A 69,736-nucleotide genomic window follows, 5' to 3' on the forward strand; every position below is an offset into this window, starting at 1 on the left:
GTCACAAAGGATTACAATCGCAGCACTGAACGCAACTGAGAGGAACAAAACAAAACAAAACAACCTCATAAGGGAGCCGAGCAATTCATGCTCCAAAGGTGTAACCTCAAGTCGAATGTCGGGTAGAACCACACATCGAACAAGCTTGCCATCTATGCACCAAGGAAGAACCCAAATGCGCACCAGATATGAAGACACCTCCTTCACGGTTAGACACCAAGCAACTAGGTAGCCCAAACTAAGGCAAGAGAGGTTGGCAACGTGCCAGGATTAACCTTGACCTGAATCACTCTTCACCGTGCCTTGGGAGACCGAGTAGTGCTAAGCACCTGCAGTTGCTCATGGACGCTCGCAATAAGCCAAAGCTTCTCAAGGTGCCACTCAGTTCAGCGCACATCGACGCGCTCCACGGGGAAGGATGCCCTGAAGGGGAGTGCCGCATAGAAATAGAGACAAGCAACAACCAAGTGAAGAGGATGAAAGCGAAGCCGAAGCAAGCAAGGCCAGATGGAGGTTGTCGAAACCATGCGAAGGTGAAGCACCTCCCTGCGCACCAGGCGCAGCACTCTCGTTGCACGGTAACCAAATCCAGCATCATGCGGAGGTGGAGCACCTCCCCGCACACCAAGTGCGGCTCTCTCACTGCACGACCACTGGCACCCCAAGGCCGAGGCACCCACAGGCCAGCTCTCCTTCGATGACCATACTGGCCACGCCCAAAGGTTCGTGGAGTTGTTGCCACCGTACCTCCTCAACGCGTTAATGGGTTTGGCGTGCCTTTCTGGGATGTGCTGTGAGTGAAGTTGTTTGCTAGCGGAATTGTGATGGGATCTTTGGTTCCAGTGACTTTAGTCCCTGTCACATCGAATGTTTAGAGTATAAATATAAGTTAATTATAAACCAATTGCATAAATGAAGGCTAATTCGCGAGACGAATCTATTAAACCTAATTAGTCTATGATTTGATCATGTGATGCTACAGTAAATATATACTAATCATGGATTAATTAGGCTTAATAGATTCATCTCGTAAATTAGCCTTCATTTATGCAATTGGTTTTGTAATTAACCTATATTTAATACTTCTACTTAGTATCTAAATATTCGATGTGATAGGGACTAAACTTTAGTCCTGGAAACAAACATCCCATTAGTCATAGTTACCTCTTAGTTGTTAGGGATTTAGTTGTTGTTTCTTCTGTTGTCAACCCTGATAGTTATTTACTAGGTGTGCCTTCTTCTTTATTAATATAATCAGCAACTCTTGGTTCGTTCCGAAAAATAACTCAATGTTGTCAACTTTTTTGGACAGTTATTACTAGCTGTGCCTTCTGGTTTATTAATATAATCAGCAGCTCTCCGGTTAGATTCATTTTAAAAAATACTAAAAAATAACTAAGGTCAAAATCGTTCATATGTCATTGTCTACGAATTTGTTAATGATATCTACTGGCTGGTAGCGGAGAGGTAAGAATGCTATTTGAGCAATGAGCCAATGACCACGCAAGAGGTTCCGTTTAACATTGCGGTAGCTTTCCAAAAAAAAACATCTTATTAATTCCTACTTTTGGGACGCAGTGTTAACTGGAGTATTTGCCATTAGTACAGGAAGCGCTGACTAATGTGCTAATTGCTTAATTCAGCCAATAAGCTTCAGCTCACGAAAATGTACCGTTGACTCCGTGGCCCAATGGATAAGGCGCTGGTCTACGGAACCAGAGATTCTGGGTTCGATCCCCAGCGGAGTCGGTTTTTTTAAATTTCCATCAGAATCTAAATACGTCCATAATCATAGGAAGTTACAAGAGAATCTTTTTTTAAATTTCCATCAGAATCTAAATACGTCCATAATCATAGGAAGTTACAAGAGAATCTTTTTTTAGCCCTAAGCGTTGATTTAAGAAACCATCACGAGAAAAATTTATTCTTAGCTCTATATTGTTTTGCAGCTTCATAGAGATGGATCAGTTTTTTTTAACGAATCAGGCACCGGGTCGGATGGCGACATCGACACAAGCCAACTCATCAAATCTTCGATAGGTCGGATTGAGCCATCGACACAAGCCGCACTTCACTCAACTCAGCCTCGGCACGCCACTACATCACCACCACCGCGGCACGTGCACAAAGATCACCAACACCGGCATCTCTCTTTTTTTTCTTTTTCCTTTTTTGATTAAAATAAAAGAACACCATGGAAGCGGCGCAATAGGTAGGTATGTGTGGTGAGCTTCCAAAGCGACGCCTCTAAGAGGGGTATGATGCTATAGGCGCCACCGTCGCCTGACCATATAGTCTGGATGTACATTCAGGAAGCACACATGCAAGAGGGAAAAGGGCAATTCGATTGACGCTTTCAAGGAAGTAAACAGCACCCGAAGACGTTGTCATCATTCTCTAAGATGGGAAAAGCTTTCGCCGAGGCCTCAATCCTATGCAATCCCGTGCACACCCCCAACTGCGACCACTCATGCCGTGCCGCAGAAGCCGTTGATCCGTCATCGAACACCGGTGGGCGGTGGCGACCGCGGGCATCCCCGCGGCCACCAGCAACCACGCAATGCGGGCGTCCCCACATCGGGCGTCCAAGGGGGCCACCAGCCACTGTAGCAGCACCATTGCCAGCCACAGGAGCACCGCTAGAGCTTGCAGAAATGCCCTGCGGTGAGTCACCGCAAGGTTGCCACGCCAGGGATGCTTCACAGGCCGCAGGTCGCCGTTGCCACACAGCTGCAGCAGCGCATGGATGCCGCGCTGGGGCAGTGCCGCCCAAGGCCACGCCCCAACAGCACCGGCAGCCCTAGGCCGCACGCTACCTTCACCACGTGGCGTCGTTGTTGTCGACCCAAGGCCGCATGCCGACGTCGTTGAAGGGCCCAAGAGGAGGCCCGATGACCGCTGGCGCCGTCAGCCTCAGCAGTTGCTGGATCCAGGCCGGGCTGCCCCGTTGGCACGCGGGAACGCCGTGCGCCGTTTCCCGCGATGAGGACACGCAGCCATCGTAGATTTGCATCCTAGTGTGGCGGATCCAACCGCCTGGTCCACAAACCTGGTCGGAGCATCACCGGCATGCCACCACCATGGAAGGGGGAAGGAGGAAGGAGGAGGAAGGGGTGAGAGAAGGGAGGGGAAACGCAAAGGGAAGAAACATGCTCCACCGTCCTTGCATCCGGTCGGGCTTCCGGCGGCCTGCTCGAGCGGCGGCAGAGCCGAGCTGGGGGCGCTGGCGGCGGGGGCTGGGTTTCCGCCCGTGCCGCCTCCGATAGAGACGACGCGGGCTGTTGAGTCAGTTCTATTACCACTTCCTTTTCAAAAACAAGTTCTATTACCACTTAAAATCATGAAAGAATTGCTTGTCCAACTAGATTCCTAAATCCTAAGAGCATTTCATGAGACAACTGAAATTCAAATCCTAGATGTACGCATTTTTATTTGTTACGAAGAAGATAATGGAACAAAATACTTATATGTTAAACAATCAAATGTGGGTACAGGGTAAACAATCAAAGAAATTTCAATTCCTTCAACAGGATAGTAAACAGTTATATATATCATATATGTGCTTCGTGATTATGTGAATGTCTGAATCTTACTTTGGTAACAGCACTCTTGAAATAGTAAAGGAGATACTTAGGCGGCGTGTTTGGATCCTTGGGCTAAAGTTTAGCACTTGTCACATCGAATATTCGGATGCTAATTAGAAGAACTAAATATGAGCTAATTATAAAACTAATTGCAGAAGCCCTAGGCTAATTCGCGAGATGAATCAATTAAGCCTAATTAATCCATCATTAGCAAATGGTTAATGTAGCATCATATTGTCAAATCATGGATTAATTAGACTTAATAGATTCATCTCGCGAATTAGCCTCCATATGTGCAATTAGTTTTGTAATTAGCCTATATTTAATACTCCTAATTAGTATTCAAACATCCAATGTGACAGGGCTAAAGTTTAGCTTCTAGGAAACAAACACCCCCTTACTGGCAGGATTAGTGTCTAAGGTTGTTGGATAACCACAAACTCTAACAAAGTGTTCCAGTGTATGTTTGTCAAAATACGGCTGACAAAAAGAAATTATAATGCCCTGCTCAGCAACTTGTACAAATCTTTTTCCAGTAGTCAGCAAGCATATCAAACTTCTATTGTCAGAGGTCCAAAATAATTCTATTTCCAGAAGATGTCTGCAAATCAACACAGAGCTCAGGAAACAATTATAAAGAGCCAAACAACTGGCCCTTTGACAGTCTTTTCACCTCGCTTAAGAATACTGGCATCCAGCGGTGAGTAGAAACATATGGTTGAATAGGACACAACTATGAAATCAACTGATGCCTGCTGGCAGGCAGGCTGGCTGTAAGAAGATGAACAACAGAGCAACCGTTCGCTGCATGTTTACTGTAAATTGTGAATAACGTCATAATGTACACTATCATCTTTGCTATGATCACAAGTTCATCTTTTACAACAAAGCAGCAAAGTTTGGAGCCAGCTTCAGACAACGGACACAAGAGGGTGCTGTATGGAACTCAAGCAGAAATAATGGGGTTTCTGACGCACTCCTTGGATTGGACTTGTCCTGCAGTGAGCTCCAGTTGATCTTCTTCACAAAGGCCACCGTCGTGAGGCGTCTGGAAGATGGGGATGCTACCGAGCGGAAAGACGAGGACCAATCATTGGCGTGCTGGCTTCCGAGCATTTGGCGAGTGGAGGAAGATGAGCTTGACTGCCCGTCATCAGATGGTCGCATCATAGTACTGCTTCTATGGACTGGCACAGACTGAACCATTCTGCGTCTGCTCAAAGGAATGAGGAGGTTCATCTCTGCTGCCGTAATTGAACCTCATTTGCTGCATGCTGTTGGCGTGAGTGATGCACACCATCACCGAGTTTCTGTTTAGGATCACCAGGATCATCGCCACCTAAACTGGCCATCTTATCTTGTAACAGCAATTAGCTGATGAGGGGCTCTGCTTCTGATGAAGGGCGGCAGCTGCTCATACGGAGCCTCAATCTACAAGTAACCTGCAATCCACGGTGAATGATTATTACCGAGGGCAAAAGTGCATTAGAGTAGAGAGAAGCAATAATTTACTTGTGAATATAACAGTGCTGACAATCTGAATTTATCGAGTTTCCTGGAAAGACTCATAGCGGTGCATTTGTGATGTTACAAATAAAACGATCATCACTTTGTGACTCTCTGTTTTGTGATGTTGTTACGCAGGAGTAACAAAATTATTCAATTAATTACTAGTTGAAAAATGGTAACAATCCAGCATTGATGAAAAAATTGCAAATTTGAACAAGAAAGATGAGGAGAAGGCCAATTTTGCAGAGAAGGAAACAGTTTATTGAATTTGATCCATGAACATACGCAGCAGTATAATAATCAAATTTAGCACATGGACTCCCCTTCAGTTTGGTTACTGGAAAGTGAGAAATCAATCCAGTATCAGAGACAGAACAGTAAATGGATCAAAGCAGTAACATAAGATAAGATCACAGCTAAAAAGAATATAAACTGTGATCCATTGCTTTGATTGATATGTCACATGTAGCGATTACATGAAGTCGATAACTACGAACCTACAGATACCACAAAAGTTTGAGGCTTCCAACTAGAATCTGACTCTAAGTCTAAAAATTAAAGAATCAGAACTTTGAATCTCTGCAAGTCTTGAGCTGAGTGACAAGTCCAATCTGCAAGTCTTGAGCTGAGTGACAAGTCCAATCTGCAACTTTGAATCTCTGCAAGTCTTGAACTTTGAATCTCTGCAAGTCGTGGCACCTGTCCAGACATAAGCATGCCATTGCCTGACTAGAGCCTAGAGGACGGCGAGGTAGAAGAACTCCAGGGTCGGATCAACTAGCAGCTCCTCTGCCACCACAGCAGCTTCCGCTTCGACTCCCAGCGCACCGGACGCGGCGGCCTCTTCGCCCACGATCAAGCCACAACGGGGGCGGAAGCAGGACGCGGAGCCTCCCCGATGGCGCAGGGCGAGACCGCGCTCCACGACCGCGGACGACCACCCCCGCTCCTCATCGGACTCCTCCCGCCGGTAAAGGCCCCCGTTGCGGCCCCTCTTCTTCGACCCGTCGCGGCCCCTCTTCTTCGCCTCATCGCCGTCCCTCTTCTTGGATGCGTCGCTGTCCATCTTCTTCGATGCGTCGCGGTCGCGCCGGCGCGCGAGCTCCTCCTCAACGGGGTCGTCCGCCACCACGGTGGTTATGGCGCCGTCGATGGTGAAGGTGAAGGCGAAGGCACCCGCGCGCAGGAGCTGGGTCCCGTCAGCGGCCATCATCGGCGGCGGCGGCAGGATTGAGATCTGATGGGATCGCGATTGCGGTGGACGCGGCGGCGGCGGGATTGAGATCAGAAGGGAATGGGATCGCGAGTGCTCATGACTCGTGAGAGATCAGGGATGGGAGTCGCGGCGGAGGGAAGGGGAAATTTTGGAAAGATGGCGCGCGGCGGAGGGGAAATTTGCAGGCGGATCGGACGGTGCATTTGAGGACAGGTCGGATGCGTGGGCGACTCGGGATTGGTTGGCGTAGGCGCCACGCGGATCCGGACGCTTGCGTGCGGTGGACGCGGTGGAGCGGGGTGACAGCTCAGCAGAAGCAAGGCAGGCGACCCGCTCGACTCGGATGCGCATGCGCTGCGGTTACGTTAAGCCGGTGAGGAGGTGTATTCCGGTATATCCGTGTTTCGGGACAGTCTAGGCAAGCGTATTAATTAATGGTTCCGATTTCCACATTTTATTTATTTACTAGCAGAAATACCCCGTACGTCGCTACGGGTCCCTACTTACTCTCACATTATTATTCGCTTGTTTCTATTATGTTGGTGCATTGTCCCTAGTAGTCCTCTCTTTGCAAGTATAGTAGTAGAAGACATTTGTAGGTGGTTTAATACCATTTGTTTATTACGTGGGACCCACGCATGGAAATAAAAAATTCACCATTTAACCTCCGCTATCCATTCATTCGATTTCCCACATACTCATAGTCATCTAGCCGGTCGCTTCCTCTTCGTCCATCGGTGCCACCCGCATTTTGCCCCATCCTCGCCGTCACCCAGGCGCTGCACATCTTGCCATCCTCGCCGCCGCCCAGGCAAGCGCTCGTCCTCCCCGTGCCTAGCCTCATTCCCGCTTCTAGCGCTAGGCCATAACGCCTCTAGCCACCATGAGCAGGAGTGCGTTCTCCTCTTCTTCTCGTTTCCATCCACCTCCCTTCAATAATCCACTCCAAATCGTTCCAATCTAGTGCAAAATCGACCCCCCAATTGCTAGATGTGGAGGCCTTAGTTTCGGATCTGGAGGGGATGGATGTCATTGAGGGGGGTGTGAGGTCCCGGCCTCCGCCTCTGTTTGCGTTGCCTGTCGACTGCCGCTGCCCTCCCTTCCCCCGGTGACAACCTCCATTGCAGGTTGACATGACAGTGATTGGATCGACCGAATTCGTCCCAACCAGACGGTGGCCGATGTGCTGGGGTCACCGACAAAGACGACGATGCGGGAAGAAGTGGTGCTTCCCGTCGGCAGTGGAGTGGACGCCTCACGGAAGGGTAGCTACGGAGGGTCGACGACGGCGGATCCGTTGGGCAACGGTGCGGTGACGACGGAGGTGGGGTGGGGCAAGGTGCATGAAAACGAGAGCTTTCCTCTTCACCATGCCGTCACCCCGACTGCGCTGCTCGAGGGCTGGCGCTCAGGGGCCCACGCCCGGCATGGGCGCGGCGGTCGGAGCGGCATGGGCCCACGCGGCAGCGCACAGGGCTCGCGACGATCGACGCCGCGCACAGGAGCCCTGGGCTGGCGTGGCCAGACGCAGCGCACGGGCCCCGCGGTGGCCGACGTGGTTGGCGGAGCGTACGGGAGCGTGGGGGCTGACGTGGCTGGGCACAGCCTCTATTCTCGATGGCCGAGCCTAAAATAATTTACTCCTAGGACCGTAGGTTGATTAAAAAAAGTTTGAGGAATTTTTTTGCAAAATAACCACGACGGTTGGAAGAAACAACCGCACTTAATATTAGGTATAGATTATCAAATCACCTTTTATTTATTTTGAGAAAATATAGGATGGATTATCAAAATGCAGAACAATTTCTAAGAAATTAACAAAAAACTCCGAATTCTGATAGGTTTTTATTTGAGGTGCGTGAGGCCTTGCCTATTGTTAACAATTTTTAGCTTTTTTAGGTTCATAGATATTTCTATGCATCTAAATATAGTGCTAGATGCACAGAAACATTTATGAATCTAGAAAAGTTAAAACGACCTACAATTTGGAATAAAGGGAGTAAAACTTAATTAATATATACTCCATTCGTTTCAAATTATAGGTTGTTTTGACTTTTCTAGGTTCATAGATTAATTATGCACCTACACATACACTATATTCAGATGTATAATAATATTTATGAAAAAAAAAGTTAAAACAACCTACAATCGGGAACGGAGGGAGTAGTCATTAAGATATATAGTTGACTCCAAGACCAAATGGATAAGGCGCTGGCCTGCGGTACCATAAATTCTGGGTTCAATCCCCAGTGAAGTAGCAGAATCTGAATATGTCAATAATTATAGGAAGTTACAGGACAACCTTTTTTCCCTGAACGATGATTTAAGAAACCTCATCCACCAGGAAAAATATATATTCTTTACACTATATTGTTTTGCAGCTTCATGGAAATGGATCCTTTAAAGTACTCAGTTCTATTACCACTCAAATCATGAAAGAATTACCTATCCAACTAAATTTCTCTAAGAGCAGCTCACGAGACAACTGAAATTCAAGGGGAGTAATAAACACTCCCAAATGGGGTAGAACTCCAGAAAGGATGAAAAATCCTAGAAGTACACATTTTTATTTGTTATGAACAAAGTGTTGACGGCTGTTAGCACGCCATTTTGAACCTCAAGCGCACACATCAGTTGTAGCTTTTCCCTTGGAGTATTCCCCAAGATTTATCAATCCGTGGAAACAAGGTCACAGGATCTAGACTAACTAAGCATCGAAAAACATAATTCTGGTTGCAAGATGGTTGTGAATATGGATGAATGGACATGAGTAAATAGAAAGTATGAGCATATATGAACAAGAGGTAACTCATCTAGAGTAAAGCCTAGACTATGCATATGTTGTAGTTCTAGCTAGATGGCAACCAACACATGGTTCTCATTCAAAACATCTTTAAACCACCACCTCCGGTATGACTCCTAAAAACCCCCACCTTACACTGCATGAGACCCCGTCACGATCCTACCTATCAGTGCAGGAAGTCTAAGGGCATGAACATAAAGCACACGTCTAGCTGTTATGATAGATCAAACGTGCAAATCTAGTTACCATGACTACAAGAACACCCTATGCAATCTACAACGTTTATAGATTGGAATAAGCAAACTCATAAAGTAGAACTCATGAAAGAAGGCATATTGATTGCTATTGAATCGGAACTCATCTATTACTTTACCATGAATGATTGTTCATCACACGATCTCCACCAAGGCTATACCCGCGACTTGTGAATCCTAGCTCCAAAACTTCGGCACGGATCTTCCTCGCTAGGTGATCACATGTGTGAGGCGGTGGAGATTTACATGCATATGAGCATTAATTAGGAAGCTTTGGCGCCTGATGCGGAAGTTATGTCTGCCACTCTGGCAGTGACAAAGTGTGATATGTGAAGAGTGAAGACCATGGCCACTGGGTCGATGTGTGCGGCGGTGGGTCTAAAGGATCAATGTCGATGGTGGCCCAGCGAAGACATTATTCATGGCTGAAAGCAGCATGAGCTATTCTAACTAGTGTTAGTTGATGCTTAGTGTTGTGATCAATGGTTGTTTGTGTACTCTCTCCATTCTAAATTATGTTCACTTTAGTTCTACTAATATCAAACTTCTATAACTTTGACAAAGTTTAATAGCAAAAAGCATCAACATCTAATATCAAATTAATTTAATTAAACTTACCATGCAATGTATATATCTTGACATTGCGCCAATTTGGTATTGTAGATGTTAATGCATTTTTTCTATCAAAGTTAGATAAAATTGATATAGAACAAAGCCAAAACGAACTATAATTTAGAGCAGAGGGAGTAGATGATTGATCAATGTTGGGACCACTCCTATAAATCTACATGTCGGATGGTGCAGCATGTACTCACCTCCTCAACGCTGGATACACGATGTGTAAAAACATAACAGTGGTTTGGGAACATTGCCATATTCTGGGACCATTTCTTATACAGCATAATGCGTACACCTCATATACACGAGAGATAATATGGTGTATGTACCCTTCTCTTCTTTGTGCCCTCGCTTATCAATATTATGACGTTCACATCACCAAGTGCTAGGCTCACGGCATGTAGCAAACTGTCCTACATAGAAATTTCTAAGACTCCATATAGTTAACAACAAAATTTCTAAGACTCCATATAGTTAACAACATGATTAATCTGGTGTTTACTTTTCAACATCGCCAATTTGCTGTATATTGCGTTGTGTGCAATCTTCAAACCCCAGAGGAGGCATGTTACCATAGTTTAGTGTGTATATATACGATGAACTTGTTGTATAGTTTTGAATGTAGAGCCTTTCTAAGTTATCTGAAATCCATTAATCCGGTAACCATCTATTCAATACACCAAACTATACTACATATGGAGCAAAAAGGAGACTTGTCCCAATTTAGAAATCGTTAAGTCGTCCTTGCTCCGCACAAATTCTTTTCCTTTGGCCTTTACCGAGCTACCTAGTTCTAGAATTTCACAATGTGCATCCTATCATGTTTAGGCATCCAACTCTTAGGCCCCCTTAATAGTATGACTCTAAGTGTCATTCACCTCATTTGTGACACTTAGAACTAGAAGGTCCTTAATTTCTTCATGTTCGAGTCCTCTGATCGCTCATTCAGTTCAAACTGGGTGTCCATGTGGAAACAAGGAGAACCTATTTAATTACTTTTGAACTTTGATGCATACAATCTATATCCACATGATGTACATATATGTGGTGTATGAGTATTTAAAGCGAGATAGTGAAGATATGCAGCAATACACCATGACTGATGGTGCAAGATAGAGGTTAGATATTGGAAAAACGGAATATAAGGAATATAAGACAAATATATGGAAAAAGGTGCGGATGTTAAATGTTGCCAAAGAATGATTTGGATTAGGGATAAGGGATAAGATATAAAAAATTAATCACATATACACATATGAAATATATATTACCCAACTTTTGTTCCCAAACGTAATGGAACTATGAGTTGTATCATCATTTCATTGTGCTGCTAAGGTTTTATACGTGGAATAATTCACCTTCGATATCTTTCATATAACCATTCTTGCACTAAACAAGCCACCCATATGTAAGTATGAAATGATTAGTAGCGATCATATATAGTACAAGGCGCATGACTGCAAGTGGACCACATATATGCTGTGATTAGAGTTCCACAATGCATTTGGTTTACTTTTCTGTGATTAGAGTTCCACAAAGCATTTTTGGTTTACTTTTCAAATGGACCAACGTCATGCATATTATAGCAGTGACTACACTGTTACATTAATTAACAAAATAGTGATCTGTAAAACTTTTAAAAATGAATGGATCCAAGACAAATACATAACCAGTAAACTATTTTCAGACAACGGAGAATACACATGGTCATGCCGTGCACCTGCCGACTGCCAGCGTGCTGCTGGCTGTTAATTAGGGTCATACTATTTATTACACAATATGCTGGCAATCATATGAATCTAACTTTTGAACATTGTTAATACAAATAATTTTGAATTTTACAATATTTTCTTGAAAACTATAATGCAGAATATTTGCCTAAAATTGCTTCACCTAGATGCATGACAGCCACTGTTTTACAATGCTATTCAACCATAAACAGCAGACCTAAAGAGCATAAAACATAAGAAAGTTCATTAACTATTTTATCAACTTTCGTTTATTATTTGTTCTAGAACGGGCTTGGACCAATTGGTGCCTTTATTTGTTTTTGTTAGTTGTTTCCTAGGTAGTAAGACATGCAAAAGGCAAATCAGATATCGTACTACATGCCTCCATCTTCTACCTTCTCTTTTTGGAGCAAATGGCGCAATTATTGAGAAAAATGTTCTAAAAATTCGTTGCTGAAGGAATGTGAAAAAATTTTGATAAAAATTTTGTGTAAAAGTTGAAACAAAACTTACCTGTATTTCTTCCTGCAAATTCAGAAAAAGTTTTGACTTGCTTCATCTACAATATCAATAATCACATCTTACACTTTTATTGTATATTAGTTTTCTTGGTGGTGTGTAGTACCATCGGCACACACTTGGACCAAGAGCAAAAAAAAAATACAATGCCCCTTTTCTCACTTCTGCCTTAGTCTCTCCGTAGCTAGCACATGCAAAATACTAATACGACAGGGGCCACGTGCTTCCATCTTCTCTCTTCTTTCCTTTTTGCAAGAAATGGAGCAAGTATTGAGAAAACTGTTTAGATATTATTTTCCATCAAAATTGGAAAGATTTCAATTTGGACAATAGCCTTGATTTTGTTGGCATTTTTTAGAAGACGTTTTAACTTCTTTCGATTATTGTTTAGTCATGGCTTTGGACCACTTGACACTTAGTTTTAATGAATTGAATTGGTGATGTGTAGTGCCAATAAGCATGCACTCCGACAACAAGCAACAAAATAAAACACCCTTCCTCAAGCCATTCGCTTAGTGATTCTGAACTAGGATGGGCGAAAGACAAATAATTAGACAATTCCACTCACTTTCATCTGCTCCCTTCTTCCATCTTTTCAGAAATAGCGCAAAATCGAGGAAAAAACTTTTGATTTTTTTCCAAAAAAATAAAGTTTTGATTAAAAATATATAGAGAGAGAAAACATTGTGACAAAACTTGCAAGGATATTTTTGGCAAAATTTTATTAAAAAAGTTTGATTTCTTTCGTTTGTTGTTTATCTCAAATGGAGCTAGAAATGAGTGGATAGCAGCCACACACTACTAGAAACCAAAATTTCCCTAGGTGCCAAGCAAATTTTTTTAGGTACCATAAAGACTCAAAAGGAAATGCAAAATTTCTTGTCGGTTTGGTCAACTCGTAGGAAAATTGCAATTTCCTTGTGTGTTTATGCGGAACTTATAGGGAAATTGAATAACAAGATAATTGACTATGATTTCAAGTGGAACTCACAACGTAGCATTAAAAAATTACCTTAATATCCTAAAGTATTTCATAGGCCTCAAGATTACACGATTTATATTGAGTAATAATTTGAATTTTTATATATATGTGGTATTATTTAGACTTTAAATATGTTTCTACCTATTTATCAAAATTACATGAACTACATGTGTTGTAAAAATGATCTTTAAATTACAAACAAACATAAATGCAAGTAGATTCACACATTTCAATACCACATACAAATTCTGAATGAAAAAAATCGAATATTTGTATACTTTATGCTCTAGTTTCCTTAGTCACATAGTTTATTAAATTTAATAATACCCAAATTTTCTCTAAAATTCTGAAATTTGGTCAGGTACAAAAAGTTATCCTTATATCAACCCCAAAAAGTTTCACCAACAAATCCAAATTGAGATAATGATTTGCTTCATTTGGTGTTCATTTCACAGCACATGTTTATAATTAACTATCTTCTCTCTACCAAAATTAAAGGTGATCAATAGCTAACTTTTTTTAAAAAGCCTTTAATATAACCTAGAGTTTAATTAACTTAATTATATTTTTTATGTAACAATATATTTTTTGAGAATTTAAATGTGTTTATACCTATTTAATAGAATTATTTTATATTTGAACTACGCATGTCATAAAATTGATGTTTAAATTATAAGACATAAAAATTTGATCGGGGATCAAAATATGTCCTTAAACATCCCCGAAAAAATTTCACCAAGAAATTCGAATTGAGGTAATTGTTTGCTTCATCCCTATCGGTTCGTGGCACACATGAAAATTCTTGTTTTGTTTCCTGTAGTGTGTACATGTGTGTTGAACATTTTATAGTCTGTGTGTTTGGCAAATAAAGCGTACACATACAAAGAACGTGACACCTACTTTAATTCGATTAACGTACAAGACAAAAGTTATGGTTAGCATTTTTGCACATATAGGTAGGCAAAAGGTTAAGAAAAAGCATGAGAGAACGACGATTGAACAAGGAATACAAGTGAAGCATGAAAGCAACAGAAAATAAGGTTCCAATAAACTCGTTAAAAAGATTTGGAACCTAGCTAATCCTAAAGTAGCAACACAGTGGTGCTGACTCTTGGACACTCATTTGCCGGCAGGAATAGTGGGGGCTAAACTGCAAATGACCTAAAACCCTTTTCCAGCCAGCCCACATGCTTGTTATCATTTATCAACGGCTAGAAGCCAAAATAGGAAGGTAACGATGACATTCAATGCGGGTGATAATAAGGTGAGAACAGCACCTGCATCCCTATTTCGTTTTCAATTCTCCAGCCGCCATCACGAGGGGCGAGTCGCGTCAGAGAGAATCATCCGACGCGCGCGTGGCCGGCCGGGTGAGCAGCCGCCGATCCAGGGGGCCGTCGCGCTGGTCGACGTCATTAGGGAAAAGCTTCTCTCGACGGCGGCGTCGCTATCCACCGAGCGCGCAGGTATATCTTGCTGGCTTTGTTCCCCAGCCGCCTCTATAGTCGTCGTCTTCCTCCAATCGGCTAGGGCTGGTAGTAGAGAGATCGAGCGAGCTAGAGAGAGAGTATGTGCTGTGCCCCTGCGTCGAGGTGTAGGTTCGTCTTTGCGGCGAGAGGCAGAGATATAGAAAAGAGAGAGACAAAGAGAAAGGGGGAGAATCTAGGTTTTCGATTCGCATCGCGGTTACCTACGACGAGACGACGTCCTGGGCGGTCGTCGTATACTCTCTGCAAGAAACGGAAGAAGTCTCTCTCGCCGGTGTGTGTGTGTGTCACACGTGTATCAGTGCGTGAGTGTGCGTTAGTTGTGTGTTGTACTGTCCTTGCATGGTTCCATAGCTTTCGCCATCCAGTTCATGGTGAATCATGATTTCTTGCCCCCATGGCGGCAGGGAATTCTTCGATGGCCGGCACGGACAGCACGGGGCTGGGGCCGTGGCGCGAGCTCTTCCGGGGCCGCGACATCTACGACGTGATCGGCAAAGCCGTCCTCGTCGCCGCGACCGACTCGCCGCAGGAGTTCCGGCGCCGGCGCGACGGCATCGTGGAGCAGATCTACACGGCGCCGGCGGCCATCGTCCCGACCCTGCAGGGGAGGTCCGCGGGCGAGGTCAGCGGCGGCACCGCGCTGCAGGTGTCAGATAAGGGAAGCAAAGTGGCGAGCTGCACGGTCGTAGCGCCTCCGGAGGAGCCTGAGGACAAGAATCACGAAGAGGGCATGGCTGATCAGAACGGTAATGGCCACGGTGACAATGCCAATGCCTCCAGCGAGCTTGAGATGGACTGGCTGCAGACGCTCGCTGATGAGGTGGACGAAGAAACCCAGGAGATCGACGAGGTTCTACGCATCAAGGAAATCCTCCTGAATCACCATGAGCAGGTAATTAACAAACCCAAAGAACCATCCAGTTAACCCTTGTTTCAATCATGTCTGGTTTCGTTGCATTTTTAAAAAGCATACGTGTTTTTCTGTAATGTTGCAGTCTGCCAGCATCTTGTTCGATTCACTGAGAAGGCTGCAGTTGATGCAGCTCACTGCGGATAAAATCAAGGTAGGTATAGCTAGGAAGATGAAGCTGCCTTGGAATTGTTTTATTGTTACAGTGTATTATTTGGTTCGTTGCTTTTTGTGGATTGATGATTTGTTTTGGCTCTTGCAGAGTACTGAGATTGGGGATGCTGTTGCTGCACTGAGCAAGCACAAGTTACATAAAATCAGGACGCTTGTGCGTGAAATCATCAAGTAAGATCATTACCTCAACCATTACTCCATAGCAACGAATATCATAGACATGTAGCTTAAAATGTCGTTGCTATTAATTAGCATGGTCTTTGAAAGAATGTGCCAGCATACTAGCTAATTAACAACTACTCCCTCGGTTTGTGTATTCAGCACATTTTGGTTGGCCATGGGATTGGAGTGTATGGAGCACATAGTGAGCCCTTGATAAATTCACTTAAGAAACTATGCTGTTTCTCATCTAGATCCTATATATTCCATGAGCCGGTATTGTGTATTGAACTTCCTGATGCCTTCCTTCTTGTGCTGCAGGGGCTGGAAAGCTGTGCTCGATGAATGGATTGCTGCTACAAAGGCTACAGAGGATGGTGATCCAAGTGAGTGTTATTCTTGCATGTCTTAGTACTTGATCATTTTCTTCATCAAGGCTCAGCTTAGCAGTGGCGGATCCAAGATCAAAGATTAGGGGGGCTCATCTTCCCCTTCTTCTTCCTCCCTCCTCTCTTTCCCTTCTTCTTCTTCCTCCTTTTCTTCTTCCTGCTCTTCACCTATGGCTAAAATTTGTAGGGGGGCTTTGGGGGGCTCCCCACGTTGGATCCGCCCCTGCAGCTTAGCTAAATGAAATAACTGAATCTGTAGATAAATCTCTGGATATATCAAATCCATTGGCCGCTGAAGATGAAGGGCTTGCTATTCCACCCATGGACGTTGGAGCATTATTTCTTGTCAGCCACGCTACTGCAATGCAAAATGTCTCTGAGGTACTAACATATACATCCAACTGTTGCGAAAACAGCTTTTCTTTTTTTCAAAAAATTGTTGCTTTTCCAAAGTGTTGCAAACACAGCTTTATTTTCTTAAAAAAAATTAGTGTTGCAAACACATTTCTTCTTTTCTCCATTAATGGACTTGCGCTTAAACAACAATCTAACCTTTTAAGATTTGATGTGCTTATTTCTTTGATCGTCATGGCACAAAGTTCCTCCAAGGCATGGATGACGATGGGATAGGTGAGTCTGCTTTCTACTGAGATAATACCTTTTACAAAGTATTTATTGGCTTTCACCCAAAATGGACCTTTATTTTGACACTGATAAATGATATTGCAGTGACCAACGTGGGCATGGACAAAGGTGGCAACTATGGGAGCAACAGCAAACATTATGGTGCGAAGCCATCAAACACTGTGCCACGGAGCAAAGATCCGATTATAGTACAAACCTTACCAGTGACACAAGGGTCACCACTTGACAAAAGGAATCCACAGAAGCTACCAGCAAGACAAGGGACACCATCGAAGAACACAAACCCACCACAGAAGCTGCTCGATGCTGCTGGAAATTCGTTAATGAGGCAACAAGGTCAGCAATCAGATTTACCAGCAAGACAAGAACCGGCGTTGCAGAAAACAAACATACAAAAAACACAGGACCAACAAGGATCACAAGTTCCTCAAGTCCCTCGCATACGTATCAAAATTAAGCACTCTAGCGATGGATATGCACCAAGGAGGATCTCTGAAATAAAAACTCTTGAGAAGAAACCCTGTGAGAATCTAGGCACAGTTACTGTTGCAAGAAATCCTCCAATTATTGTTGCTGCGATAGATCTGCCATCAGGCCAAGTCACAGTGAGTTTACTTCTTGCTATATTGATATATGTGTGTGTGTGTGTGTGTGTGTGTGTGTGTGTGTGTGTGTGTGTGTGTGTGTGTGTGTGTGTGTGTGTGTGTGTGTGTGTGTATGTATATACAGGCTGCTATAATGAGATGTTCAATTATATAGTTGAAGCTTTACTGACGGTTTACTCTATGCTTACTTGGCTCAAGAAAATGGGGGTGCCGACAGAATCATCTGTAGGATCCAAGGTGGGGACAGAGAAGAAGAAGGCCCAATTAACTTATATGAATCTAGATGAGACGAAGCGCAAGCTTCGTGGAGCTTACCAGGAAGCAGAAAATGGTGAGTCCCTTCTCACTTATAACCGTTCTTGTTATTGCCTGTGACATTGATATTAGCAAATATACTTTTTTTTCTTCTAGCAAAAAAGAAACGTGCAATCCAAGTTATGGAGCTGTGTGACATACCAAAGTCAAATGACATCGAAGGGACACAATCGACCACGTCAACGAACCCCATCAGCAGGACGATTCCTTTGACGACGTCAATGAATCACATTAGCCGGACCCCTTCAGTAAAGCAAAAAGGTCACATCAGCAGGAGTTGGGAACATGATGGATGCAAATGATCAGTGTTTACTATCAGTATTTGTTTTGCCAAATCTAGACTAACAAACAGGTTAACGATATGGCATTGCAAACTGCATATTCCTCGCTCAAGTGGCAAGGGATTACATAAATTCTGCCATAAACTTGTTATGCAATCATTTTGAGATGTATCAATTGGGGAGCTAGTAGCTGACCTGTAGTTCAATCTGTATTATTTGCTAGAACACTAGCTACAGAAGATCAAGCATAACATGTGGATGTACAACATCTTTTTGATGATATAAATGCAGAAAATATATCAATTAATCTGATACAGCTTCATCTTTGTGACATCTTTATATCCCATTAAATGATAGATATGTTGTTGCCATGTAATTGCAGTACATCAAATTTCCGTGAACAAAATAGAACGTGTAATAGTTAGCTAGGTTGTTTTTTGCTACTCAAAGGATCTACATGCATGTATTGTGATATATAACTGGGAATATCGGATCGGAGATGTCTAGCGACCAGCGATACGATCGTGGGCATCCATGTGGTGATGTGGATCTAGAGTCAGTTAGTAACATATATTCTATCATCTCATGTCCACAACTCCACATTCCACTCTCCAGTATCCTCCTTGTCCACAATAGTACGGATATCGATCCGTCGGATATATATATGTCCATGCAGTACATATCTATATCGATCTCACATCTATGGTGCGGCGACTCGACAATTAACTATGTTATTTCATACTCTATATATGCATATCACTCTAAGAACTACAGGAACTAACACATGCTGATGATCTCATCCTTATATGGCTACATTTGTCTGCGGCCTCTCAGAAAATAGCGTCCCCTTCCCCCAAAAAGATATGTGTATGAACTATGCCAACCAGAACTGTTATCCCAAGTAGCTAGTCAACTTGATTATATGAACAAGAGTAGTACAATGGCAAACAAAATTTCTACAATTAAAGAAGCTCCAAAAGGTTAGCACAGGTACATTTTCCTAATTTTAATTTATCAATGATTTTTGCCCAAAAGGGTCAGCTGATCATATATATGTTCATGCTAAATTTCAATATTGTTAAATTTTTGAAACCATAAAGTGACTAAGAAAATTTGGGGCCTTATTCTCCAGATGATAGTTCAATGTAGCAAATACAATCACGGACTGACCGTTAGTCGGTAATATAGATATATGTATCAACTAATGGTTGCTCTGCAGAACAAGAATCACCAACAGACCGCATGCCAGAAGCTTTACTGACAGTTCATTGGCACTTACTCTGTTGCCAATTTCGTATTGTTGTGTAGTGGTAGCATCAACGATAACTTTGTCTACTTAATTTGGCTTGCCGATTTGTGCCAACAAATTTTATTGTTCAACCTTTTTTCTTTTAAATTGGAGTGGCAACTTTATTAAATAGATCAGTTGCCCAATCAATCATAATTCGCACGCACCTGCACATGCACACGCGCCACTTTTAAGTTTTGGACCGTGCATGCATAAAATTTAAATTTGGGGTACCATTTGAATTTATCTAGTTAGACCTTTTTTACCAAGATAATTAGGCACTTTTCTTTTATATATAATGAACTATATTTTTTTTTGTCAACTAGGACTTCTAAAGATAAAGTGAGTTACGTTGAAACATATATTTAATTTTTAACATACTGATGAGTTTACAGTCTATGTTAAAAATAGCTACAAGTCCATGATACTATTCGATTTACATTATCAAATATCCCATTTGGAAGTTCAATTTAAACTGTCTTTGAATCATTTTCGAGAAAATGAGAAATGAAGATATGGAGACAGAAATCATAAGAAATGATATGGAAATGTATAGCATATTTTGCTCGAATTTACATGGAACTTCAGTCTTTAATCATCAAGGGGCATATATATGGCCCTATGCTAGTCACACAGTACACTTAGCGCATGCTTAATCATATCATTATACATTTATATGAAATATGGTTGTGTTGAATGAATTGTAAGTTGCACCTGTAGTTTGAGAGAAATTTTGTGGGACATATAATTAATAGTCATGCTTAATTGAATGCTCAAACCTAACGAATAAAATTATGATTCTACGGTCGGTTTTCCTGGTCGTTTATATTGGTTCCTATTGTTTTTATTTCAGTAGTTTTGAATAGTTTCATTTCCCTTGTCGTTTCTGAGGAAGAAAATGCGGTTAGTATTGGCAATTTTCGATCATGTCTGGTCGTTTTCACACCCTAATGTGGAGTACATGGGTGCAAAAGGTGAGTGGTGAAGGCCACAACCTATCGATATATTGTCAAGATTATAGTGGCTCACACAAACAGATATTATACAGGACAGGAACACATGCATGGTGACCAATCTTTCTGTGCTGTATTTCATTAATATTTTGCATTCGAGGGAGCTGCAAACTTTGAATTATCATGACTAGCAAGTGGATAGAAGATAAGTCGTCAGAGTAAAATTGTAGTCAAAATTTAAGTCTTTTCTCTTTGATTCAAACGAACATTGCAGTAGCATTGTATTGACCATATTCCTTTGATGTCTGTTATCCACATAGAGATGTTATTGGAGCAAGGAACTATAGCTCCAGAGACCAGAGGTACTTCTTGATCATTATACCAATAAAACTTCAAAGCTGGATCTTTCCTGAGGAGAATATAATGTAGCTTTTATGTTGCTCACGATATCCTATGCATTGCATGTTGCAGTACGAGAAGGCCGTTGCGTCTAACGATCCGTGCAGGAAGTACGGTATACACCGTGGGCGTGATTGGTTTGCAGTTGAGCCAAACCTGGCTCGTATCCGGGAGCCAAGCTCCCGCTAGCCAAGCTAAACAGATGCAACCAAGGTTTGATTGGTTACTTATATTCATCCTGCCAAGCCATGTACAAAAGTTGTTTGGTTGCCCGCATAAGAACGTGCCGCATGAGATAAACTTTAAAATTAAGTACTACAGTGATGTTTATTTTGTTTAAATTTATTTTAATAGCTCTTATTTTACCTATTAGACCTTAATCATCTTTGAAAAACACTAATATCACTTAATATAAATTAATCACCTACTTAACATCATCATTAGTGGGAGATCACCTGCACCCACCGAGCTAGGCCCGTAGGAAACGGACTTCATCTGCGTTTCCCGAGAGTTAGGATCGGTGGTACATTTTGCATGCGTCAGGTCAGGTTGAGATGAGTCGCAACCAAAATAGCACAGACTGTATCCCAGCAGCCTCTTGGCTCAGCCTTGGCACATGCAACCAATCAGCCCCCACGTTTCTTGAGGAACTTGGGGGACACTGTGCAAGACTGTATGGGCCGCATCTTGCAGAGATGCCCTTTAGCTTTTGGCTGCCTCGTCGCTGAAGGTTGTAAGCTATTAGCCGTGAGGATGCTTTTCTGCTGTAATGCACCAGATAAAGCAAATGCTACAAATGTGCCATAAAAGCAATCTAGACTTCTGGAAGTTGCCAAACATTTTTAAACTTAGCACACCTGTAGATAATGATACTTTCTACATTCGCACAAAAATTGAGATTTCTGAATTCTATTTAGTTTTGCAGATACAAAATAATTGCAAATGAACTACACCTAAAAAAATTTCATCTTTGGGAATATAAAATCACCTATCTTTTTTAAAAAAAATAAGAATGTTTGACTACTTCTAGATTGCTTTCTGTGTATTGTGCACCATTTACATTCTGCAACATGAGGTGCTCATGGTAAGATTCCCCATGGACACAACCACATCGGTTTGTAAAGGATGGGATGGAGGGTCGAATCTGTGAACCGGGCCGGTGCACGCAGGCAGGACATACTAGGCCGAAGTGAACAAGACCCTAAGACTGAAAACGGCGGAGACCCAACATGAGCAAACTTCTTCATGGCCATGCCGCTCCCCCGCGACGACACACACACACTAATAAAATGCCCGCCGGCCACCAGTCCACCACCTCGATGCTATCGATCAGGCCGGCACGCCCCAGCCAAATCAGCCCCAGCAATGGCGAGCTCCTCGCTGCTCCCCTCCGCCTTCCTCGGGCTGCTCCTGCTGCAGTCCTCGTCCACCTGCAGCGCCCGCGCGGCGGAGGAGACGGCGGTGCTGACGCTGAACGCAGGCAACTTCTCGGAGGTGGTCGCTCCGCACCAGTTCATCGTCGTCAATTTCTACGCACCCTGGTAAATTTGTTGTACCATACTTAGGGCCTGTTTGGCAACCATGTGTTAAAGTTTAACACATGTCACATCGGATGTTTGGATGTTAATTAGGAGTATTAAACATAGGCTAATTACAAAACTAATTGCACAGATGGAGTGTAATTCACGAGACGAATCTATTAAGCCTAATTAATCGATGATTTGACAATGTGGTGCTACAGTAACTAATTGCTAATGATGGATTAATTAGGCTTAATAGATTCGTCTCGCAAATTAGCACAGGGTTCTACAATTAGTTTTATAATTAGCTCATATTTAGTTCTCCTAATTAGCATCCGAACATCCGATGTGACACTGTTAAAGTTTAACACCTCGTATCCAAACACCCCCTTACACAAATCCCGAATGAGTTTTCAATCTCGAAAAAAAAATCATACGGAATGGCCTTCTATTGAGTATTGGCCACATGTATTTGATCTTTATAATCGACAGGTGTTACTGGAGCAAGAAACTAGCCCCAGAGGTAACTTTTAGCCATAAAATTCTCTGACATTCCGAATCCTTCCTGAGGAGAATGTATAACTCATGTATTGCTCATGATCCTGTCCGTATGTCATGCTGCAGTACGAGAAGGCCGCGTCCATCCTGCGCAATCATGACCCGTCGATCGTTCTCGCTAAGATTGACGCCAGCGGCAAGAACAATAAGGATCGCAGAGAGAAGTGGCGCGTTCTTGGGTACCCAACTATCAAGTTCTTCAGGAACGAAGGGAGGACTGTGCAAGAATATGTAGGTGCGAGGGATGCAGAGAGCATAGTGCAATATCTGAAGAAACAATTGGGTTCAGACTCTACTAAAATTAGGTCGGCAGAGGATGCTGCGAGTTCGAGCACCGATGACAATGACAAGGGCAAGGTTGTAAGTTCTGTTAGATTAAATGGGCCGGTGGCCTATTAATTCAATTGAGATATTAAATCTCAAGGTCTATTCACATGGTGATAGTTACATTTGTAATAAAACCACCTTGGAAGTTGAGAGGATTCCTAACCAACTTTATCCAACTTATAAGGTGGAGCCATGCTACGCCTATTGACAAGTTGAGGAAGGGATAACAGGATGCCACACACGTGCACTCGCTCACCTCGCCGAGCCCCGTCGGATGCGATCCAAAAGGTTTCTGGTGCCTATAAGAGAGAGGCGCTCCTTCTCAGTCTTCCGTGCACAATACACCAGCCAACAAACTCTCTCCACTGTTGCGTTGGAAGAGCGGGTCTCCGAAGTTGTGCCCTTACACGAGACCTCTGATCGACTACATCGAATAGGCTCGACTACCAATGTCAGGTAACGGCGTATTTGGTTCCTCCAGAACTGGCCCCGCCTCAAAGTACTTCCTCATGAACTTTCTGGTTTCAGTCCTTGTGTTCCATAGTTTCCATTGCATGTTTTATTTTCGTTGCTATAGACACAAAGTTTCATGCTACTGTATGACTATCATTTATGTCATATTTTATTTAATATTTAAAATTAAAATAAATCGTAAAATGCCTCTGATTCCAACCAGTTGATGTTGTCCACTCCACCGCATCCCAAGTGCACTACCCTCCTTAGACGGTTTCTACTCTTCCATTTTGGCGTATTTACTACTCCCTTCAAAATTTTAGTTGACTCTGTCTACTCTAAGGCATAGTTCTCAAATGATGCAATCTCCTCTGTTTGCCATTTATCATCACTTTATTTGTGGAGGATCAAGGGTCATTAGTAATTACTCCCATTTTAAATTTTACTAACCTTAACATTTCACCTGTTTGTGTTCATGTAGGATGGTACATTGGAATCATATCATGAGTCAGATCCAATTCCAGCACTTAACAATCAATCTATTAAAAAAGTCACTCCAAACAACCTGAGGGATGTTATTTTCAATTCTGCCAAGAAAGGTTTGCTCCTTGTTATATTACAACTGGTTGTTCGAAGGAATTTTTGGCTTATGCAGCCTAGACTACTACTACAAAGCAAGCCTCTTCAATTCTACGGACTTGTTCGTGAAAACATGGTATTCTGTTGCGGTTATGCTTGAGTTTTTTTTTAGAAAAAGTTATGCTTAAGTTGAGGGAATGGATGAAACGGGTATGCCAGATCCTGATAGCAACGATTATGGAGATCTTCACCAAGCATGGGTGAATATCTACTGATAGGCCTTGTGCTTGATTCTTTATTTCCACAATGTTCGTTTTCACTTGTTTGAGCTATCTGTTGGCACTTCTTCAACAGTCTATCCTGCATGCGTCATGAAAAGGTCGGAATAAAAAAAACATCCTTTATCTTAAAAAGTTCTGCTTTATTAGTTCCACACACAATTGTCTTCTGTCTATTGTTAGAAGCTAGCTCCGATCTTGGCCAAATATGTGACCATAGCATAGATCATAGATGGTAGGGTACTTTATGACGGTTGTTCACATGCAGTGAACGTATGCCCTCTAGTTCATTTTCTATAGCCAGCCTGCCAGGCGGCAGTTTATATGAAAGAAGCTTGATAAGCGCTAACAATCATACGGGTCAATAGTATTTCTTTGAGAGAATTCCCTATTTAACACTCGTATAATGAGTGGTTCCTTTCTTGGCCTCAAATTTTTTTTCTTCCTTATTTGACACTAACTTGAACTTCCTCATTTGACACTCCCGTTCGTTCCATCAGTTAACTTGTCTTATTTGACACTTCCGTTTGTTTCGTCAGTTAACTTGGGTGAACATTTACATGTGGATACTTCCACCCTATTTTACTAAACAAAATGATATCCAAATCACTTCTAAAATTCATGAAACCTTTTGTAGTTATATAAAAGATAGAGATGAACTCATTTTATAAAAAACATATATATCATTTTAAAATCTTAAAACTAAAATTCAACAAAATACGCTACTTTTAAATATTATGTGAATTTTTAGAGTACAAAAATAGTTTCCAATAATTACATAAAAATACCCAATATCACTACAACATGATGAAGTAATTTATAAATTATTATCCATAATAATTTACACAAATATATATTAAGTTTTTTAGCAAAAATTATTTTTTAGACAATTTAAAAATTTTATTTGCGACTTGTGAAATAGATGGTAGGGTACTTTATGACGGTTGTTCACATGCAGTGAACGTATGCCCTCAATTTCATTTTCTATAGCAAACTTGCCAGGCAGCAGTTTATATGAAAGAAGCTTGGTAAGCGCTAACAATCATATGGGTCAATAGTATTTCTTTGAGAGAATTTCCTATTTGACACTCGTATAATGAGTGGTTTGTTTCTTAGCCCTCAAAATTTTTTCCTTCCTTATTTGACATTGACATCAACTTTGGTTCCTCGTTTGACACTCCCGTTCAATCCGTCAGTTAACTCGAGTGAACAGTAACATGTCGATACTTCCACCCTATTTTACTAAAGGAAACGACATTCAAATCATCTCTAAAATTCATGAAACCTTTTTAGTTATATAAAAGATAGAGATGAACTCATTTTATTCAAAAAAACAAATATATCATTTAAAATCTTAAAACTAAAATTCATCAAAATACGCTACTTTTAAAGATTATGTAAATTTTAGAGCATAAAAATACTTTCCAAAAATTACGTAAAAATACGCAATATCACTACAACATGATGAAGTAATTTATAAATTATTATCCATAATAATTTACATAGGTAAATATTAATTTATTTAACAAAAACTATTTTTTAAACAACTTTAAAATTTTATTTGCAACTTGTCAAATATAATAATTTTATAAATTGGATAAATGTGCGACTAGAATATTGGGCATTTTTATGTATTTTTTGGAAAGTATTTTTATGCTCTAAAAATCACATAATATTTAAAAAGAACATATTTTTGTGAATTTTAGTTTTAAGATTTTAAATGATATATATGTGTTTTTGTGTAAAATAAGTTCATCTCTATCTTTTATATCATTACAAAAAAGTTCATGAATTTTAGAGGTGAATTGGATGTCGTTTTGTTTAGTAAAATTGGGTGGAAGTATCCATAGGTTACTGTTCACCCGAGTTAAGTGACAGAACGAACAGTAGTGTCAAATGAGGAACCAAAGTTCAAATCAGTGTGAAAATTTTTTGAAAGCTAAGAAAGGAACCACTTATTATATGAGTGTCAAATAGGGAATTCTCTCTATTTCTTTATCTGCAGGATTTTGACAGATGCACTAGAAAAGTTTGTTAGAGCTTGTGTTTGCCCAACGACCTAGGACTATTATCCTAGCAATAAATATCTCCTCGAATACTTCAAGAGTGCCACTATCGAAGTAAGATTCAGATATTTGCATAATCGCATAGGAGTATCATATTTATTATTTATATAGTCGCTTCTATCCTACTAAAGGAATGAAATTCCTCTGATTTCTTTACCATGTACCCATATTTGATTGTTTAACATAAAGTGTTTTGTTCCGTAATCGGAACATACAAATATGTTTATTTTTTTAGAACATACAAATATGTGTACTTCTAGGATCTTTCATCCTTTCTTAAGTTCAACTCCATTTTGGTGTGTTATTGCTCCCCTCAAATTTTAGTTGTCTCACGAACTGCTTATCAGAATCTTGTCCGACGGGCAATCCTTTTCCTGATTTTCAATAGTACTAGAACTAAGGAGTTTAAGGGATCAGTTTTTTATGATGTTGCAAAGGAACATTGTGAGAAGAATACAAGTCCTTTTTTCCCGGTGGATCAGGTTTATTAGGATAAAAAAACTTGAACTATTTTACCACATAACTTTTGTATGATTATTGACCTACCTAATCGCTTTCTGGTGCAATTGCCCAAATTGTAGGGGAAAATAAATTAAGATAAAAAAGAAACCAAAATGACTCCGGTGGGGATCGAACCTAGAATCTCTGCTTTCGTAGGCCAGCGCCTTGTCCATTTGGCCATAGAGTCAACTATACATTTAATGACTATCGATTAATTAAGTTTTAATTGTTAACGATAGCCAAGGCCTCACGCACCTCAAATAAAAGAATCTGCAGCTTTTCATTAATTTCTTAGAAGTTGTTCGGCATTTTGATAATCCATCTTAGATTTCCTGCCGTTCTCAAAATAAACAAAAAGATGATTCAGTAAATAAAACTTAGAAATCGGAACCATTAATTACTCCGCTTGCCCATGCTCTCTCAGAAGGCAGATATACCCGAATATGCCTCCTGACCGGCTTGACGTAACCGCAGCGCATGCGCATCCAAGTTCCCGACTCAAATGCCCGAGCCTGAGCGGGTCTCGCCTGCCTCTACTGAGCTGTTGCCCTGCTCCACCCGTGTCCGCTACACGCAAGTGCCCGGATCCGTGTGGCGCCTATGCTAACCGATTCTGAGCCATCCACACATCCCACCCGTCATCCAATCCACCGTTCGATTCACCTACATATCCTCCCGACGCCGCGCGCAACATCTCTAAAATTTCTCCTTCCCTCCGCCGCGATTCCCATCTCTCAGTGTCGAGCACTTCCGTCCACTGGCCATTGCAATCACGATCCCATCCGACCCAATCCCACCATCGATGAGGATGGCCGCTGATAGGAACCCGCTCCTACGCGCGAGCACCTTCGCCTTTACCTTCACCATCAATGGCGCCATCACCACCGTGGTGGCGGACGGCGCTATAGAAGAGGAGCTCGCGCGCCGGTGTGACCGCGACGCATCGAAGAAGAGGGACAGCGACACCGATGCGGCGAAGAAGAGCAGAAGCGATGAGGCGGAGAACATCTCCAACATGTCAAAGAACTTGCTTGCATGAATGCATCCTGACGCAGGTGAATTTAGCATCTTTGACTTCATTTGGGAAGAAATCATCATTTGCTCTTACTCCCCCAAGAAGAATTGTCACTATGCTCCATACATCTTTGCTATGATCAAGGAAGTAACCAAGTTGAAAATTCTAATGGATAAGGGCCATCCCGTTTACAAGCCAAAGAAGGGTCATATTGAGAGGCTTTGCAAGATTGGGTCTTATGGTATTCGTCCTCCACCACAAGGAACTTCACATGGACCTTCATCTTCTCAAGGACCTTCTATTGTTGCTTCACTGTCTCTTGGGCCATCATCCTCACATAGGCCCTCTAGCTCTAGAGGTCCTCCACCACCTCGGGCTCCTAAGAAGAAAGGGATTCTAAGCTTTATATCACAAGGTCTCTTTGCTTGCTTCAATGTGGGTCGCCACAATACGAATGAAATCTATGCCCACAAGAAGCATATGGATGAGCAGCTCCTCAAGATTGAAAAGAGGCAAAGGGAGCTCATGGCCAAGAATGACATCCCACACTCTCCTCTCCATGCTCCTATGGATTTTCCTCCTCCACCGGTTTTCTACAACCCTTGGGAGAAGATTGGGCAGCCCTCTATGTTCTTTGGAGCTCCCTAAGGTGATGATGAGGAAGACTCTGGTGGGCAAGAAGAGTCCGATGAGGAAGAAGAGGACTCCTGAGGTTAATACTCCAGAGGATGAGGACAAAGATGATGAGGATGAGGACGACGATGGTGATGAGTGATGGCCATGGAAGGGCCTTCCCTTTTTGGAGCATGATGCCAAAGGGGGGGAGAGCTCACCATGGGACCGTATGATGGTGTTGTTATCTTTTTATGAGTTTTTTTAGTTTATGTCTTGTGGACATGTAAGAACTTTATGTGTGATGTGATGATGGGTGTGCCAAGTGAATTTTTAAGTTTGTAAGACTTATTTGTGATTTGCTATGTTAGTGTGGTTTTAAATTTCTATTCATATGTGCTGATCATGGCTTGGTGTATTATTTAATTTCCACTTTGTTGAAGTGTTACATCTTGTCATATGCATCACGTTGATATACATGTCACACCTTTGCACCCCACGAATGCAAGAATATAGGGGGAGCTCACTTAACATGTGCAAATGGCATTTGAGGCCATTTTGTCTCTATCGTTGAAAGATGCACATGTTAAGAGGGAGCCCACATATGTTTGGATTCAAAATGTTTATATATTTCTCATGTGAGCCTTAATTATGTTGTCATCAATCATCAAAAAGGGGGAGATTGAAAGTGCATTTGGCTCCCTAAGTGGGTTTTGGTGTTGATGACATGCATGATTAAGGGACTAATAAATTTATCGAGTTATTGATAGGTTTTAACTCTAAAGAAGTGTAAAGGTGTAAGAAAAGAACCCCAAATTAAATTGAAGAACGGTGTTGAGCTTAAAAGAAGACCTTTTTATAATTTCTATCTTTGAAATTAAGTATAGGAACATCGTACTATAAAGGGGGATGCGGATGGATAGCTTGAAGATGTTAAAGTGCTTAATTGAGATGCTAATCACCCATGAGAGACACCACTCACGCACTTGCACGTCTATTTTCTCAATGTTTCTGTGAGTGTCGAAAGTTCCGACAAGGGGTCGGAAGTTCCGACACCGGAAAACTTCCGACTGGGTATGCTCAGTGGATTTAATTCAACAGTGTCGGAAGTTCCGATAGTGTGTCGGAAGTTCCGATAATATGCACCGAAAGTTTCTTATAACTTCCAAGGAGAGGTTCCTAAACATTATAGTTTAACTATGTCGGAAGTTCTGACCCTGTATCGGAAGTTCCGACAAGCACATAACAGCACTGTAACGGCTAGTTTTTAGGCTCGGGTATAAATACCCTCAGCCCCCTCCTTCATTGCTGCTAACCTACCCCGAGAAAAACACTCTCTAGAGCATTCAATACTCCTCCCCACTCCCTCTTTGAGCTAAATCTTTGAGAGTTTGAGCTAGGGCTTGGATGAGAGAAGGAAAAGAGGTGTGAGGCTTGGGACTTTAAGTGTGAGGTTCAACAAGTTCATTGCAAGAGCACTTGAAGAATCTTCGGTCTTCGATTCGCGTTTGTTACTCTTGAAGCTTACTTCTAGATGGTTAGGCGTCATTCGTTTGAGTGCCCTCTTTGTGTGGTGCGCCCGAGAATGTTTGTATCACCCCATTCTTCGTGGATTCATAGTAAGTAACTCAATCATCCTTTGTGGTTGATTGAGAGAGGTAAAGAGTTAGTGAGGACCCGGCTCTTTGTGCTCCTCAACGGAGATGTAGCTTCCTTTGTGGAAGTGAACTTTGGTAAACAAATCCTTTGTCTCGTGTGCTTGTTGTGTTCCTCAAGTTCCTTTTAACCTAGAAGCTTGATTTGAGCCGATCTATAAATTTGTGAAGTTCTTTGCATATCTATCACTTGCAGTAGTCTTTACTCATCATTTATAATCCTTTGATTCAAACAAAATTCACAGATTCAAGTTTCATTTTGAATTTCATTCAACTCATTTCCTATGTCGTAAGTTCCGCCCCTATACCAGAAGTTCCGATCCATTGAAAGTTCCGACACAGTGTCGGAAGTTCCAACATATCTAATACCGCTGCGAAGTTTTTCATGAAAATTTTAAAGCACCCCCCTCTAGGCATCGCAAGATCCTTTCAACATTTTGATCCATTTGGATGTTGAAGTACTTTACTGATTGTCCCTGTTAATATGTATAACTAATATATTGCCATATATACTGTCTGGTAATAGCTAAGATACAAGACTTGATTTGTTGATTTAATACCATGGGCAAATACATGTTGAATATTCAAGCTGACACATGCTGTCAAATTTTCATTTCTATTAGCATGTATATAGTATTATTGTCTTCATCGAACTCGCAATACCATAGACACGCTGTTACGGGTCTGCTGGAGATTTGTTCAGGTCTCTACGATTGTATGTCAGATGGTTTTCAGTCTCAACAAATGTGAGTTATTATGCGTGTTATGTTTTTTGTTTTCTTCTTGGGTGCTCATAGTATTTAAATATTTTTATTTTCATGTGTACTACTAGATGTTGATCTCTGAAGACAGTTTTGTGGGTATATTTATGATAGCACCATTTAATCATATTCTAAGTACATGACCTTTTCATACTACATACGCAATATAGGCCTATCAATAGAAAATTGAATATTCTTCGTAGCATTTGATTCATCATTAGGCACATGTATGTATTTTTGTTCCACTCTGACCATGTAAATCTTATAATGACGCAACAGTACTGCAAGGTGCTGTAGAAACGAGAACATGGATTTACAATATGTCGATTGCTCTCCTTTTCAGTATATAGTTGGCAATGATAGTATACATCAAAGTAGCTTAGGTAATAATCAGAGGTGAATTTGATTTCTTTTTGCTGTAAGAATCAAATTTATTCAATTGTTTGTGGGTTCTAATTTTGAGGATTTGAAATTTCATAATAGAGGATTACATGGAGATTATTCTAGATCCTGTTACCTTCACTGTCTATTTTTTTTTCTATTAGCATCGAACATGCTGAACTGCTGTATGCAATAGCACGTTTGCTAGTGGCAACTCTATTTTGTTCCTTATAGACTAGATAGTGTTCCACTTGTTTGGTTGCGCAAAGTCGTGTGATATTGACAAAGTGAATCAGATACATACTAAGTTGAGCTACATCGTAAATTTATTGGTAGTAAGCATTAAGTCCATGCATTCTGATTTTTTAATCCTGTACTGCAAAAAGGGATGAATAATGCAACGGGAGAACTATTTTTTTTTAGTTCAATGTAGCTTTTTTAACCTCTAGTTCATGAATGGTATCTGGTATCAGATACATTCAAGACGAAGGTATAATTGGATGAGACTTAAGACAAGCAACGAACCAGATAAAGACGAAGATCAACAGGCTCAGAAAGAGCCTTAGCCGATCGGCCTAGGGTCCTCTATCCCCCATTCATGCTCATTCTTAGCGAGCACTCCTCCAAGAAGACTTAGGGACTAAGTTTCACAAGATATGGCAAGTTCACTTCGGGATAAAAAATGGAAGCAAGCAGGACTTTGGAAAGATATCAAGATCCATACTTATCCCGAGGCTATCGACGTGCCAAGCACGCATGCAAGTAAAAATAAATTTCCTAAACACCAAAGAAGACTTGGCAACGAAGCTGAACGCGAGGGGGTAGAAGGAAGGGTCAGGCTGATCAGTCTGTACCCCTAGGCCGATCGGCCCAACCCTTTCCTTCGCTCGTTTGCCTTTCAATTTAAGGCCGATCAGCCCAACCCTTTTCTTCGCCCGTTTGCCTTTCAATTTAAACCACGGGTCCTTCAGACTATAAATACCCCGATATTTCATCGAGCACGGGGATTGGAGATCAGATTTGAAGCAGAAGGAGCCGAAGGACTCGAGGGACAACCATCTACAGAAAGTTGAGGACCGTACAGTTATCTGGAGGCTAACTTAGGTTAGGCTCTGGCCGGCACCATCCAGTGGTGGAGCTTCACTTGAAATTTAGAGAGGGCCACCTCCATTCTTAAACTCTAATTATCCTTAGATTGGTGAAGTCATACAAAACGGGTTAAATAAAACAGCTTCACCCAATAAATCCACATGAAGCACCAAAACAGCTTACTACACTATAGAGGAGGAGGGGAAAAAACCTTTTACGGGTTTCTCCTCCCTCTCCAAGCATTAAACTGTTCTTAAAATTGCCACATTACCACTAATACCTATTTTACCAAAGAAATAATAGCTTCGTCTTAACAAAATAGTTGCTTCACCGTTGAAGCCAAATCCAAATTTAGAGGACCCGGAGCCCCACAAAACAGTCCCTAAATTCTAGATCAAGGAAATGTGATGGATCTAAGAATAACTTTGTTTATTTGGTGAAAAATCTAAGGTCATGTTCGGAAAATGGAGCGTCGATGAATTCGAGGGATTAGTTCAAATTTCACACTTAATCATGAGAATTCTCGGATCCTAATCCCTCATCCAAACGGGCTACTAATAGTTGGTCAACATCTCACAAGTTTAACAGCAGGGATTGAAAACCACACCGACGTGCAGCATGGATGTTCAGTTTGAGCTTGCCTGATGCTGGTGGAACAGCCTGTAGTCCCGTGCAGAAGTTGTCATCAATGATGTAAACTGAGCACCCACCTGGAAAGACTGCACAACCAGGCATTCGCATGGGCTCTCATGGCGACCGGGACGCCAAGAATATCTCCTGATCTGGATCCTCTGTGCGCAGCAAGAGCTGGAGCTCACTGCACTGCTGGAACACTGCTGATAACAGGGACGGGCACCAGCATGGGGACGTCCAACTACTCCATGTCTCCATCCCTGGAGCTCATTGATCCAATAAAACCTTGTAACTACACGGAGTGCTATTAATCAACTCGAACAATGGCACATGTAAAAAGAATCAAAGTGAAACTGTGTGTTAGAAGAAGATCATGAGTTCACGGGGAGGGATGTGCGGGGAAGAAAGTGAAAAGGGGAGGGGGAGGGGAAGGGGAGGGGGAGAGGAGGGCGGACCTCGCCGACGAGGTGGAGGGTGGTGGCGGAGAGGAGAGCGGAGGGACACGTGGGGGAGAGAGTGATGTGTGCATTTTTTTTTCTTTTACCGCGTGCGAAGGATAAGGTCATGCGGGCCTGGGGAGCAGGGACGGAGGGGCTCTTGCCGATTGGGAGAGTCCTCTCCCCTGCTTGTGTTCCTTTATTGAATAACTAACATTCTTTTATCACATCAACGAGCATCGGTCTGCCTATCAGCATCGACCTGCCTGTCATTGAGTGTAGCATGAAGAGAAGCAGCTGGTGCTAAACAAACGCAGAAAATCACAGGTCAAAATTCAGGTTCGATTCAAGGTAAGCCGTCTTTGTCGTCCCTTCTCCTTTTCTTCTTCTTCTGTACAAGCATTGGGGCAGCTGTGCAGTGGAATCAGCAGAGACGACCGAACAAGCACTTGCAACAACCTCCAATGATTTGGTGCACGTAAAATAAGAACAACCGAACAAGCTCCTAGCTAGTTTGTTTATTAAAGTAGTCAGGCAAAGTGGAGTTTACAACTGCCGTAGCATTCAGCAGGTACTGACGAAGTACACCAACGGACAGGTCACAGATGTGCCGCGCATGGCTTCATGATATCCAAAAACCTGAACTCGTGTTCCTATGAAAAAAGCCTGAACTTGTTATTACCGCAGCTTGAAACTAGTCCTCCTGCTTCTGACAGCAACTTATATATACACAAATGACATGACCCATCTTGATTCGTGATGCATATATGAATATTGCCTTTAATTTGGGGATGCAGAATACATTCGAATTCCGCGCGCATTTTAGATTTCATCACAGCATTGAGACGGATTGTACCACAAATACCAGCAGATTCCTGTGAGGATGTGCTGAATGCATCGTACCTGTTGTTCCTACATGCAGCTGTACTGGAAGGGAGGGAGCGATAAGGGTCGCCGCGCAGGCGCAGCAGATCCAATGACGGGACGCGGCAACCGAAACGGAACCACGTCGCCTCGCCTGCCCATCATCTCGCGCAGGTGAAACCCCCTGCTCGCCTGCCGACACACATCACCGTGCCTGCACAGCGAGGTAAAATATTCTGCCCCTCAACTCCGGCGGCGCGACGAAGTGTTCTTCGTCTCTCATTTATCCATCTCCGGTGAACATAAACATTACAGTGGCAATCCTGCAATACGGGAGAACTCCATGGCGTCTTGTACAACAAAGGATATGATACCCAGCCGCTTTCTCTAAAGCTCCATCACTCTTTTAAGCCCGTCAGCCCCCAACTCGCAGAGGACATCCATCATCACTCATCGGAGGAGCAGAATCTGTTCGTCTCTTCCCCGAGAGGGCAACCTACCACACTAGCTAAGTAGCTACCGAAATGATGCTCTCCGGCGGCCGCCACCGCGGCCTGGTCCTGCCGTGTCTCGCCGTGGTGGCCGCGCTGGCCGCCGCCCCGCGCGGCGCCGACGCGTACAAGAACTACACCGTCGGCGACGACAAGGGCTGGTACGACGGCCTCACCCTCCCCGGGGTCGACTACCAGGCGTGGGCCGACGGCATCAAGAACTTCAGCCTCGGCGATTTCCTCAGTGAGTAAAAACCCTGCACCTGCTCTGTTGCTGGTGATCTTTAAGTAGTTAATCGTAGCTAACTGCCTACTGATTTGGGCAGCGAGGCGACCCATGCATGATCCTTTTAGCTAGGCCTAGTTCAGTTCTGCTTTGCCAAGGCCTGGGGATTTGTTCATTTTCGGTGCTTGTCGTGGTGGTCGATGCATCGAGAGCAGTCGCCTTCCTCCATTTCCTGATGCACATGGCCTCCATTTCCTGATCATTTTCAGCTTATCAATCACCATCACAAACAGAACCAAAAAAAAAAACTGGTGTGGATCGGATTAGTTGTCTAATCAAGGTGGTAAACTGCTAATCGCCATTTCAGCCTCCATGCATGTGATTGCAGTTGCTATAGTGTACTTTATTTGCTGTCGTTTCACGTTACAAGAACATGGCCAAAGCGCATTATGGTATACCGCCATGATATGATCTTGTTGGAACCTGAAGACTACTGCGTACTCTGTAATTATCAGTTACCACATCACTGCAATTATCAGTTACACATCTGCTTATCCAACTGCATAATCAATCTCGTCTCATGACAAATCAACGAACAATCATGCGAAAAAAAAATCTGATTGATGACGCGACTAACCCTGTCGAATTTTCCTTCTCCCTTTAATCAATGTTTCTTCTCTGCGTGCTGCGTGCAGTCTTCAACACGGACAAGAACCACTCGGTGGTGCAGACGCGGAACGCGACGCTGTTCAAGAGCTGCGACTACAACGACTCGGGCCCCGACGACACCGTCGAGTGGTCCGCCGCCGCGCCGGAGTTCAGCAAGGACGCCGTCACCGTCGCCGTGCCGCTCCTCAGGGAGGGCCGCACCTACTTCTTCTCGGGCAACTACGACGGCGAGCAGTGCGAGAACGGCCAGGGCTTCGCCATCGACGTGGCGCACGGCCAGGGCCTGCCGCCGGACCTCAGGCCGCCCGCCGCCGACGCGCCCGCGCCCTCGGCGAAGCCCGCCGACGGCGCCGCCGTGCTCGACTTCAGCCACCCCAAGAACGTCACCACGCCCAGCGCGTCCGACGGCGACCTGAGCGGCGACGATACCACCTCGGGCTCAAGCCGGACTCTGGCCAGGATCTGTCTGGCCGTGATGCCGCTGGTCACCGCGCTCTTTGCGGTGTAAGCAGGCGAGTGCATCTCGCACATGCCTGGACTATGAGATTTGTTGTTGTAATTTATCTGTAATATGGCTAGTCAAGTAGTAGCAGGGTGTTCACAGGTTTATTAGTTAGTGAAATGCTTTTGATTGTATAGTGTGCCATTTCTTCGATTTGTATGGGGTGATGACAACAATAATAATAGCAATTCCATTCTTTGGATCGAGCCTTGTCTTCTCATGGAGTTCTGCTGGCCTGCTGCTTCAGCCTTCAGCTAGCTCAGGGTCAAAGGCCTTTAATAAGTAAGATTGCAATCATAAGATGTTAAACATAAAAAATTCACAAAAGTAGATTTATTACTATAGTTACTGAATCAGGCCCTCAATCACGTCATTAGAGACGTAAAATTGCGAGACAAAATCGTTGATTTGACAAAGACGCTGATATCTAGAAATGGTGTTGAGAAAATGCTTACGGTTCACAGCTACACGCAGGGGGCGGAGCCAGCTCTGTTCCATGCTTTCACCGGACAGCAATGAAATACTGCAAGTTCCGTTGCAAATTAGGGTTCATGAATGAAGACTATGCATCATTCAATGGGGATGGCAGCAATGAATTTTGAGCCTGGATCCGCCCTTGGCTACACAAACTATTCATATTATTTGGTCAAATATTCTATAGCATGTTAACTTAGATTGGCAAACCTATATCTGGATTCAAGGTGAACAGGATATGGATGAAGGAATTGTGTGTGTTTCACTTTCACGCAACTATATATAGTTATTATGTTAAATCTTTTGAAAACGTTACTATAAATATTCAATCGCGTTATTTTTAGTTACATCAAACAATTGTTTTTACAAGGATTTTAAATAATTCCTCGGTCAAATAAGTGATATCCTCTAGGTGAGTTTAAAAAATTAGTACTTGTTTTTTAGATAAAAGAATAGCTCAATATACTGGGTCTACATAACAATGTTATACTGTATATTCAGCCTTTATTACAAAACGGACCACGAAAGGGTAGCATAGCGAAAAAGATTATAGTGTTTTGATAATGAAATAGATTAACACTTAGCCTGCTGTGTCATTGTATATTGGCACTACACAAGTTATCTGAAGCTGAACAAATTGATCAAATACTACTAGTATTGATCACCTTTTGGTTTACTTAGTATTCAAGTATGTTTGAATTTGTATTAATTTCTTTTAAACTCACAAATACAGTTGCGTCACGAGTGTGATCACAATTCATCACAGCTTCAGTTGTACAAGCAGAGGAAACACCATAGCACAGCACGAGCGGGCTAAATAAGCTACAAATGAGCCCACTTTCCTCTGGCGCTGCAGGCCGGAGTTGGGCTAGAAAGCCAACAGCGGGCCGGCGTTTCCATTTTTTTCAATTGGGTGCGACAAGCTTTTAGTGGGCTGGACCAACTTAACTCCGAAATTTCTTTTGGATGTGTCATCATCGAAAATGGGTTGGTTTTTTTAAGAGGAAAGAATCATATTTACCTCCATGGATAGGCCAAGTCCGTGTTTTCTCCGCGATTCAAAAACCGTTCATTCCGACTCCTCGTACTCCCAATGCCGGACGCATGACCTCCCTGACTAAGATCCACCCGGATTTTGTCCAACCTGGCACCAGGCCACTCATCCTACGTGGCAACCTGTTCGAAGGCCCCACATGTCAGGCTCCCTCCCATCTCTTGGCTACACTCACAGATTGCTTGCCATCGAGGTGGCAGCCACGGCAAGTGCAGAAACAAGATGGCGAGCGCGGCAAGTGCGGCGCGGGCCAGACACCTCTTCGCTCCCGGACCTGCTGTTGCTGTGCACCGTCGTGGGGGCATCGGCAGTGCGCTGGACCGGTGCGGCGTGGATGAGGGGCATCAGACTCTGCCTTCTCTACCTCGTCGTGGTCATCTTCCTAGGCTCGCACCAGCCACTAGGGTGGCCACAGGCACAAGCATCGATTAGCCTCTCGATCTCTCGTTCATGTCACCGGCGTGCCGTCTGGTGACTTTTGCTAGCTTCCGGTGGATGGCGTCATGGTAGATGCTGGGGATCAGGATTCAGCAACCCATGAACGGCCCCGGAGTTTTCTCCCGGCAGTTTTTTCATGGATAATTTTGCTGAAGAAATTTCAGAGACTAGATGCCCAAAGTCAAGAAATTGACACCAAATTCAGAGCTAGAATCCATACAAAACAAAATTTGCTTATGCACAAGCGTAGCTAGGCTGCAAAATCTTTCGCGAACAAATTTCTACCGCACATTGCTCCAATTTGTGCTCTGACGTGGATGTGGACGGGGGACCTGTATGCTGCGAAGTTGGCACTGGAGATTGTGTAGCAGGTGGGCACTAGAAGCCTACATGCTCACCGTGTGCAAGCTTCGCACGAGCAGCCGGACCTTGCATCCGTTCGACTCTACCTAACAGTGGTAATGGATCATGACTCTCGTGTTTTTTCACAATCCAACTCAGTTCTACCTAATTTTTAAGCTCAAAATCATATATTATTATGCTCGACCCTTATGTAGCCCGATGCTAGGCTAAATTAGAGGGCCATTTATCACCCCCTAACTCTACCTCCGCGTGGAGTGCTACGACCGTGATGATCGCCGTAGTGCCGATGTCTGCGAGCCCAGCTAGCCCTGAAGAGGTGAGGATGGCCCTGCGCTAGCCGCTGGCATGGCCTCCGTGCCCCCGCGACCAGGGAAGAGGCAAAGAGGTGGGGAGGATGCCAATTGCCGGCCACCCTCTATCCCATCGATTTTGGGGAAGAAGGAGGAAACAATTTGATGCCGGCCTCACTGCAGTTGTTGCTCTACTTGATGTCCCGATCCACGTGCCACAAGCCAAGCTCGCCGTGGAGGGGGCACCACATCGACCATGGCAGAGATCGGCACGACGAATGCGCTCAATTTTGAGCTGCTGGAGGGAAGAAGAGGATTATGGTGGGCCTGTGCCACGTCGGATAAGTGGCGTGGAGTTGATGTGGAGCCAGCTCGGACAAAACCGGTGTGAATTGGGGTATGGGTGGCCCTGTATCCGGTTTCGGGAGTTTGAGGAGTCAAAATAGATGGTTTTGTAGTCGCGGGAGAAAATGCGAACATTACAGTCGGGCCCTCACTGCCGAACATTATTATATACTTGGGCCAGCAGTCCAGACCTAAAAGCCGCGAGCCCATTGCTCGGCCCAACACCACCCGCTTCGCCAAACACGAACAGCAAAGCGCACCAAACCTTAAAACCGACGGAAAGAGAAGACCCACATCATCGTTCACTCTCCCCCTCTCCCTCCGCCTCCGCTCCCGCTCCCACCCATCCCAGATCCCGATCCGCCGCCGCCTCCTCCCCCCCGGGCCAGATCCAGCCACCACCTTCCCACAGCGGATCCGCCGGCCGCCTCGGCCGCGGCCGCCGCCATGGAGAAGCCATGCTCTCTCCTGGTCCACTTCGACAAGGGCTCGGCCGCGATGGCCAACGAGATCAAGGCGGATCTGGAGGGCGGCGACGGCCCCGCCAAGGCCGACGCCATGCGCCGCGCCATCTCCCTCCTGCTCAACGGCGAGACGCTCCCGCAGCTCTTCATCACCATCGTCCGCTACGTGCTCCCCTCCGAGGACCACACCGTCCAGAAGCTCCTCCTCCTCTACCTCGAGATCATCGACCGCCGCGACCCCGCCGGCCGCGCCCTGCCGGAGATGATCCTCATCTGCCAGAACCTCCGCAACAACCTCCAGAGCCCCAACGAGTACATCCGCGGCGTCACGCTGCGGTTCCTCTGCAGGCTCTCCGAGCCCGAGGTGCTCGAGCCGCTCGTGCCGTCCGTGCTCTCCAACCTCGAGCACAGGCACCACTTCATCCGGAGGCACGCCGTCTCCGCGGTCTCCGCGATCTACCGGCTCCCGCACGGGGACCAGCTCATCCCCGACGCGCCGGAGCTCGTCGAGCGGTTGCTCGCGTCTGAGCAGGACGCGTCCGCCCGGAGGAACGCATTCCTCATGCTCTGTGCGTGCGCGCAGGAGCGTGCCGTCGCCTACCTGCTCTCCAACGCCGACCGCGTTACCGAGTGGCCCGATCTGCTGCAGATGGCCGTCCTGGATCTCATCCGCAAGGTCTGCCGATCCCAGAACCGCGCCAACAAGGGCAGGTATATCACCATCATTACCTCGCTGCTCTCCGCGCCAAGCACAGCGGTTGTTTATGAATGTGCTGGCGCGCTGGTGTCGCTCTCGTCAGCACCCACGGCCGTGCGAGCTGCCGCCAACACATACTGTCAGCTGCTCTCGTCGCAGAGTGACAACAATGTGAAGCTCATTCTACTGGATCGCCTCTATGAGCTTCGTACCTCGCACAGGGATGTCATGGTTGGGGTGGTGATGGATGTGCTTCGTGCGCTCGCCAGCCCCAATCTCGATGTCAAGAGGAAGGTGCTTGATTTGGTGCTTGATCTGCTCACCCCGCGTAATGTCGAGGAGGTTGTGCTTTCCCTCAAGAAGGAGGTGGTCAAGACACAGGCAGGAGACCTCGAGAAGGGTGGCGAGTACCGCCAGATGCTGGTTCAGACCATTCATGCCTGTGCTGTTGAGTACCCAGAAGTGGCTGGATCCGTTGTGCACCTCCTTATGGATTTCCTTGGTGACACCAATGTTGCTGCAGCAGTTGATGTTGTGTTGTTTGTGCGTGAGATCATTGAGACAAATCCGAAGCTCCGTGTTTCCATGATCCAGAGGCTGATTGATACATTCTATCAGATCCGGGCATCACGTGTCTGCTCATGCGCTCTCTGGATCCTTGGAGAGTACTCCCTCTCTCTATCAGAGGTTGAAAGCGCCATTGCCACCATTAAGCAATGCCTTGGGGATCTGCCATTTTACACTGTCTCTGATGAGGGGGACACCACTGATTCTGCCAAGCCAGCTCAGGCGGTTGTGAACTCTGTCACTGTATCTTCCAGGCGGCCTGTTGTTCTTGCAGATGGCACTTATGCCACACAGAGTGCTGCCACTGAGACCATTTCAACTCCATCAGTTGCTCCTGGGTCATTATCTTCAACCCTGAACCTCAGATCACTCATTCTGTCAGGCGATTTCTTCCTGGCTGCTGTTGTTGCATGTACCCTGACCAAGCTTGTACTGAGGCTTGAGGAGGTGCAGCCATCGAAGGTTGAAGCAAACAAGGCTTGCACTGGAGCTTTGTTGATCATGACATCCATTCTGCAGCTGGGCCAGTCCTCTTACCTTCCCCACCCGATTGATAATGATTCATATGATAGGATTGTGCTATGTGTGAGGTTGCTTTGCAATACTGGTGATGATGTCAGGAAGATTTGGTTGCAGTCATGCAGACAGAGCTTTGCCAAAATGCTCGCTGAGAAGCAGTTCAGGGAGACAGAGGAGATGAAGGCAAAGGCACAGATCTCTCATGCCCAGCCAGATGATCTTATTGATTTCTACCACCTGAAGAGCAGGAGGGTAAGGACACAGCTTGCCTCCTGTTGCATTTTCACTTGTAAAAATAACTACTGTTTTGTTTTTCAAACAGCATTTGTTTAAATAATCTTTTCAATAATGCATTAAAAAGTAAATGCTTTTTCTAAACCTTTTCCTAAATAATCTTTGCCGAAATGCTCGCTGAGAAGCAGTTCAGGGAGACAGAGGAGATGAAGGCAAAGGCACATATCTCTCATGCCCAGCCAGATGCTTATTGTCAAATATATAAATTGCTACCTATGTTGCATCCAAAGCTGATGAATTCTTTTTTGTTCGCTTCACAAGCAATTTATTTTTTGATTCAACATCCAACTTTTGCAGTTTGTGATCCTCTGTTGTCTTGCACAAGTTGTTAGGTTAACATTTCCTGGTCCTTAGAATACCTCAACTTAAACAATAACCTGTCTGACCTTTCTCCCTGCCTTGAAGCTGCTTTCTCATGCATGACAAGCAATAATCTCATGCAATAATCTGATTTGTAAACAATCTTGTGCAAGCCTCTCTCATGCTCTTGTGATTTTGTACTGTAATATTGTGCGTGGTTATATCTGATGTATGTATGAACTTTCTGCTGTAATTGCATTTAATTTATTGTCTTGTTAGAGCCTGACAATGTATTGCACAGTTATATAAAATAGTGCATTTTATTTGAGCTTTTGCTCCACACTTGGAGCCCATCTTGATCTTTCAAGAGCTAATAAGCTAGTAAAGAGAATCACTTCCTGCTTTTTTTAGAGGTAAAGCCAAATAATTATTTGAACAATTTTGCAAGCATGTCACACAGATGTGCATGATAGATAAAATGCATTTTAAGGTAGTCATATGAGCTGATTACAAATGTTTGATGTGTGACCAAGGTCTGCTCCTAGTATTCAATAGGCCAGTGCATGCATTAAGTTTGGTTTTGTGTATTGGATGGTAACCTTGCAACTGTTGATGTTGCCTTTACATTTGCTCCTTCAGTTATTAAAGCATGATGTTTTGTTTTCCTAGGGCATGAGCCAGCTTGAGTTGGAAGATGAGGTCCACGATGATTTGAAGGCTGCAACTGGTGGGTTTACTAAGGATGCAGATGATGCAAACAAGCTCAACCGCATTCTTCAATTGACTGGGTTCAGTGATCCTGTTTATGCTGAAGCATTCGTAACGGTTCACCATTATGACATCGTACTTGATGTTACTGTCATTAACCGCACAAAGGAGACACTTCAGAACTTGTGCTTGGAATTGGCTACAATGGGAGACCTTAAACTTGTTGACCGCCCTCAGAACTACACCTTGGCTCCTGAGTCTAGCAAACAGATCCGTGCCAATATCAAGGTTTCATCAACAGAAACTGGAGTCATATTTGGCAACATAGTTTATGAGACTTCTAATGTGATGGAACGATCAGTGGTTGTCCTAAATGATATTCACATTGACATCATGGATTACATCTCACCTGCTACATGTGCTGATGTTACTTTCCGGAACATGTGGGCAGAATTTGAATGGGAAAATAAGGTAACATGCTTCTCTGTACATTGCATTTGCAAAAGATTTGCTATTCATGAATGCAGTGTTTTTAAGGCGTCGCCTAGGTGACAAGGCGGTGGTGGCTCATCTCGCCTAAGGTGTCACCTTAGCCCGCCTAGGTGTCGCCTAGGCGATAAGGCGGTGGTGGCTCGCCTTGCCTCGCTATAACGCTTTAAAAACCATGCTTGAAACCGAATTCCAAATTTTCTAAACTAGTGTTTTAATCCCATCTGGCAATAGATCTATGCAGAAGTCATTAGATTCAACTTGTTCTATGTATATTGCAACAGACATTGGAGTACTTGTCTAAATTATTGTATTATCCCCATGTGGCAATAGATCTATGCAGTGTAATATTGCAATACTAGTCTATTGCTACCTAGAGTACCTTGCAGAGTTCATTGTGGCAATATCATAGTACATTCTTTCAGCTTCGGAATTCTCTACCCATTTTTGATGGCAATAGAAACATCATGAGTTTCTTTTATACAGTGGGTGCAAAGAAAATGTTTTTGTTTGAATCTTATCTTCTATTTTTATCAAAATGTTCATAGGAAACTGTATCTGTCTTAGACAGGTGTTGAGCAGGCACCTATTGTGGGTGCTTCATCTTTTTTTTTTTGCATCTGTTTTTAATTTGATTTATTTTGTTGTTTTTTTGTTGTAATGGGCCCGCCATCGTTTATCTGAGATCCATTAAAATTTGTATGACATGCTCCTTTCTGTTGTGTCCAGGAACACATTCTTTCTGATCGGTTCCACTTATTTTCTAAGTCTATTGTTTCTTGTCTATCAGGTGGCAGTGAACACTGTTATTCAGGATGAGAAGGAGTTCTTGAATCACATTATTAAGTCAACAAACATGAAGTGTCTGACACCACCGTAAGTATTTGAGAAAACTGATCTCTCATGTTTACCTGCAGACAAGAATCATTTCTGCTTCAATATGTCTGTAATTATATGTGCACATGCATATGACTTATAACTTATAAACACATAACAATAGAATATGATGGTGTTACTAGTTTACTTCATGCATGACGGATACTGCTTAAGAAACTTTTTGTAGCTTTGTTTCTTCAATCACTGTGCCAAAAAGCTGGCTAATCTATGGCCCTGTTTGTTTCCGCTTATAAGCGGCTTATCGGTGGAAATAAGCGAGAATCCCGCCAAACCCTTTGCTTATTTCCACCGATCCTCGCTTATGTGGTAAGCCGCTTCAGAGATTTGAACTACGAAAAGTGAGAAGTGAGAAGTGAGAAAATCTTCGCTTAGATTATAATCCAAGCGTGGCTAGGAGAAGCGTATCCAAACAGGGCCTATAGAGTTAGTGCCATAAAAATCTTTCGACCTTGGAGAAGTATATCTTAGCTAAAGTAGGAGACAAGTTTGTCATCTTTTTTCACTGTTTTTGTACTCAACTGTTCAACTATCCTTGCCAGCAAGGGATAGGCTTCTGTTATCCAAATTAGAAAGATTGGTATTACAATTACATTAGATATGAATTAATTTGGTTAAGTGAACAATGTAGAAGTCATGTATTTTTAACATTGAGCGACTGCACTTGACATGGTGAATTGGTGAATCACTACAGCATTTTTTTTCTTCATTCACTGAATTCGCTAGCCCATTACTGCTGGAGTTACCCACCTTTGTAATTGATAACTTGACAGGTCTGCACTTGACGGAGAATGTGGTTTCCTCGCTGCTAATCTTTATGCAAAGAGTGTGTTTGGCGAGGATGCTTTGGTGAACATCAGCATTGAGAAGCAACTAGATGGCAAGCTCAGTGGTTACATCAGAATAAGGAGCAAGACCCAAGGAATTGCGCTCAGCTTAGGGGACAAGATCACCCTCAAGCAGAAGGGAGGCAGTTAACTGGCCAGCGTGTCACGGTTGTATCATCCTTATTTTTTAGGAAATCCACCTGCCCCGGAGACACCGGCGCTGTGGCATTGAACTGGGTAAAGATGTTTTGTACAAAAGGATCAAAGAAAGAGATAAGAGGACAGTTACGAGGAATTCATATGGTGTTAGATCGCTGGCCAAGAAGTTCTCGGTCTAAGACTAGACCCTTGAAGATCCATGTTGCTGTAGTAACGATGCTGTTCCAACTTCCTTTCCTGATAAAATGACATTGTAGAAATAGCTGTGAAGTTTCTGTTGATTTCTCGACAGGTAGATCGTGATCTTGTATTATTATGAATCCCTCTTGTTTTGATATTATACTTTGCGATGTTTTTTTTTTTGTGAGGTCTTGAAACGAAGCTCTCTGGTGGTACTGTTACCTTATTTTTATAGAGATGAGTTTGAGCTCATGTTCTTTTATATATGGATTTGCCTCCATCAGGAATTGTGCTGTTTTGAGGTTGCTTTGTGTTGTTTAAGGACATTAATTCTTGGATTTTTTGTGATCTTGCCCCCTATTTTGAACCCTCATTTTTCTAATTTGTGATTTTGCTCTCAATCATTGTGATTTTGCCCTTGGTCTTTGGTCTTTGCGTATTTGACCGTTGACGAGGGCAAAATCGCATTGACTTTGAATAGTCGAAGGTAAAATCACAAAGTTATAAGGGTAAAATTATAATTACAACTTCAAATCAGGGGAAAGAACTTTTTTAGAAACTCTTGGAGTTGCTCTAATTGTACATTCCTGACAACCAGTGACAGTAAGTAATTTGGTATCCTTCGTTAAGCTGATGAGAACATACTTGTGTTTTGTACAGTATACCTCGGCCATCAATGAAAGATGAAATTTTTAACTAGATTTTACCAATAATAATCTACCTAAAAACAAACATCATCTTAAAATTTCTTTCAAATATGAATCTAGTGATGCAATCTTTTGAACGCCAAATAAACATGATACTTATCTATTTTGACTACATGTTGGTCAAAACTTGTAACTTTGACCTTGTCACATCAAAATACGCCTTGTGGCTTGTGAAATGCCTAGAATTCATTCCCCTTAGGCCGTAGTGAGCATCATATGATTGCTCGGTGACGTCTCTCTTACTGTCGCTGTGTGCGTTCATCCAAAGGGAAGCAGGCGACACGCTGCGCGGCCGCCAAAAACAAGAGCGGAAAAGGCCGCAGGCCCGCAGCAAGGATTATTCAAACGGGTAAGAAATGCGGCTGCCGCAACGCCCGAATAGAAAAGCTCACCCCTTCCCAGAATTCGAGCCCCATTTCTTGGCCTGCAGACAAACGCTTCAATCCCCTGCCACCCTTCTCGCTTCAGTGCCCGGCAAACGTGCGCGCTCCACTGCCAACACTCACGACACATATACTTTTATATATAGTGTATATGTGTAACAAAAATCATCTTCATCATCCGGATAATTGGATAAAGCTACACAGAACTTGGCCATCGTGTTCCGGCGGCACTTCATCGAGATTCTTACACGTACGCGCTTGCCCAAGCAGCAAGTTGAGCAGGAGTAGCTCACAAGAAGTGTAGCTAGCAATCATTGGGTGCATGAATCGCAGTTGCAATAGAAAAGCAAAGGGGAAGTTGTGGTCAAAATCTCAGTTTCTTTGGGCCGGAAACGAGGCCACGCCCCATCATTTCCTGCTCCTGGCCCTATATAAACACGCTCACAAACGAGGAGGGCATCAACCAGCAGCCACCCATCCAATCATTCCATATTTCCAATCCTTCTCACCGAGCTGAGCTTGGGCGACATGGAAGACCTCGCCTCCTCGCTCATGCCGCACTCGCACAGCGCGCCGCTCTACCTGCTCTACGACCTCTCCGCCAGCTTCCCCAAGCAGCACGGGCTGGCGATGACGACGGTCCACGACGATGATGGCGACGACGGGTTCGAGTTCGCCACGGCGGCGGGCAGGGGCGGCGGCGCGGCGGCGCTGCGGGCGTGCGCCAGCGACGTGTCGGCGGCGGCGTTCGCGGACGAGCTGTTCCGCGCCGGCGCGCTGCTCCCGCTCAGCCTGCCCCCGCGCCTGCAGCGCCCGTCCTACTCAGCGGGGGCCTCCGCCGCGGCGTCGCCCACCTCGTCAGCCGCCGCGGCACTGGCCACCAGGGGCGGCGGCGGCAGGAAGCACCGGGGCTTCGACCCGTTCGCCGCGGCGCTCGAGAAGGTGCGCCGTGACGGCCCCGCCGCCAAGCCCAGGCGCGCGAGGTCGCTCTCGCCGCTCCGCGCCAGTGGCGCCGCCGCCGCGGACGACGCGCAAAAGAAGATCGGCGGCAAGTCGCGCGCGCCGCGCCCGGCGCCGCCCGCCGCGGCCGCGCGGCAGAAGAAGGCGGGCGCGGCCAGGCGGGCGAGGAGGGGCGTCAGGCACCTGCTGTGCAGGGTGGTGATGGCCGGCGCCGCCGTGGCGCCCAAGGCCCTGTGGACGCGTAGGAAGGACGGCGTGCCTTACCGCCCGGGCCTTCTGTTCTGCCTCGGATATGGCGTGTGAGACCCTGATGCGCGCCATGCTTCTGTTCTAAGTAAGCTTCTGCTATGCTCTGTTGTCTGATGGTATGGAGGCTGGCAAATCTCTCCGCCCACCTTAGGACTATGAAAAATCCTGCAGAGCTCCTGGAGATCCTAGAAAGATATAATTGGATGGTTTGAATTCGATTTCGATGTGATGTTCTCCATTTCGTAGTTACAGAGTAGCTACAGTTGGCAACAACTTTGGGCCAGCGCAACGAGTCAATCAGCATGTTGTAAAATTATAGTATGAAGCAATTTGGATCATGTGATAAATCTATTTCTTTTAACGGAGCCGCTAGCGCCCGGACGTCCGATCCGAGCGCTAGCATCGGACGCTGCTATGTCCGTTAAATAATAGGCGCAATGTTCGTTGGAATGGGATCCACCAAAATATTAACTCATGTCGCACGCAACAGCATCATCGAAACTCCCCACCTCTTTTTTCGTCTCGTCTGCGCGCGTGTGAGTCGAATCGTGCCCCTGTCTAGTTGCAAAATCAGCTGGTACATGTCACATGTCCTTCAAGATTCTCACTACTGAAGTCATCTCTTGCTGTTGCAGAAAATTAGAAGACTAACACTGCAACATCCAGATTGACCTACCGCAACATGAAACCAAAGTAATCCCAACATGAAAATCACTTGCTGCAACATCAAAAAAAAAACAACATCCAAACTCACCGACTGCAACATTACAAAAAGGCAATCCCAACATCTGAATTCTCTTAGCGCAACACTGAAAAAATTGATACAACATCAAAACTCACTTGCTGCAACACGAGAATCATCAATTACAACATCCAAATATCTCAAAAATTGTAACATCCAAACATCTCATGTTGCAATATGGAGAAACAATAATCACAACATCATGATTTAGTTACTGCAACATCACTAATGCCACCTTACCTTGCTATGGGAACTGGACGTGCAACATGTGGAAGGTGGGATTTTCCCAGTGCTAACTCCGGCTCCCTGACGAGTTGTCCCTGACGAAGAAGGATGGATGGAGGGAGCACATGTCGGGGAAAGGGTAGTGCGGCATCGCACCAACAACAATCTTCTTCGCTACCGCTTCTGAGCAAAGATGTCGGCATCTACGTCCCCGCCGCTGCTGAGCACGGGCATCGACGTCTCCGTCCACGCTGCCGCCCTCCGCCACCTCATCCCCCTCCACCATCTCACTGCCCTCCATGTCATCCACCGCACACTGGTCACTTGATTTGGGGGAGGAATCTCAGCGGAGACACTAGACGCATGCATGGAAGAGAGACAGGCGGTGAGAAGAATGAACGGTGGTGCGGGAGTAGATAGGTGAGAGGATAAGATGGATTTCTTTTTTATGTTATAATCAAGAGGTGGGACCACGTCTGATATTTCCTGGAAGCGTCCAGACGTCTTCAGTTTAGCATTACCGTTCTTTTAATTATTTCTTCATTCATGCTCTATACCTTAATTTCACTTTATGAATACATTCTGAGTGTCACGTCATAATTGATAAAATCCACTATCTACAAAGTTGGGAGGTCCCAAATCGTTTTGGTATTTTTAGGTTTATATGTTTTAGATATACAATATGTCTAGATACATAGTAAAAACTATAAATCTAGACATGCCAAAACAACCTATAATTAAGGACGAAGGGAGTATAATGCATTAGAAAACACTTAAGTTTCTTCTAAAAAAGAAACACGTAAGTTTTCACGATATTTGCAAAAGCCACAATATATGTTTGAACATCGCTTGGACATGGTTGTCAACGGTGTACCATGCCAAAACTTGCATCCCGTTAATTTTGAAGTATCAACAATTCGACATGAAAATGACTAGTGAAAATGCTATTCAACGCTATTATGCGACTTTCGTGTATATGCAAGGGCAGACCTACAATCATGTGAGTGGGGCACATGCCCTCACTCAAATTCTTCAACCTAAGTTAAATAATTAATTTTTATCATGTAAAAACTTCATGAATTTAGTTTTCTCTGAGGCGTGCCCTCACTCAAATTTTATCCGGTCTCTGCATTCTACTCCCTCCGTAAAAAATTGTAGGTTATTTTAACTTTTCTAGATACAATATATATCTAGATGCATAATAATATTTGTGAACTTAGAAAAATTAAAACGACCTTCAATTTGAAATGGAGATGAAATGGAGAGAGTACTCACTACTCAACAGCTCCAATGTGCCTGCAAATCCAAACGTCAAACTCATAAATCGCAATTTAAAAAAAACTCATAAATCGTACAAGCACACGTTGAGTACGAACATGCTGTCATAAGGCAAAATTGAACCATCCATTTATTTCGAACCATGACGAAATAAAGATACTCCCGTTTTAACTGCGATCATGACAGAGACTGAATGGACCAATCGATGCGATGGATGAAGAGAGAATGAGGGTAAAACCTTTCTTTTCCTAATATTTTAAGTTTTGATGTAGGAGCCATAAATCGGCTTTACATGCCAAATGGACTTTCGTTCTGTGTTCGCACTAGCACTAGCACTATTGATGCTATCATAATCGTTTCAAAAAAATATTGATGCTACCATAATGTTATGTTACTGGCCCACAGGTCGTAAGAAACCCCGTGTGAGACGTGGCATCAGATGTATAGCATTATCCTTTGTGACAAAAGAAAATGAGCACACTGGTGAAAAGGCATGCTCATTATATTTAAAAAATATTTTATAATGGAAGAAAAATGCCGACGAATTTCAAGAAAAAAAGTGTGAATGGAGCATTAATTAAGGAATCCAAAGTACGATAAAAGGGCTGATCCCATGGAGATTTCGAAGGATTTTGTAACATGAATTCTTTTCCACATTCTCCATAATTTTCTTGATTTTTCAAATATTCCGTTTTCCATTTGCATTTTGTTCTACTAAATTATTGTATATATCTACTATTCTCGTGTTTTTTATTGTATATATCTACTATTCTCCATAAGAATTGGCTATGAGAAATCGAAGGCAGATTGACAAAAATATTTTATCCGTGTTCGGCCCCCTTCTCCATCCAAACGGCTAAAAAATTCGGAGCAGCCAACCCTAGCCGTCGATCACCGATCCGAGCGCCATCGCTGGACCAGTTTCCATTAATAAAATTTCGACCGTTGGGTGGGCAGGAGAAATCCCCCCCGCCCCCAAAACCAAAACCCAACGCCTACAAAGCTACGCCGCCTCCTGCTTCCTTCTCTGCCACACCTCGAATTCGACGAGCCCTCGAGAACGCGAGATAGGAGGGGGGAGACGGGGGAGGAGTGAAGGATTCGAAGGAGGAGGAGGAGGAGGAGGAGGAGGAGGAGGAGGAGGAGGAGGCGCAAGGGGGTTGCTGGATCGCTCCTCGCGGACGGCGGTCATGGCGTCCAAGAGGCAGGCGGGCCCGGCGGCCGCTGTTCCCGCTCAGGAACAAAAGATCGGAGGTGAGTTTCCCGACGGCGCGATTCCCCGGCGGCTCCGCCGTCTTGTCCGGTTGATTCTTTTGCTGGTTGGTTCGATGATTCGGCTAGTATGGTAGGGGGATTGGGATAGGGGTAGCAGGATGGGGTCTCGGATGCGGCTGCGCTCGTAGGTTTCTTGAATTTCTTGTTTGGGTTGGATTGGCGCATGGAAATAGTCGTGGGTTCTTTCTTTGTCGCCGTAGCATAGGAGATCGACGTCTCAGGAGTGGATGTTCTTGGGAGATTATGCTCTCGTATCGCTGCTCTGGTATACAGTTCTTTGTGTATGGTTCTGTTTGGGGATCTTGTTCTTCTTTCGCCGTAAAGGGATCGCCTTTTTTGAAAAAGATTTTTTGCTTTTACCTGACGGATTGGGCTTCTTGATCCGCGATTAGAAGGTCCAGATTTGGTCTTTTTTCTTGAATTATTTCGGGTGGATTGTTCTTGAATTGACATACCAGCTGCCGCGAGGGTCCTCGGCACGATTACACCTCATGTTATTCTAGCTTGCGGGTTTCCTGCAGAGCAGCTTTGTTAGGATTGTTGTCATGTTTGTGCAATAAAGATTGCATCTTTTCAACAATTCGGATCACATACTTTATACTAATTTCCCCCTTGTTGATTGCTATTTCTGCCCTTGCAAATCTCAATCTTGATTAGTACTGTAATGGAGAGGACTTTTGCACCGTGATCTTGATATGAGCATATATAGTGGGTGTGGATCTTAGCTCTTGTTTCTGTCGATGATGCTGTGGTGATGGTGAATAGTTGTAAATAGGAAAAGCGAGTGTTTTCTTTTTGCAACATTTTATATACTTTTCCTTCAGATTGTAACTTCATGGCACTATAATAATGGTTAAGTGTTGCTTTATCGCTTGTGTAATTTTAGTGCTACAATGCTCTCTGCTAATTCACTTCTTCTTCTTGTGCTCGTCTTTTAAAACTTCTTCTTGATCAGATGCGGCCAGGCTTGTCAGGAGGCCAATACCAACGGTTCCACAGCAAGCAGTCGCAAGAAGCCACAGGGTACTTGGTGATGTTGGAAACCTTATGAATGGACGGCCTGCCCTTGCAAACCGTCAGAAGCAAGTCGTTGTAGCAGCTGAAAACTGTCGGAAAGCAGTCCCTCATGTAGCAGCAAGAAGCCGCCGAACGCTTGCTGATATCGGCAATCTTATCAACGGCCGTCCTGCTCCTGCAAATCGTCAGAAGCCACTGGTTGCTGCACCTGACAGGAATGGAAAAGCAGTGAAGCTGAAGGAGTGGAGTAAAGTGAAGCCCGAAGTCATTGTGATAAGTTCAGACTCTGAGAAGGAGAAGAAAGCCAAAGTCTCAGGAGGTCAGAGAGTTGCAAGGAGGGTACCAACCCTTACTTATATTCTGACAACTTGCAGCAGGGTATGAATACAACCTGAATTCTCTAAGATCAAGGATTTCCTTTCTTTCTTTTCATTCTACGAATGTCTGAGTATTTTATTTATCTGAACACAGGCTTCTGATGGGATAATCTCCAGCCCGAAGAAGGTGAAGGCATATGACATTGATGCGGCTGATGCTCACAATGAGCTGGCTATGGTTGAATATGTCGAGGACATATACAGATTCTACAAGAGTACTGAGGTGATCTTTGTTTTTACCTTGTACCCATTCACTTCTTTTATAAGAAAACTGAGAAGCAACAGTTGTTTTCTTGCTGCATTGCTGATTGATTGGATCATTGATATGACCACTTCTGATCATTGTTAAATTGATGCATTGTTGCTTGTTCAGGGCACCTGCCTGCCTCTTAGCAGCTACATGAGCTCGCAGGCCGAGATCAATGAGAGGATGAGAGCTATCGTTATTGATTGGATCATTGAAGTACAGCACAGGCTTATCCTAATGCCAGAGACACTTTACTTGACTGTGTACATCATCGATCAGTACTTGTCCATGGAGAATGTGCCAAGAAAGGAGCTACAGCTTGTTGGCGTAAGTGCCATGCTGATAGCATGCAAGTATGAGGAAATATGGGCTCCACTGGTAGGGTTCTTCACAATTGATGCTATCTCTGTCTGTATGCTTCCAGACATGCTAGTTCCATTCTTTGTTTAACTTACACAAAGCAACGATCTTTACAGGTTGAGGATTTGCTGTGCCTATGCGACAATGCCTTCACCAGAGAGCAGATTCTGACCAAGGAGAAGGCCATCCTGGACAAGCTCCACTGGAACTTGACAGTTCCAACAATGTACATGTTCATTGTCCGGTATCTGAAAGCTGCTGCGGCAAAGGGTGACAAAGAGGTATAATTGTCCACCATTAGTAATGCTTTAGCACCACATTTTCTTTGCACATTGACGTGTAATCAGCAATTCCTTTTTTCTATTTTCATTGCAGCTTGAAAACATGGCATTCTTCTACTCTGAGCTTGCATTGGTCCAGTACACGATGCTGATTTACCCTCCATCAGTGACCGCAGCTGCTGCCGTCTATGCTGCTAGAAGTACTCTTCAAATGAATCCACTGTGGACTGATATTCTGGAGTATCACACTGGCTTAACTGAACCACAGTTACTGTATGTCCTCCTCATGACTTGAACTTGCCATTGAAATCTGATTCTAATTTGATCCATAAGATTCTAGTCTAAAACTTGATTCTGACATGCCATTAACTGTTAACTGATGGGTGCTCATTGTAGAGAACATCCCTTTAAGTTCATAGTTCGATGTTTCGTACGTCTGCTGTTCCTTTAGCTTTATGTCCTCTTTATGACTTAAATTGGCATGGAAATCTGATCCTAAATCTGATCATCAGATTAGTAAGTTGAGTTGATTGTGCGTAGCCTCAGAAGTTTGAACTGTGATTATGACATGCCAACCAAATCCATTGCTCTTAACTGAATTGCTCAAACTAGAAGATATGATGCTCATTAGTTGTTTCAAATTCTTGTGAACCCCCTAGCTCTAATAAGAGCATCTGTTATCGTAGCCAGCAGCCCCTGTCACCAACTTTTGATTTGTTGATCCATGCTGTTTCCTTCTATAGTGATTCACTAGAAGTTCTGCATTTGTCAGTCATACTGAATATTTCTAACAGTGTAGGAGTGTACTGTTCTTTCTTTTGGGCGTCTCATTACTGGGAGATTAATTCTTTGTGTGTTTGGGATGATGAACCCACTGCAGGGACTGCGCGAGGCGCCTGATGAGCTTCCACGCCCTGGCGCCGGAGAGCAAGCAGAAGGCGGTGTACAGGAAGTACTCCAGCCCCAAGCTCGGCGCCGTCTCGCTCTGCTCGCCTGCCAAGAAGCTGCTGTCGGTCTGAGCCGAAGCTCCCTGCGCTGCTGCTGCTCATTTTCTCTTCTCTCTTGGGAGGTGCTATTTGCTGCTGCTGTATCATCGCTTCGATGGTACCATTTCGTTTGGGCCCTGTTTTCATCTTCTCTTGGCTTTGCTACTTAAAGCAGAGCGTGTGTTGATCAGTATACTTAAAGCAGAGCGTTTGTTGAAAATGTGGTGCTTGCTGAAGGCTCAGTCAGTGGAACTTTTTGGAGCCTGTGATGTGATTTGTGATGCACTTTCACAGCATATGCACCGAGAGACAACTTTTGATGATATCCTCATAAATGCATATGGGTTTTTTGTTCCTTCGCTCGTGCTCGTCAGCTGCCTGGGCATCTGCTCACCTGCGCTGAGACCCGACGCCGACGGCATCCACGTCGGGAACATGCCGTACGTCCTCAGGGCTATCTCCGTCGTCTCCATCGGCGGAACACCTTCAACGTCGACGTCAACTGCGTCCCAGACTCCCAGTGTGGGTGGGTGCCGTCAAAAGTACAGGAGGTTCTAGTGTGTGTGTCACGCGTGATCGCGCGGGCGAATTAAAAGCAGATCAGGGCAAGTTGTGGGCCCCAAGCGCCGTTCGTCGTTGCTGGGGCATATGGGCCGTCGCCTGTATTCGGAAGGGCCAGCGCCTGTCTCCTCCTCTCTCTCGGCGACACGGCACGGGCTGTCGTTTTATTACGCCTGGGCCGTCGGATCGTGGGCTGCTGGTTGTAACAGTCAGGAATTCCGTAAGAGAAGTCATGATTCTCTTCTCACAAATCATCATCATCTCACAAAGAAAGAAAACTTTCTCACTACACATAATACTCCTTTTACAGTTTGTGATGGCATGGAGCCCCAAAAATCTCTCTACAAATTTTAGTCAGGGCCATGGACGAAGAAGAACGGATGAGGAAGAAGAAAATGAAGATAAGACTTTTCTATATGGCTGCTCCGATGGCATGTTTGTTTGAGCTACAGTTTTGGGAGTATTTTTTGAAAAACTGTTTTGGTTCTAGAAAGGAACAAAAATTTAGTTTTTATAGCATGTTTTTAACTTTATAAGCTTAGAAAACTATGAAAATTTCAAAAGACTGAGCTTTTCAGCTTTTCATATAACTTATTTTTTATATCAATTTTTTTGAAAACTGCGCAAGAAATTCGCTGACTTTTCACACTAAGAAAATGTTTAGGAGTTCAAACAAAGAGAGCTTCAATCCACCTCATGTAGTCCTGTCTGCTATGTTGAAGCTACTACTCCCTTCGTTCCAAATTGCAGGCTATTTTAATTTTTTTAATTTATAAATATTATTATGAATTTAGATATACTGATTATTATGCACCTAGATATACACTGTATCTAGATGTATAATAATATTTATAAATAAAAAAACTAAACTTTGGAGAGTTGGGAGTACAAGTGGTGTCAAGTATCAGGATTTTTATATGACAAGATCCATCGAAGCTAAAAGACAAGTTTTATACCTCATTTCGTCTTATGAGTACAACTGACTCGAAAGCACTCCTAAGAACGGGCAAACATGGCATTTTGCACGCCAATACCCCTGGCAGGACCCTCTCCAATCCAACGCATGTCACCACCACGTCGATGGATCCAACCGTGCCGAGCGAGCACGCGACACCAGACAAAGCGAACCGTTCACGACTCGGTCGCGGACTCGCGGCAGCAAGAAAAAATTAAGCAAAAAACCACAGCCACTGATTCGATCACGGCCAGGCCAGGCGGGCCGGCAAAGGATGCGATCACTATCAGCGCCCGGGCGGAGGTTGGAGGGGGGCACCACAACCCTGTCGACAGGCGGCACGCGGCGGCGGGTCCCGTCGCGGGAGGCGAGGAGTGGGGCCCGAATGCCCAGGGCCGTTCCGGGAAAGGGTCCGGGGCCCTGCCGACGTGGCGACGCCGCGGCCGAGATTTAGATAACGCTGGCCACCAGCCGGCGAGAGGGCCTCGCAGCCACACGATCACCTCCTCTCCTTTCCTCCCCTCTCTCTCTCTCTCCATGTCGACCGAGGAGGAGGGGACGGAAACCTCTCGTCTCAGCCCGCCTGGCTCACGCGCAGCTCGCCCGGCCGACCTCGCGGGGCCCGCCCGGGGTCAATGGCAGGTGGGCCGCGCGCTCCCCGGGCCCACGCACGAGACGTGGGGTAGGGTGGTTTAAGTACTCCCGGGAGAGGAGAGGCGCATCTTCTCCGCATGTTCTCTGCGCTCTCAGGTCTCCTCTGTCCTCTGCTTCCTCTTCCTTCCTCCTCCCGCGGCCACACCAGTTGAGCTGCGGCGGCGGCTGCAGGATTCCGGGCTTCTCGGAGCCGCCGGGAACCGCGTACGAGGATCCAGTTGCCTGCGCGAGCTGCTGCGTAAGTTTTGTTTGCCCGAATTCGCTTGCTTGTTCATGGGTGGTTTCGTGCTCTCTGCTTCCGTGGGATTCCTCTTCCTCCAAGGCTGCTCGATCCTTCTTTGAAACCGTTCTTTTGTCCCTCTTTTTTATGCAATTTTTTTTTGCCAAGTGAAAAAAAAAGTCCGTGTTCTTGTGTGCCGCACACTAGTTTCTGACGTTTAAGCAAGATCATCGCTGGAAAAAGAAAGAACGCGCTTGATTGTTACTGAAAAAGTGATCCTTTTATGGAGTATGTGTTTTAATTTACACGAGGAGATCTTATGAAGGTTGAGTGAGCAACTCCGGCTTAGTTTGCGGCTCTATTGATCTCGATTTTGATCTCCTGTGTGCTTGCTGAAAACGGGAGGAGGGTGATCTGATTGATGTAAAGTACTCAGCTGCTATCGTAGTCTTGATCTTGCTTATTCTGATCCCCCAACTAGGAGCCGCAAATTGTAATGGATACCACAGGTTTGCAAGATGCAAGGTGCTTTGCTGTGCTGATGTTCCATCTGCTCCGCTAAACTTGAGCATTTCCTGCTTCCCCATCACGCACTGCTGAACAGCAATGTCTCCAATTTCTACTTCGCTATTTGTGCTGTCCGTCTTTTTGTTCAGAACAACGCCTAAATGCCGTCAAAATTTTATAGGCTTCCCCGCTCACTGAACTTTATTTTCTCTCCTCCAGATGAGCACCATGGCGTGGTATCCGCTGCCGCAGAGTGGAGCCGCGCTGTCGGCTGGCGACGAGTTCCTCGAGAACCAGAGCGCCGGCTGGTCGCTGTGGAGCTTCACCTCCTCCGACGATCACGACGCAGCCGCCGCGTACCCAGAAACGCATGGAAGCGGCGCCGCGCCTTCAGAGGAGGGTTCGGTTTCTTTTTCGGTTTCTTTTCCGATCGTCATTCTTTTCTCGATCTACTGCTTTTCCCGATCTAGAATAGCTTCTAGGAGGTGTCTGATACCAATGTTATGCCCTAGCCTAGGATCACTAGAGCACATCTAGTCGGGTTCGAGAGAGAGACATGAGAGACTAGGAGTTCCTGGTGAGTGCCTAGTGTGAGAGAGGGGGAATTGGGGTACCTTCACCCCTAGGGGTGGGAGCAGCGGAGCTGCTGGCCATCGCGGGTTCGGTTGGTGTAGTTCTGCGCAAGGCAGCGATGCGCAGTGTAGTCCGGTCACCGGTGAAGTGGCAGTGGCGCTTCCCGCCGCTGCTGCGCAACCTAGATCGGTAGGTGTGTTGGTGGGGGCGGCTGGCTGCGGCGAACCTCGTGAGCCGAGCCGGGTCCCCCCACCCTGTTTATATAGCGCAGCGCGACAGGGGCCCACTACCCATTGATAGGGTAAGCGCCCCCGATCAGGGCGCAGATCAAGGTCCTGATTGGCCTTTGGGCCAATCGGGAAAGAGATCAATCTAACATTCTCCCCCTTGATCTCATCATTTACTTTTGCATTTTCCCGTATGTTCATCATCAGTGACAGTGACATGACTCTGGCTGATCCCCCGTGCTGCCATGAACGCATCGCAGGAGCCAGTTTTCAGACGAGGAGATGCGGCGGATGGACGCCCCGTTCGAGGCACTGGACATGTTCCCGGACTCCATGCACCGGCTCCTGTCCTACGAGGACATGCTCAGCGGCGTGCTCACCGGTAGTTCGTCGGGGGATGGGGAGGTGAAGCTGGAACGGGACGGGGTGGACGCCATGGACACCTGCGGCTTCCCTCTGTTCAGCCACGACCTGCAGAACGCGGAGCCCAACGGCAGCGAGGAGATGCTAGCAGATACCCTGTCCATGGATAAGGTGAGAGTGACGCCCATTGCACCATGTTTACAACACTGGCTGAAAGCAGGTTGCGCTGATGAGCTCTGAATATCTCTTTTTTAAGGAACCTAATGAGCTCTGAATGAATTTCGCAGGATGGGATGGGCACGGTGAAGAGGAGCAGATCGTTCGCTGATGACGAGAGCGCGGGGGGCTTCAATTTCGAGTCGCTGGTGCTTGAGGAACTCGAGGACGTGGTGTTCCAGGTACGTTCGTTCAGTGAGGAGGCACGAGAGTAACTGTTTACCCTGTAAATTTTGCATCTCTACGTGCTTGTCTGAAACTGCGAAATGTGTTTGGCTCTGAAGCTGACCAAGAAGACGCGGATCTGCTTCCGGGACGCCTTCTTCAGGATGGCTGAAACCTCATCGAATGCCAGGTGCGGCTCCAGGTACAACACATTCCTGATCATGTCTTTTCTCGATCTGAATCTGATCATGGTTAACTGCTCCTTCCCTGATATCCTGACACCTGAGACCTAACTGTTCGGCTGAAACCCACAGGATCCCGGCAGCAGCGGATTGTTGCCCGGAGCGCGCGACGAACGCGATCGACAGGACGGTGGCGGACCTGACGATGAGGCCGCCGAGCCCCGCTCCTCTCCAGGACCACGGCAGCTGCTTCGACGGCGGCGGCTCAGGGGCGGAGGCACAGTCCACGACCGGCTGGACGGCGACGGCGTAGGAGGAGAGACTGGCAGACTGGTTGATCCTTTTCCCAGCTGCTACGATGGCCATGTTTGCGAAAGCTGCAATAGCTTGCTAGATGCAGAGATTTGTACACACTGCTGCGACATCTTTTTTCCCCCCTAATTATTCATCAGAGATTACGATCAGAGGAAGATCATACGTAACTAGCTATAGCTAGCCGCCGTTCTTTACCGTTTGTATGTGTGGTTGTCTGGATCCCATGCCCGATTCTGACAGTAAAACACTAGCGACATTTGTTTAAAATGCACTGCAATACTTATTGTATGCCCCGGTCCCTCGTCTTGTTTCCTGTGTGTTTAACGAAGGTTCAGGTGATTCAAGGCTCAATTCGTGTGCATGCCACTGTACTTTTGAGTTTTGAATTGACCTTGTAAGTTCGGAGAGCTTTTGTAGACGAGAGGGTCCAACTTTAGCACAAATCTTTAAAGGAATTCGACAGTTGATAGGTCGGTCCATTTAACTACTTCCGTATAAAACTTTTTTGTCTCGTTTTCCATCCAAGCTATTTAAACTGGTTTAATATATTCTTGGTAAAATTGTCTCTGTCTCCTCGTGCAAGTTGAATTTTATGTTCAAATTTTTGTGAGGTGATAGATTATATGCTATACCCTATATAAACACATATCCGATCTTTTCTTGGTTATTTTCTTGGATTAGTAGTATATGATCTTAGAGGTATGAAGATGCATGAAAAATAATCATGCAAAAATCGCATATATTTTTTCTAATAATATAGGTTTAGATTTGAAGTTAACAACTCAACCACGAGAAAGAAATAGAAAAGACAAATTTGATTGGGAGGGCTGTAGCTAGTTTAAATATTCAGACAGCAACCTATTTTTATTATAAAGAGGTTAAATGAATAAATTAAACTATTCAGATAGAAATATATTTTTTTGATGGGGCAGCATGGGTGTTTTTTTATAAGGAGGGCAGCATGGGTTTGATTAGGACAAGCCAGGAGGCCAGGTGAGTGAGCAGGACAAAGATGTGATGTGAACAGCAGCATATCTCTTTCTTTCTGGGCCACATGCGTAAGCCGGCCCAGCAAGTTACTCTCAGGCCCATAAGACATTTTGACGATTAGCTACGGATTTTACGGTTAGCCTCTCTAGAACTAGAAGCAGCTTCTTCCAGTAACCGTTTTCCTGAAAACCGTTGCTCCCTCTTAACTGTTCTTCTGCTGCTCCCTCGCCTCATTCCATCAGATATTCAGATCAGAATTTTCTTTAAGAAACAACAGAAGAGCATTGCTCCCCCAAATGGCTCCAGTTCAAATTCATCTGTACCACAGATATTTATAGCTGGAAAGATCCCAGGTGGTTGAAGAGGAGACATCAGACAAGGCCCCAAAATGTTCCACCCATGGCAACCAGAACAACCATTAGAATCGTTCAGGCCCAGCGAAGATTCAAGAATACGCCGAAAAGGCAACTTGCGAGCCACAGTATAACAATTTGTCATGAATTTGATCTAAAAATGTAATTTACAGTTGATCTTTCTGCTCTACAGCTACAACAGCAGGCAAAAGGCGCAGACCGCAGTTACACACACTGGCTGCAGGCTCGTTACAAGGCTTACAGCCCCATGAATAGGAAGCAGTCTATGCCGTTTATGCCTAATGATCAAGTTTACACCCGTGTCCAGCTACCAGATCTGTTTGTCACCTCATGCTCTAACCCGTGTACAACAGCACGACAGAGGAATTGGCCGTCGACAGAGCATAGCAATGGTCAATGGAAGGTGTGTCAATTGAGAAATCTGATGAATGGTGATGACAATGGCGAAATAGTCTCTTCTTCCCTACTCCAGGATGTCTGTTGGCCACAGCTGCCTCCACTTGGAGATGTCATCCTTGCTGCGGAGCTTCCTTATCCCACCGTAGAACCCGTCACCCTCGTTGCCCTCTTCCCTGTGGTCCTTCCGGTTCACCAATGCTTGCCTCCATCTTGAGCCGGGTGTGTATTGATTGAACTCCAGCAGAACGGTATCTGCAACATAAAGAAGAGTTGTGTTACTTAAAAGTAGCAGTATAGAAAAGAACAAAGGCCTAGAATGAATTACTACAATCCATGCAAGATAAACAAAAGTTGTGTTACTTAAAAGTAGCAGTATAGGAAAGTAGCAGTCTTTTGTTACTAAGGTGGCGTTTGGTTCCTTTTGCTTATTTTTAGCACGTGTCACATTGAATATTTAGATACTAATTAGGGGTATTAAATGTAGACTATTTACAAAACCCATGACACAAGTGGAGGCTAAACGGCGAGACGAATCTATTAAACCTAATTAATTCATCATTAGCAAATGTTTAGAGTAGCAACACATTGTCAAATCATGGACTAATTAGGCTTAATAGATTCGTCTCGCCGTTTAGCCTCCACTTATGTAATCGGTTTTGTAAATAGTCTACGTTTAATACTCCTAATTAGTATCTAAACATTCGATGTGACGGGTGCTTAAATTTAAGTCAGTGAACCAAACCAGGCCTAAGAATAATCTCAAGTGGTATCCAATTCGTGCAAAATGCATGGTAACAGGATATTTGAGTTCGATTATTTCAAAACAACACATATTTTGGACTCATATAAAAGAAATGGATCAACCACAAGAATTTGATATCCCATTTATTGTAGCTGCAAAGATTGTGATTCTTTACCAGAAACATCCCTACGAGTCTAACACTAGATTTTATTCAGACTTCAGAACATGTGATGCTAACCTATGGATAAAGCAACTTTTAAACGAACAAATGAAAGTTTAGTGCCTAAATAGATTATTTGTCACAGAATGGAATATGTGCATACATATCTAAAGCAAGCTGTCTTCACAATCATATTAAAAACGGTAGTCTTGTTTATTTAATAGGAATACACATAGTGTACAACCTTTATAGCAAAATTAAGGTCAAACATATATTACATATCTTAATTGACCATTTTGCTTTTCTAAAATGAACTTGTAAAATGAGTCTGAGGCCATGATGTTGTTTTAAATAATGTTCTTTAGACTTTGCAGGCATGCTCATGGCTATCAACAGCAGATGTGCATGCAACAACTTTTGTAATTATTAGTCAAGTTATTAATAAATTAGCTATTTTGCTTAAAGATATTCTCACCACTAAGATGACACCGACAAAAGTGTTCATTTCCATCACATGACTCCAAGTGGCCAACAACTCCATACCACCAGCCTGCCAAACATAGAAATGCATGAATGAACACACTATCCACTGGTAAAATACTCCTCGCCACTATCAGATAAGATTATCATATGCCATGTGGCAGTGTTTAATGATTCCACTGGCACAGCCTAAAGCAAGCATTCCGTTGTTGGGTGCTCGGGAACATACCATATGGGAATTCTTTGTTCCTTCTCCACTGAATCTCAATGTGGTCGCCAGGCCGCAGTTCATGTAGGCAGTCTGAGGCATGTAGATCATGTGCAAGAGTGTCGACAGGCGGTGCCCTGACCCTGTCCCATTGCACTCCATCCTCCAAGACCACAGTTCGCCGCCCGTGTGGTGGATACCTGGCACATCAATATTTTAGAAGTCAGGGAGGCAATTTGAATGAACAATTTTTCAGTGGGTAAAGATTATCTTGCTTCTATGTGTTCATCAGACTATCATCAGAATATAAACACAATTTTTTCAACCATCAAGGGAAAGAAACAGAAAACTTATCAATACCTTGCACGGAATGTGTCGGTATGGAAATCATAGCTGAGCTCTGCATCATAGCATGACATCATGAACCCAACATGTCCATGCTGCAAAACAGAAAGGAAGCTTCAGGATTTGCTTCAACAAACATGACGGAATAGTAAAAAAATAAACGCATATGTAAGCCAGCATAGCATGTAACAGGCCTCAAAAGGGGAAATTAATGTAAGCATTGCAGATCGATGAAGCCATCTAGCTAGATTCAGCTCAGCTGGACCCTAAGAAGCAAATCTATTCAACCAAATTAAGACCTAAACATTTCTCTACAAGTTATTTCTGGCGATTCAACATTAACTGGTCAGCAACTAGTGAGCACTAATAAAGAGTACTAATTAGGATGCTTTGCAATAATGAAACTGCTTGTAACTGACAAGACATGGGATGATACCTCGCGGTTGTAAACCTGAGCCGGAAACCAGAACTTGCCACTCTCCATGGACAGATACCACGACATGATGGAATCATCCAGCACAGGGCCGGACGACTTGGCGCCGTCGGCCTTGGGCCGCATCCAGGACACCACCGGGCAGACGCAGGACAGCGCGGCAAGCCACCTCCGGCGCTTACCGCCGCCGCCCGTGGCGGAGCCCGCGCCGCCGGACTCGCTGGCGGACGCCAGGTGGGCCCTCCACTCGTCCCTGGCGGCGTGCCCCAGGACGCGGCCCCACTTCTCCGACATGTGGCGCTCCCAGAGGTGGTCGCCGCGGCAGCGCTCCCGCATGGAGCGGCAGACGGCGGCCATGTTCCGCAGCTCCGCCGGCGGCAGCCTCTCGAGAATGCAATCGATGGCGAGCTCGGGCAGGTCGAGCACCGATGGCTCGCCGCCGCCGCCGCCGGCCGCCTCCACATTCTCCACCGTTGCCACCGCCCGCTTCCTCTTGAAAGAAGGCATGAGCGGCATGGTCTCCGAGGCCGCGGACGCTGCCGCGACGCCGCCGATTAGGCGGAGGCCGGCCAGGAACCCGAGCAGCGAGAGCGCGAGTTGCTGGCACAGGGAGGCTAGGCACAGTCTCATGTCACGCGCGCATGGCTTGGACAGGAAGAGCAGGCAGGCGACGACGAAGGCGGTGAGCAGGGCAAGCATCAGCACGCGCCGGCGGAGAAGCGCGCTGCCGCTGCCGGGGCGCCCGCTGCTCCGAGTGGATAAACAGCAGGCGGAGCCACAAGCAGTGGGGTTGCTGTTGCTGCTACGACCAAAACCGCATCAAGAACTCGCCTTTTATCCCTTTTGTGCCGCTTTCTTTCGCCGCCCGATCGGAGGAAGAGCCGTGCGGGTGACGCGATGGAACCCACTTTGCGACAGGAAGGAGAAAAGAAAAGCGCGGCGGGAGAACAAAAAACAATAAAATTAGGCCGGATTCGACCGAATCGAAGCCCGGGGATCGGGGGAGCCAAGGACACTTGTTGCCGAGCCGCTTGTTCTTGGATTGATTCGAGCTCAGCGGCCAAAAACAGCTCAAATTCGAGCTGAATTGGGCGTCTTTGAGCTTGGAAAACCGCAGGAGGCGCCCGAGATGGGATCTCCGGAGCTGGAAATGGGCGTATTGGAGCGAGCGAAAGATCAAGGAATGATCCTAGCAAGAATGGGTGGGACAAAAAAAAAAGGGTGGGATCTTGGAAGGAGATAAGAGAGAGAGTTGGTGAGAGGGGAGCGTTGGTGAGTGATCGGGGGAAGGGTGGGGCCTTCCCGAGCTCACCGATGCCTCCCTCTCCTCCCTCCCCTCCTCTCTCGCTTCCAAGAAGGCTTGGTGCGAAGACGAAGACGGAAGAAAATGGGCTAGGGAAAATTGCAAGTGGAGGAGGAGAGTATTTATGGGCGTAGATTGGAGGTGCTTTTAATTTCTTGCCGCTCTCCTTGTTTGTAGCGACTTTGGTTTCATGCCGCTTGTTTTGCTATCGTTTTTTTTCCTGTTTATTTTTTGGGGCCGGGGATTTAGGAGCCGTCGAGCGGCAATAATTGGGAGCCATGGGTTCTCTTGCGCTCGTTTAGGACCAATCATACAGGGTTGGGCTGGAGTGAGGTGGGATGGCGTCCAACGGATTCATGGCTAAATTTAGTGAACAAATATATGAGGAAAATTAGATCTTTTATAGGAGATTTTAGAGGTAACTATAACTCTAGAAAGACATTGCTTGCTTATTTGCTCGCTATAGGAACCATCAACGACAACATCATCAATACGAAATAACACGTCAACCACTACGACAAGGTTTTATATCCAAAATAGAATTTTCACAAAACAGACAATGTGAGCATGTGCAATGGGGGCGTGTTCAGAGGAGATGGTTAGTCAAATTGCACATGATGCTTAAAAGTTGGGCAAAGTTTCTTAAGAACATACAAATAGAATGTAGTCTTGATGAAACGGCAGGAATATATATAAGACAGTGAAAATGTTGATGGTTACTAGTAGTGGAAGCAAGATGAATGCTACGAGGGATGCAAAGGAAAAAGATAAGACGTGACAAAAGAGAAGGATGGAAAAAGATAGCAGTTTTGTAAGTGACTAGTTGGGTGAAAATTTCTCTTTTAAAGTCCATACATGTTTGGGCAAGAAGAAGGTGAGAACTGAAATACGAACTTAGGATATATTCTGTGTCGTGCCAACTTACCATGCTAGATGTTAAACGTGCCATAATTTGTAGGCTAGGTATATTTAATTTGCAATAACTTTGGTTCCCTATGTACTCGTATCATATAGGTATAAGTACATTTTTTGAGAACCTAGTCGCAATAGGTCAATAGCAACTGCACAGGAACTATTTTCTACACAATTTGGCAAAAGAGTCTTTTTTTCAAAAAATAATTTGGCAAAAGAGACGTGGTAACACATCAAAGTGAAGCAAGCAAGGCATGCTACTTGGCTCCTACTTCCTGGATGTCCTAGTAGGCAAAGTGGGCCCATTCTGGTGTTGACGGTGCTAATTTTTTATAACAAGAGGCAAAACATTGAAGGGAGGGGGAGTAATTGAAGACTCTTTTCGAGGCTACATATTAATTCTCATAAATAATTGCTACTGAAATAGATAAAAATAAAAAATTTAAAAATTCAGAAACATCCACCCATCTCATCCGTCCATCAATTTGGTAGATTCCAATCATCATAAGTGATAATAGCCATTAGATCTATTTCTTTTTTCTCTAAAAAATTAATGACATGAAAATAGTCTAAAGTAGCCCTAGATCTATATATAAATTATCCATATTTGTCATTATAAAAAAAATCAGAAACATCTACCCATATCGTGCGCCCATCAATTTTTATAAAGATTAGAACTAATCTTTATGAAAAATAGCAACATATATTATTATGAAAAATAATATAAAATAAATTTCTAAATTTGCATCTAAAATACTAAACTACTCACCTCCACCATTATTAAGAATAACCTAAAGTGACACGTACATATGCATTTAAGTTCCTTTTTTGCAAAATATGGTAATCTAAATTAGCTGCTTTTTTTGGGTAAAAAAAAGCAGCTACTTTGTCTTTATAAAAATACCAAAGTACTCATATATGCTGCTTCTAAATTTTTAAATTTCTCACTTGTGTCACTGCTAATATATAGAAAAGCTAAATTAAGGCATACATGCATGGTGCTCGTCACTAAGGTGTGTTTGGTTGCATGTACCACATGATATGCATGTATAGATGATGATTCGGAATAGTACGGTTCAACTAATTTGTTTGTAGAATAAGTGGATGGCTTCGTACTAATGATTGATACAATCCACCCAACCAAGCAAAAAGATCACTATTATTTTGAACCATTTCATACATGAACCAAATAATACAAGCGACCAAACACACCCTAACATACCATCCTAGCATACCATGTCTATATATGTATGATGTACATTATTGATGTTCGATTATACAAAGATAACGATTACATAACAGCCGGAAGGGAGACCGGATGGCATTGACACGTAGGTACATGGAGGTTTAAGTTAGATTTTCTCACACCCAAGTATAGAAGTTAAGGGGGAGGTCGGCACTACGAGATGATGAGGCTACGTGGGAGTCTCACACACAAACTAGCAAGAAACATGCAAAAGGAGGAGGTTGAGGAGACCAAAAGACGAACGTGGCTATCCAATTAGTGGTGGAAATGACACGAAGGAAGGAGACGATGTAGAAAGATTGAGGCGTGGCGAAAGAAAGCGACGGAGGAAGAAGACAGTATAATTTGATAAAATTGGTTCTAGATGGTGAAAATTTTCCATGGCTTTTTTTTAGAGTGAAAAATTTCTACTTGTCGAATGCCCTAGACAAGTGGGCCCACGTGGGTGCTGAAGACCTGATGGTGAGAGGCAGCAGTCCCAGTAGTGGGGGAAGTAGAATTGTATAATTGACGTGTCGGTTAAAGGATGATTAACCAAAAGCTGAGCAGTTTATTATTGGGTATACTCCGACTAATTAAGGAACCTAAGATGCGTTCTTGATTTGGCCATGCCCATCAGCTCCCCGGTTACGACAAAAGGAAAGCGAATGCGCATATCTTATTAGGGTTATGGGTAGTAGTACTACGTAGCATTAAAGTTACGCAAGTTGACAGCATCGTTTCGTAGGGCTTTAATTTTTATCCATCACCATCCACTACTACAATGTCTAGTTATTCGATCTAGCTAGAATGAACGCAGTCAAACATTCTAACCTCAAATGATTGATGCTGATGAAGAGTAAAGAGCGCCCCTACTACACTATACCATAAATCCACAACATCAAAATACCATCAAGCATGAATATAAGTAGGAAATTACAGTCAAATGGTCGAAATGTAGATTCGGCATAGCTCTAGGTCATGTTGACTTTTCTAGCTAGATTGATAAATTTAACTATGTACGTGTGTGTATATACACACACTATGCCTAGATACATAACAAAAGCTATAAACTTTACGGAGGAAAAATAGAGATATTTTCAATGTTGTATATTTTGAAACAGATGGATTATTAAAAGAAAGTTACGGCATACACAAATTAATCTCATAAATAGTTGTACATATATGTACTATAAAAAATTACTTTAGTTATCTTAACAGAGTAGTGACCTTGTGGATGTCCAAAGCAACGAGGCCGGCCGGGATCCAGCATCAGACAGCAGTAAGCTTGAGCGTATCATCCGCAATCTCATTCCCCGACTTAAATAATCCATTGACTCGTCTCCCTCTGAGAGTCTGAGCACAAAAGGGTGCGTTTCCACCTAATACTCCCAGTTAAATAAGCGATTAAGCGATAGCCCCTAGATATGGTAGGAGATACTATACTAGTGGGCTCATCCCTGTTCCGCCTGGGACGTGTGTCGACGGCAGCGCCCACAAAACCACCGGGAAGCGCCTCTCGGCTCGACAACGGAGGAGCCATTTCAGCATTTGCTGCTCTTTTCTTTTCTTTTTCTTTTTCTTCTTCTTTTTTGCACTGGGAATGAAATGCAGGCTAAGCTTAGGTTTACTAGCTAGGATTAGTTTAATTTTTGTAGTTGGTTAGATGATGGCGTGTGGAGAATTTAACCTAACATTCCAACTTACTGACTCGCAGGCCAGATGTGGAAAGTTGCCGCATGGACACTGCCCACTTGGCATATATGCTGCTGGGTGATTACGAAACGTTGGCAGAGCAAACTTGTTATGCAACCTATGCTGCACACCTATCTCGAACAGCTTAAACTTTTGTTAAGATAGAGTTGGCTGATCCATTTAGACTTTCTTAATTGCCGCCATACCAGATCAGATGGCATAGTAGCTCATCACCTTGGCAATTAAACCATAAAGAACGCCAACTTGGGTGATCTGCCTGACGCAGTGCCCAACAAGATAGCTATCTGAATTCTGAAGGCTGAAGCAAGTAGCCACCGGCCCACCGGGAGGAAAGCGAAGGCACCTGTCTGTCGCTCATCAGCATTGCATTGCCGTTACATCGCCGTGCCATCCTGGGCAGGTAGGTTCACTGCATCAAGACTGCTCCGTCCCCATTTGCAGGTATGGGCTAGGATCCCAAGCTCTGCTGCTCTGCAATTTGAGGATGGCGTGAACCTGGACAGGCTCACTCGACTGCGTCTGAAAGATTATGCTTCCTTGCTTCATCTTTTTACGGGATGGAACGCCGTGTCTGTTCCTGTCTTTGCACGTGGAAACACAGGAGCAGATTACCTTTGATTGTTTAGTAAGTAGATCCGAGGATTCGTTGTAGTACTGCTACGTCAAAGATCTCCTTTTTTTTGAGCAGTGTTCCGCTGAGTAAAACGGTGATCAATTTAGACGTGGCCATAATTTTTTTTAATCTAATCTATCTATCTATACTACTCCCTTCATTCCAAATTGTAGGTCGTTTTAGCTTTTTTTAGTCTCATAGTTATTATTATGCATCTAGATACAGTGTATATAGCATTAACATCTATTAATCCTCGAGGGATGGAAATTTCTATTACGATGTGGTAAACCATTCTTTTATTTTAGTTGT

At 44.3% G+C, this 69,736-nt stretch overlaps 7 protein-coding genes and 1 non-coding gene across 8 annotated transcripts; 7 read left to right on the forward strand and 1 right to left on the reverse strand.

Moving 5' to 3' along the window:
- The first annotated feature begins 1,676 nt into the window (after positions 1-1,676).
- TRNAR-ACG lies at positions 1,677-1,749 on the forward strand. Its single transcript has one exon. It is a non-coding gene; the product is annotated as a tRNA-Arg (tRNA).
- A 13,350-nt stretch (positions 1,750-15,099) lies between these two features.
- Positions 15,100-17,962, forward strand: LOC101755036 (probable mediator of RNA polymerase II transcription subunit 26b). The gene is made up of 8 exons (XM_004971481.1): positions 15,100-15,597; positions 15,701-15,769; positions 15,878-15,960; positions 16,270-16,334; positions 16,597-16,718; positions 16,937-16,967; positions 17,067-17,318; positions 17,712-17,962. The coding sequence occupies exons 1-8, from the start codon at positions 15,100-15,102 to the stop codon at positions 17,960-17,962; spliced, it is 1,371 nt and encodes a 456-aa protein (XP_004971538.1).
- A 4,226-nt stretch (positions 17,963-22,188) lies between these two features.
- On the forward strand, positions 22,189-24,524 carry LOC101755444 (protein disulfide isomerase-like 1-3). The gene is made up of 5 exons (XM_004971482.1): positions 22,189-22,364; positions 22,836-22,866; positions 22,968-23,261; positions 24,163-24,280; positions 24,433-24,524. The coding sequence occupies exons 1-5, from the start codon at positions 22,189-22,191 to the stop codon at positions 24,522-24,524; spliced, it is 711 nt and encodes a 236-aa protein (XP_004971539.1).
- A 10,293-nt stretch (positions 24,525-34,817) lies between these two features.
- LOC101767733 lies at positions 34,818-36,646 on the forward strand. Its single transcript, XM_004967608.4, has 2 exons — positions 34,818-35,287; positions 35,965-36,646. Exons 1-2 carry the CDS (start codon positions 35,077-35,079, stop codon positions 36,444-36,446), a joined length of 693 nt encoding a protein of 230 aa, XP_004967665.1. The 5' UTR covers positions 34,818-35,076; the 3' UTR covers positions 36,447-36,646.
- Positions 36,647-39,697: 3,051 nt separating this feature from the next.
- On the forward strand, positions 39,698-45,782 carry LOC101768553 (coatomer subunit beta-2). The gene is made up of 4 exons (XM_004967610.4): positions 39,698-41,903; positions 42,915-43,424; positions 44,233-44,318; positions 45,110-45,782. The coding sequence occupies exons 1-4, from the start codon at positions 39,852-39,854 to the stop codon at positions 45,312-45,314; spliced, it is 2,853 nt and encodes a 950-aa protein (XP_004967667.1). The 5' UTR covers positions 39,698-39,851; the 3' UTR covers positions 45,315-45,782.
- A 5,287-nt stretch (positions 45,783-51,069) lies between these two features.
- On the forward strand, positions 51,070-54,912 carry LOC101768144 (cyclin-B1-3). The gene is made up of 7 exons (XM_012846314.2): positions 51,070-51,300; positions 52,277-52,716; positions 52,810-52,938; positions 53,089-53,340; positions 53,439-53,603; positions 53,698-53,876; positions 54,484-54,912. The coding sequence occupies exons 1-7, from the start codon at positions 51,237-51,239 to the stop codon at positions 54,620-54,622; spliced, it is 1,368 nt and encodes a 455-aa protein (XP_012701768.1). The 5' UTR covers positions 51,070-51,236; the 3' UTR covers positions 54,623-54,912.
- LOC101755858 lies at positions 54,809-59,878 on the forward strand. The gene is made up of 7 exons (XM_022826288.1): positions 54,809-55,115; positions 56,597-56,997; positions 57,706-57,891; positions 58,542-58,820; positions 58,937-59,047; positions 59,150-59,232; positions 59,345-59,878. Exons 1-7 carry the CDS (start codon positions 54,809-54,811, stop codon positions 59,523-59,525), a joined length of 1,548 nt encoding a protein of 515 aa, XP_022682023.1. The 3' UTR covers positions 59,526-59,878.
- A 1,100-nt stretch (positions 59,879-60,978) lies between these two features.
- Positions 60,979-65,086, reverse strand: LOC101768957 (F-box protein At2g26850). Its single transcript, XM_004967611.3, has 5 exons — positions 63,662-65,086; positions 63,241-63,320; positions 62,902-63,080; positions 62,668-62,742; positions 60,979-61,542 (listed from the first exon to the last, which is right to left on the reverse strand). Exons 1-5 carry the CDS (start codon positions 64,355-64,357, stop codon positions 61,355-61,357), a joined length of 1,218 nt encoding a protein of 405 aa, XP_004967668.1. The 5' UTR covers positions 64,358-65,086; the 3' UTR covers positions 60,979-61,354.
- Positions 65,087-69,736: the final 4,650 nt, after the last annotated feature.

Source organism: Setaria italica, chromosome V (genome assembly GCF_000263155.2).
Source record: "Setaria italica strain Yugu1 chromosome V, Setaria_italica_v2.0, whole genome shotgun sequence".
In the NCBI taxonomy this organism is placed as follows: Eukaryota; Viridiplantae; Streptophyta; class Magnoliopsida; order Poales; family Poaceae; genus Setaria; species Setaria italica.

Bases quoted from the DNA above. Each gene is read 5' to 3' on its own strand.
- LOC101755036 (XM_004971481.1), top strand. From the start codon at position 15,100: ATGGCGGCAGGGAATTCTTCGATGGCCGGCACGGACAGCACGGGGCTG. The intron at 15,598-15,700 runs GTAATTAACAAA...GTAATGTTGCAG, and splicing joins TCCTGAATCACCATGAGCAG to TCTGCCAGCATCTTGTTCGA. The intron at 16,335-16,596 runs GTGAGTGTTATT...CTGAATCTGTAG, and splicing joins TACAGAGGATGGTGATCCAA to ATAAATCTCTGGATATATCA.
- LOC101755444 (XM_004971482.1), top strand. From the start codon at position 22,189: ATGGCGAGCTCCTCGCTGCTCCCCTCCGCCTTCCTCGGGCTGCTCCTG. The intron at 23,262-24,162 runs GTAAGTTCTGTT...GTGTTCATGTAG, and splicing joins ACAATGACAAGGGCAAGGTT to GATGGTACATTGGAATCATA. The intron at 24,281-24,432 runs GTTTGCTCCTTG...GTTTTTTTTTAG, and splicing joins TTTCAATTCTGCCAAGAAAG to AAAAAGTTATGCTTAAGTTG.
- LOC101767733 (XM_004967608.4), top strand. From the start codon at position 35,077: ATGATGCTCTCCGGCGGCCGCCACCGCGGCCTGGTCCTGCCGTGTCTC. The intron at 35,288-35,964 runs GTGAGTAAAAAC...TGCTGCGTGCAG, and splicing joins CAGCCTCGGCGATTTCCTCA to TCTTCAACACGGACAAGAAC.
- LOC101768553 (XM_004967610.4), top strand. From the start codon at position 39,852: ATGGAGAAGCCATGCTCTCTCCTGGTCCACTTCGACAAGGGCTCGGCC. The intron at 43,425-44,232 runs GTAACATGCTTC...CTTGTCTATCAG, and splicing joins AATTTGAATGGGAAAATAAG to GTGGCAGTGAACACTGTTAT. The intron at 44,319-45,109 runs GTAAGTATTTGA...ATAACTTGACAG, and splicing joins ATGAAGTGTCTGACACCACC to GTCTGCACTTGACGGAGAAT.
- LOC101768144 (XM_012846314.2), top strand. From the start codon at position 51,237: ATGGCGTCCAAGAGGCAGGCGGGCCCGGCGGCCGCTGTTCCCGCTCAG. The intron at 52,717-52,809 runs GTATGAATACAA...ATCTGAACACAG, and splicing joins TTCTGACAACTTGCAGCAGG to GCTTCTGATGGGATAATCTC. The intron at 53,341-53,438 runs GTAGGGTTCTTC...CGATCTTTACAG, and splicing joins AGGAAATATGGGCTCCACTG to GTTGAGGATTTGCTGTGCCT.
- LOC101755858 (XM_022826288.1), top strand. From the start codon at position 54,809: ATGTGGTGCTTGCTGAAGGCTCAGTCAGTGGAACTTTTTGGAGCCTGT. The intron at 55,116-56,596 runs GTGGGTGCCGTC...AGGGCCTCGCAG, and splicing joins GTCCCAGACTCCCAGTGTGG to CCACACGATCACCTCCTCTC. The intron at 58,821-58,936 runs GTGAGAGTGACG...TGAATTTCGCAG, and splicing joins ATACCCTGTCCATGGATAAG to GATGGGATGGGCACGGTGAA.
- LOC101768957 (XM_004967611.3), bottom strand. From the start codon at position 64,357: ATGCTTGCCCTGCTCACCGCCTTCGTCGTCGCCTGCCTGCTCTTCCTG. The intron at 62,743-62,901 runs GTATGTTCCCGA...TATGTTTGGCAG, and splicing joins GAACAAAGAATTCCCATATG to GCTGGTGGTATGGAGTTGTT. The intron at 61,543-62,667 runs GTGAGAATATCT...TTTATGTTGCAG, and splicing joins TTGTCGGTGTCATCTTAGTG to ATACCGTTCTGCTGGAGTTC.